At 38.6% G+C, this 72,089-nt stretch overlaps 3 protein-coding genes and 1 non-coding gene across 4 annotated transcripts in view; 3 read left to right on the forward strand and 1 right to left on the reverse strand.

The window, feature by feature from the left end:
* The first annotated feature begins 23,379 nt into the window (after positions 1–23,379).
* Positions 23,380–24,114, forward strand: LOC138877323 (uncharacterized). The gene is made up of 2 exons (XM_070156924.1): positions 23,380–23,667; positions 23,827–24,114. The coding sequence occupies exons 1-2, from the start codon at positions 23,380–23,382 to the stop codon at positions 24,112–24,114; spliced, it is 576 nt and encodes a 191-aa protein (XP_070013025.1).
* A 5,753-nt stretch (positions 24,115–29,867) lies between these two features.
* Positions 29,868–29,974, reverse strand: LOC138878789 (small nucleolar RNA R71). Its single transcript, XR_011402565.1, has one exon. It is a non-coding gene; the product is annotated as a small nucleolar RNA R71 (small nucleolar RNA).
* A 4,005-nt stretch (positions 29,975–33,979) lies between these two features.
* Positions 33,980–34,531, forward strand: LOC138877324 (uncharacterized). Its single transcript, XM_070156925.1, has one exon. It carries the CDS (start codon positions 33,980–33,982, stop codon positions 34,529–34,531), a length of 552 nt encoding a protein of 183 aa, XP_070013026.1.
* Positions 34,532–71,688: 37,157 nt separating this feature from the next.
* Positions 71,689–72,089, forward strand: part of LOC104243077 (uncharacterized) — a 3,138-nt gene continuing 2,737 nt past the window's right edge. Inside the window, exon 1 of the mRNA XM_009798205.2 lies at positions 71,689–71,826. The gene's annotated coding sequence lies outside the window, so the exon portion shown is untranslated. The remainder of the gene's footprint in view (positions 71,827–72,089) is intronic.

Consider the following 72,089-nt stretch of genomic DNA (forward strand, 5'->3'; position numbering starts at 1 on the left):
AAAGCACGGCTCGATGAATCGAGCATTTATTTTGAAACAAGTAAAGATTAAATGAAACTACTTGAAATTTTAAATGCCTAAAACGGCTATAGAAGTAAATCCTACCAAGCTACCCAGAGACTCGTCGGGCTCGAGATGGTGTGGCGGTCCAGTTTCTGAGAATAGCTCCATTCGCCATAGTCTGAATAGTGAGGCCTTCTTACTCCTCCTCCTCCTCCTCCTCCTCAATTATGGTACCGCAGTCCATGTCCTCATCCTCCAAGAACAGACTCTTCAGCCCAGCTAGTGCTTCTTTCTCTGCAGTTCCCCATATTGTGTCAGCTTGGTGAAAAGCTTGTTCCAAACGCGACACCAGTTTCTCAAGAGGGTAATACGGTCCGCGCCAAGGAGGCGACCAATCATTGTACTCTTGCTATGTATATTGGTACCCGAGCCCAAAAGTGGTACCATGATTTTTCAACTGTATTGGTTTGGTGATACCTGGAGGTTTTTTCCCAACCCTTTGTCGGGTTTATATCCAGACCATGCTAGTATGCTTTCTATCTTGTTACTCTACCACTTATCCTTCTCGACGACATTGACCCATTCAATGTGATGATTGGTTTCCCCTCCTAGCCTTCTTCTATGTCCAATAATCGGGATGGTCTGGCTAGTGTAGATGGGGTTACTTCCATCTCTATGAATGATTACCTCCTGGCGGTTCTATTCAAACTTCATGATTTGATATAGTGTAGAAGGCACGACTCCAGTAGCATAGATCCATGGGTAACCCAACAAAATATTATATAAGGATGGTATGTCAAGCACCTGGAATTCAACGTCGAACCAAGTTGGCCCCATCTGCAAGCAAAGGTTGATTTCCTCGATCATGGCCTTCTGGGACCATCAAAAGCCTTCACATTCATGCTTCCTATGATCCATGGGCAACCCAACAAAATATTATATAAGGATGGTATGTCAAGCACCTGGAATTCAACGTCGAACCAAGTTGGCCCCATCTGCAAGCAAAGGTTGATTTCCTCGATCATGGCCTTCTGGGACCATCAAAAGCCTTCACATTCATGCTTCCTATCCATATTTCATGGAAACCTTTGTCCAACCTCTTCAGATGTCCAATGGACAAATATTTAGGCTCGAACCTCCATCAACCAGGACCCTGGCAATGAATTTGTCTTTAAATTGTACTGTGATATGCAATGCTCGATTGTGATTCAAATCCTCGGGCGGTAGTTCATCTTCGTGGAAAATAATCTTATGGCTCTCCAGTACTTGACCAACCATTTGGCCATTTCTCCACCAGTGATGTTATTGGGTACATAAGCCTCGCTTAGTACTTTCATTAAGGCGTTCTTGTGTGCCTCTAAATTCTGCAATAGTGATAGGATAGATATCTGAGCAGGGACTTTGTTCAGATGGTCAACAACTGAGTACTCATTTGCCTGTACTTTCCTCCACAGGTCATTTGGCCCGGTCTTAGGCTGCCTAGCAGTGGTATCCTTACTTGAACCTCCCAAATGTTTAGGTGTATAGACTCTTCCAGTTCTAGTCATTTCTTGCGCGGCGTCAGATTCCTCTAATTTGGCTTCCCCCTTCTGTCGAGCCTCAACAACATAATCTCAGGGTATTGCTTTTGAGTTGAATGGGGGTGCAGTTGATACTGTCATAGTAAAAGGTGTGACCACTTCTACTTCAAATGGAGTGGAGGTGGCTGCGGGCTGAGCTACTTCTACCTCGAATGGAACTGATGTAGTTACCTCAACATCAATAGGTTCCTGAGTTTGAACCACAATAGGAGTTAGTGTGACTGCAACCTTGAAGTCGTCGCCTTCTCGAATAAGCCTGATTGACCCCTCAAGGTCCCATTCTTCATTAGTTTCTATCGCCTCTGTGATCAGGGAGGTGGTTGTTGTGGACATTAGGTGCGGCTTCCTTTGCTTGTATGACCTTGTTGTCAATAAGCGTCTGGATCTTATCCTTCAATGTTCGGCATTCAGCAATGGTGTGCCCTTTCATACCAGAATGGTACGCACAGGTTTTGTTCGGATTGAACCATTAGGATGGATTTTCTAATGCCACAGTGGGAACAGGAATGATGTAATATGCGGCTTTCAACCTTTCATACAGTTGGTCGATGGGCTCAGCAATGGCGATGTATTGTCTAGGTGGCTTGCGGTCGAAGTTGGGTCTTGGTTTTGGATAATTTTGGCGAGCTGGTGGTGATTGGAAGTGGGATGGTTGGGAGTTATAGGTGTGATGAACAGTGGCTGGTTGGGAATATCTGGGAGATGAAGGCTAATATGTAGGTGGTGGTGCTTAGTATGTAGGCGGAGGTGTTTGATATGTGGGTGGAGGTGTCTGATAAGTGGGTGGAGGTGTCTGACAAGTAAGTGGAGATTTTGGGCCCTGGGCTACCATTACTGCCCCAACGTCTCTCTTCTTTGATATGCTGCAGGATTGGAGTGCCTTATTTGTGGCTTGTAGTGCTTCGAAGTTCATTACCATCCACTCTTGATTCCTTCCTCGATCCTTTCCCTGAGTTTGATGATATCAGAGAATTTGTGATTTTCAATGACCATCAACCTCTCATAATATTGTGGGTCCTGTTCCCTGACAAAGAATTTATTCATCTGTTCTTCGTCCAAAGCGGGCTTGATTTTGGCTGCCTCTGACCTCCACTGAGTAGCGTACTCGCAAAAAGTCTCACTAGGTTTCTTTTTAAGTTTCTGGATGTAGAAAACATCCGGTGTATTTTCTGTGTTGAACTGGTCCATGAAATCCGACACTATGCTTACCCAATTAGCCCATTTCTTAGGATTCTGGCTGATATACCAAGACAAAGCGTCCCTTGTAAGGCTCCTCATAAAGAGCTTCATCCGGATCTTTTCATCTTTTCCAACCCCGACGAGCTTGTCACAGTAGGTCCTTAGATGGACCCTGGTATCACCTATGACATCGAACATCTCAAACTTAGGAAGTTTGCACCCCTCTGGCAATTCTACATCTGTCTGTATGCACAACTCTTCATAGTTCAAACATTTTATTCCTCTGTCGCCTTCAACACCCTGAACTCATCTTGTTAGCTTCTTGAGTTCTTCAGCCATGTTTTTAATGAGCAGGTCCTTCTCGGAGGATTCCGGTGTATATGAGATTGGTTGGGTAGAATGGGGTATAGTCTCCACATATATAGGGTTGCTTTGATGGGTGCCAGGAACTTGGGCATAGTGATGGTCATTGGTGGAGTTTTGTGGATCGGGAATGGGTTGTGTATTTTGGGGAGTATGGTAAGTAATGGTTGGTGGGTACTGAATTAGTTGATGATGATGTTGTGGTGGAGTTGGTATTGGGGATGGAGCTACGTATTGATTTGGTACGGGAGGATTTTGTGGCTGTTAGTTTTGTGTGTTCTGAGGAGGTGTTGGGTTCTTTGCGTTTTGTTGGTAGATGTCAGGGAATTGAGGGTAAGTGATAGGTTTGCCAAGTTGCGGACCTGCTCAAGTTCTCCTTGTAGATCTAGTATCTTTTGTTCCAATCTCAAAACCAGGTCATTCGGGGCCGGAGCACTACGACCATCTGAAGTCTCTGCGTTCTCAACATTTTCCTTTCGGATTCCACTTAAGTCATCCATCTTTGACTTTTCTTTGCCTTTTGAGTTGCTTAGAGGAGGTGGAGATGGAGGGCCTATGGATCTGGTATGATACGCTGATGAGGCCAGTATGAGTGAACCAAGCTAAGGGGATGGAAATAATAATAAAAAATAAGCAAAAACAAAAGGTAACAAGTTAGTGAGGATTTTGAAATGTTTGCAGTATTTAAACACATATTGCAAAATGTAAATTCGTGTCCTATTTTGGGAGCCCCATTGTGCCTGAGGTAGGCCTAGCGACAGATAGATTTGGAGAACTTTAAATGCCAATAAATTCTTCATTTCATAATATAAAAAATAGTCGAATCCCTAAACGACACTAATATAATAAAAATAAATCACTATTGGCACTTGGCCTTATTACATCTTAGGAAAAGCAAGTAAATCTAATCTATTTGGTCCAGAAGGATCTTCCCCAGATTCGATCTTTTGGATTCCATCATACAGATCTCCCAGCTCATGTAGTCCAAATAGCAAGTAGGCTCTAGCCAGATGTCCTCCCTCAGCTCCTTTAGCGTTCTAGCAATTTTCAATCATCTTTATGACTTTGCCTTCCAGCTCCACTATTCCTCGTTCCAGATGTTCCAGTTTCCTGTTGGAAGTGATTGCCATCTCTTTCCACTCCTCGATCAGCCTCATATTCCTCTCATCTATTTCCCGGTGCTCATTTTTAGAGTCGTGGACCCTCTTGCTCAGCCTTTTGTATTTGACTTGAGCTTCAGCTTCCTCATCTATGATTTTGTTCCCTCGACCGATCCCTGGTGTCACCATTCCTTTTAGATTGTCTTCCAACCATGCAAAATAGAGAGACTCTCACCCTGCATGATACTTGTCTGTCTCAACAATGCTTTTCTCCACAATGATTTTACAGTGCCACATGTGCTGAGCTTGGCACTTGTAAGGGATGTCGTCATCTTGGAAATCTGCCCTGAAATGACTCATATTGACAACCCTTGGTACAACTTGTTTTCTGCCTGCTTGCCTCATAATTCTCATAAGGACATATGGGTATATCCCTCTCAACCCGATCAACACCAAGTGCAGAGCATCCTTGGACCTAATAATAAACTCGTCTGCTGGGAACCATTCGACCATCCACTGGACATGTTCCTTAGTCAGATTGTCTAAGAACTCTACCCAGTCTTTGGTGCTTTCCGGCTGAGCAAATCTGTCTGGAATATAATTCATCTGCTTAGGGTGATAAAAGGCAATTTGGTCGTTCCAAGACGTTCGCGGAAATTCTTGACGATAGCGACCCTTTTGGAGATGCCCCAGCAACCATAACTGCAGCAGCAAATTACAACCCTCGAAATGTTTGACCCCTCTTTGAAAGCGCTCCAAGGCCCTATAGATGTCGTCTATGATCATGAAGACTATGGTATATGTTTGTCCAATAATCCCTTCCATCAGAGTCTTAGCGACCATGGCAAACCTAGTGTGGATTCTTACCTTTTTCATTGGGAACACTATCAGGCCTAGAAAGCACACAATGAATACAAACACTCTGCGGTGGATGTGACCCGGAGAAGTGAGGGACATCTCATCATAGTAAGTGCAAAAAGACTTGATATAGCCATACCTCTCATACATATATTCGAAAGGTATGTAAGAATCCTTCAAGCACACTAGGTCGACATTCTTTTTCAGCCCCATCATCTTCAAAAATCCCTTGCCCGTACGGTTTTCTAGTACCAAAAGCCCAAGATTATCCCAAGTCAATCCCGCAAGTCCTCCTATTTCCTCTAGAAGTGGTGTCATCTCTATGTCACCGAAACAGAACACAACTCTTTCGCTATCCCAGAATAAAGTGGCAGCCTCGATAAATTTGTTATTTGGTTCAATATCTAGCAAAGAGGGCAGGTTACCTAGGTACTTATTCACATATTTCTTGTCACTTGAGGAAAGATCCTCCCACCAATCTAGCAGCAACGGTGGGATGTGCTAACTAAACCAAATCTCGGGACCTCGTACCTTATTTTCTACAAAACAAAAGGGTTAGGACCTTACCCCCACTGGATCGACTATTTATACATTCATGATCAACTTATCGGCATTTAGTTCTCCAAATTAATGCACAGAATGTGGTTGTGTCCATTGGGATTATGGAAAACTCGATGGACTTTGGGATAAGGCTTTTCGAAGGGAAAGGCACTGAAATGTCGACTGCACCACTAATCGACTGGTTTTACCTCAAATAAGCCTTTCCGAATTTAAAGGTAGTAAATAGGAAGAGCGCAACCACTCATTAAAGCGTTGCTATAGGATTTGATACGCACGAGTGGAATATGATGTGGAGCAAGATTTATGCAGCAATTAATAACATGTAGTCAAGTATTTTCACGTAGGAAAAATAATTGCAGCATTTAAATAATTGAACCACAGTTACAGGAAAAAGAAAACAAGAAACAAGTTAGTTTCAGGACAATAAAGAAATCATAAATGCTTAACAAATGGACAGTTAAATTCAAATAAGGGAGAAGGGTACGAGATAAAACATGCTTAGACTAATTTGTAAAAGATAAGTTCGTTGTGGTAAGAGCCTAAAGGTATCCCCAGCAGAGTCTCCATATTGTCGCGCCCCCTTTTTTCTCTCCTCGCGGAGAGAGAGGTCCAGGTTTCGATATTCATAGGGGTAATAACTCATTTCCTTTTGGGAATTGGGTATTTGAAGAGTCACCACCTAACGAGTTATCGTGTGTTAGGGTACCTAGAGCGATTAAATATTGGATTGGTTTGCATTACCAGAGATTAGGGTAAGGGCTCAAAGTAACCTCGAGGGGAAGGTGTTAGCCACCTCTGTTGGTCCACAACTGTGGGTCCCGGCCGAACTTGTATTCACAAATTAGTCCATATAAATAAACAGCTGAATCAAAAAGGTTGCAAGTAAAGCACGTTGGGTAATTCAAGTAATAGAATAAAGATTTTTTTTGAACAAAGTTGTAAACAAAGGTTTAAATATAAAAGGAATTTTGGTAAAGGAGGAGTCCTAGGTTGGTTAGCCTATAGGATCAGAAAACATTAAGCAATAGAAACAGTTTCAGAGTTGCAGTACCGAAAACACCCTAAAGGCTTGCCTATACGCGTAGTACTGATGATTACATTTTAAATAAAAAATAGGGCACATTTTGAAAACAGACTTTTAATTCCTATGGGCATGCTGTCTAACGATAGATTGGGGCAGTTTTCTTTTAAAAGAACTTGTTTCAGGAAACATAAATTACTTAATTAAACCAATTCAGAAGTAACCTAAGCGTGGACTAAGTTGATTTATTTAGACTAGTTTAGATTGATAGGCAGAATTTCGAATATGGTTCCCTATAGGCATGATATCTAACTGTAATATTGATTTTGATGACTTGCAGGCATGGAAACATACATAAACACTTGCTATCACCGAATCTGGGTTAAATTACATCCTATAGGCATGGAATCTATTTGTTAAGCTAATTTTAAGACAAGCAAACATACATGAACACTCATCATAACAGAATCTAGATTAAGTCCTATAGGCATGTCATCTATTAGTTAAGCTGATTTTAAGACATGTAAACATACATGAACACTCATGATAACAGAATCTGGATTAAGTCCTATAGGCATGGAATCTATTAGTTAAGCTGATTTAAAGACATGCAAACATACGTGAACACTCATCATAACAGAATCTGGATTAAGTCCTATAGGCATGGTTTCTAGCATGGTGAGATAAACATGACAAGATGCAAAGCCTTATGAACATGATTTCTACTTGGTAAAGCAATCAAATTAAAATGTAAAGTCCTATGATCATGATTTCTACCTGTATTACCCCATAAACATGTATTTATCCATCCCTTTCACTAAATACCCCAATATTTGTTTACAAGTTATTACAGAGCATATGAATGAATTACATAAGTAAATTAGAAAATAAGAAGCTATTCTATAGGGAGCCTACGATTAGGCCCAGATTTCCAAAGCCTCCAATGGCCTTAAATGCCTCAATTCCATAGACAATGTCAGAGTCTAGGTGCATCAAAGTTCCCTAAGGATCTCAAGGATCCCGGGCAGTGCTTACACCTAGACTTGGTAACCAAAAATTGAATAAGTGCAGTATGGAAAGTCCAGCCTCAGTATGCCAGAGTTCAGAGGGTTCTCAAGGGGATCCCAAGGAAGAACACATACTGGAGGGGGGCAGAACTTATTGACTTAGGAGTAAGGTGAAAGTGCTTGACACAAGTTGAAGGTTTTAGTGAAAAACTTTATTAAAAGGAAGTCTGTTTGAAAGTAATTTAGTAAGCAACAGAGACTGTTTGAAAAGGGATTGAATAAATGAACAAAAGTCCAAACACAACACTTTAGGACATATTCATACACAACCAATAGTCATAGGACCAATTTCAGTAGTCACAAACAGGGGTCAAGGGTTTTGGGGATACATAGAACACTTGATTATAAACACCTAATCAAAGAAAAGGTCTAGGAATTGGTATAGACATGCTCAAAAACAACTGACCAGGCATAGTCACAAAACCATACATAAAGAACAAACTCACATACATGGGTGATAGGGATTTGGGGATTAATGGAGCATATGATGGTAAGCACATAACAAGTAAAAGATAATTGGTATCGACGTGCTTAGAAACAAATAGAGGGGTAATATGCAGATCTTAGGGAAGGGAAGTATATAACATGCTAATAATGTAAACATCAACTGCAAGTTTCACAACGAAACCACAAATAGAAGCAAACTAGAAACAGGATGAACTGAAACAATAAGAGAATAATATTGTTGTCGGAACTTTGAATTGAAACTAGAACATACCAGTAAAGAAGACAGTAAGCAGAGTGAAAGAACATAAGAGCACAATGGTTAGCCTTGGCTTGCAGCCGGCTAACTTAGAGCGGTAGCAAGTAGCACAAAAGAGAGCAGAAAGTTTTTAAGTGTGGGAGATAGTTTTTGAACCAAGAGTGTTCGTTGTTGTGTTAATGAAAGTCTAAGGTATTTATAGTTTGAAAGCAGGTGGCAAATAAGGTAAAAAATCAAAGTCCATTAATAATTAAGGAACTCAGAATCAGTCAGTCAGGAAATCAAGGTAAGTACTCCTCTTAAGTTAAGGGAATTAACTGAAACGGTAAGAACGAGTGATAAATAAGGAAATAAATCAGTGTACGACTAATAAAGAAAGATTCAAATTCAGTAAGTATAGAGTAGACAATTAGGGCTAAGTACATAAATTCCCATTAAAGACATAGTTCAGTAAGAATAAATTACCACAACAAATAAGGTAGGAGAATCAATTAATTCAAACAGACGAGGCAGAAATTTAGGGTTTTAAAAGAAGATCTTTCAATCAAACCATAAAATGAGGAACTCAGAATCAATTAAGAGGAAGTTATGATTCCATACTCAAAATATAAATAGAGTAAGAGCAACTAGACGTAGCAAACATGCAAGGTCAATAATATTGATAGAAAGAGACAAGTCTTGAACAATCAAGATGAACGTAATCACATAGAGGTGGTATAAGTTAGGCTAAGAACTCAGTAAAACATATTCGAAGTAAGGTAACCACAGAAACTTAACATGAATCGAGTAGTCATGCTACCACACAAAACCAAACAAAGAAAATCTAGAAATATTAGGGATTTTAACATATGCGAGTTGGAAAAGCAGTAAAAACATAGAATCAGTCAAGATATGCAAAGTCTAGAATTTTAAACATGAAAATCGGTTTAAATAAAGTGTAGAAGAAGTTCCGAAAAAACCCTAACTTTAGAAGAAAGTGAAAACAACTTGAAATTGATGATTTTTGCAAAAGAGGTTCAAGAACAGTGTAAAACATATAAGGAACAGACTCGAATCGTTTAAAACTAGCACAGATCTAGGAGATGTAAACAAAAATTAGGTTTTCAGAAGAAACCCAAGTAGAGAGGGAAGAACTTGTTTAGAAACTCAAAGATACAAATACAGTATGATCTTGCACGAAATTACACCGGAGTAACCAAGAATAGCCCAAACAGCAAACTCTAGATACAGGTCAGCGTGGCCCAGGGCCCTTAAGGGCCTTAGAGAAGATGAGCATGGCAATGGAGGAACCATTGTAGGCTTAGAGATTGAAGGGTGGTCACCGAAGAAGGGATGGGGTTGAAAGGGGGCTAGGGTTAGGTTGAGAGAAGATAGGAGATGAGAGGATAAAGAGGCGACGAACTTTTGGAAATGAGGCTATAGTTAAGGGTCTTAGTAATTAAAAAAAAAGGAAAAAAGTTATACGGGTCATTGATCTAGGAGATCAACGGCCAGGATTTAGTCTATATTGGATCAGGTAGACAGGTTCAGAGTTTGGGTCGGGTATTTTAATAGAAAATTGGGCTGGGGTTGGGTACGATTTAGGCTATAATCGAAATGCAAATCTGGTTATAATTTAAATAGTTAATTTTCCCTATATTAATTTATAATAAATAATAATCAAATTTTGGAAAATAATTTTATGTACCAAAATAATTTAAAATATATATTTATTATTTTTAAAATATATGGACCAATTTTACGCATATAAAATGTAATTATACATTAAATGGGCTAATATTACAATTATATGCAATTTAGCTTAAAAATACCAAATGCAATTATAAAAATGCATATAAAATATATTAACCATATTTTGGCATAAATATAAAAATTAAATGACTAAATTACCATAAAAATATTCTGGGGAATAATTATTGGGGACTTTATGAATAAAAGGGGAAGAAATAAACCAATTTAAATCCCTAAAATTATGGAAAATTTATAAAAACCCTGTGCATGCTTATATATGTATGTATGTGCTATTTTAAGGTATTTATGCATATTTAAAAATATAGAAAAAAATTAGGTATCAACACTTCTTAGATTAAAGCTCTACTGCACGATCTAGAATAGGGAGAAAGAACGAAACATTTCTATAATGTCAATGTACCCTTCCCAATATAAATGTGGCGCACAATACACTGATAAAGAGAATTCTACTAGATAGAGTTCCACAGACATCCTAGGATTCGAATTAGAACCTAGTTCTCTAATACCAAGATTGTTAGGACCCAAGATCCACGTGACCGACACTCGACGCACTATCCGACCCCAGCGAACCAAATCCATCAATAAATCCCCTCTAATATGCATGCATAAGCCTTTTGAAACATAAATTATTTAAAAAATAAAATCCATGCATGAAACTTAAACTTTAAAATAATTCTTTTTAGTAAAAAAAAGATATAAATATAATTCTTCATTAAATACTGTCATATGAGTAACCATAGCTTACAACCCAAAAGAATAAACTAATATTGTCTGTTGATACCTCAATTTTTTCCTATAACACTTTTAAAATACATATATACCTCCAAAACTATGCATTAGCATCAATTAATATTTTTTCATAATTTCTGCATTTTTTAAAAGATTTTAATTAATTTATTCCAGTATTTTTATTTATATAAATGATCACTAATTACATCAAAAATAGTTTTATAATAATTTTGTGGCTTAATTTTATCATTTGCATTTGTACCAAGTTTTAGTTATTGCACAAATAGCCACATTTTCATTTTAGGGTACAATTGCAATTACTTTGCAATTATAGCCCATGCATTATTATATTATTCTACCGAAATGGCCTTTTATATTTTTAAAATATTAAGTAATTATTTTAAAATATTTCTAGGCATTAACATCATTTTTTATAATTTATTAACGAATTTTAAAAATTGTTTAAGCAATTAAATTGGTATTTAACAAATGACCCTTTTTTATTTTCGGACCTAGCCTAATTAAAACAGCCCAATTTCAATCCCAATTCAATTAAAATTAGCCCAAATCTACCTAGGCCCAATTTTTCTCTAACCCTAACCCAATTAAACCTACCCGATCTAGTAACCTCATTTAATCGTGGCCGTTGATCTTTTAGATCAACAGTCCACGATTAAACTTGCCATATTAATCCCAAAGACCCCCTAAACCCTTTTATCCCTTCTCATTTCAGCCGCCCTAAAACTCATATCTTCTCTATCTTTCTCTGAGACCCAACCTTAACCCTAACTGCCGCCACCCAAAACCAGCCCTAACCCCTCAGATTCTCACTCGATCCATAGATTTCCATGGGTGTTTGAGACCCCTGTGGGCCTCCTATTTCACCTGGTTTCTTGATTTTGTGATTTTGTGGGAAGGACCTCGAAGAGATCTAGTCCAGATCTTATTCAGAACTCTCCAAGAGTCTGTCTATGGTCTGTGAGTGCTTTCTATCGACGTTTTACGGCTCAAATCTCTGATTCAAAGACCAGATTTTCTTTACCCTTTCTTTTTTCTCCAAAACCTAATGTTTGGAGTTGAATCTATCCATATCCTTGTAGATATGGAGTGATTTTGAGTTCATCACTGATTTTTCTTAAGGTTCTCTTATTTCTTCATTGATTAACCGATTTAAGCACTTTATTATATTAGGGTTTTGTTATCTAGTTATTTGTTGGTCGAATATCTGTGTATCTGAAGTATTTTCAAGTTTCCATGACCGTTTTTCTTAAGAATCTTCTGATTCCCTACTGTTAATCAACTCTAAGTATTTTCTAAAATTAGGGTTTCTACTTCGTCTATTTTGCAAAGGGTTTTCTGAAATTTCTCATGTTTTGGTTTAATCTTTCTACAATGACTATGCTCCAGACTTGATTGCTTGACTGTTCATTGTTTTATTTCAACATTTTTGGTCCATCATTGTTTGAATAACCGACTAATTAGCCTAATTATCTAGGGTTTCACTTGTTTACTAAATTAATTTACTGATTGCCATCTGTTTACCTTAATTTAGAGTTTCTTAATTGACATCTCTTGTCTATTTTTTGGATTGATTAACCCTTGATTGGTCTCTGATTACCCGCACTACCTTATTTGTGGAATTGATTACTTGATTTACGATTTCTAACCCTAATTGACCGATCAGCCTACTTCTTGCCTTATTTGAAATTCAATTAGAGATATTTACAGTATAATTCTCTAACTTGCTGTCCCTATCAAGATCGATTTATTATTTGATAACTCCCCTTAACTTAATAATCTATCCATATGGTTCAGGGATTCTTACTGATTCCCTATTTGGGTATGATTTGGATTCTTTACCCTAATTAGCTTTCCTGTGACCGTTAAGCAACTACCCTAATTAAGGGGCCTATTCCGGATTCCCTTACATGATTTGATTCTATAATTATTTGATTGCCCCTAATTGACTGACTTCTGATTCTTTTTACCTTATTTGATCTACTCTCTAAGTGTTATATATACTCTTATTCTGATTCTTCTAGAGGAGGACTACAAAAAAAAACTCTCACTCACACACATACTCTACTCTCATCTTGCTACTACTTGTATTCACTATATTGTTTAGCCAGCTGAAAGCCAAGGCTAGACCATTGAGTTCTGCATATTCTCATCTTCAATTTGCTGTCTTTAAGTGGTATGTCTCCCCTCTTAATATCCTTTCACACGCATTGAAGCTATATCTATGTGTTTTCCTGTTCATTACCCTGACTATTTCTGTGTAACCAAATCCATGCCTTCTCTTGTTTGTTGATCTCAATTAACATGGTTACTTCTATATTTAAACTTCTCTTTTCCTGTTTATCGCTGCAATTAACATGATTACTTCTGTATTTAGGTCTTACTGCTTTAGTTCTATAACTTTCTAGTCTACTGCTTTAAGTCAACATGATTGCTCATGTTACTATGCCCTACTCAGTGCTATGTAATCTGGCCCTCTCAAACTTATGTGTCTGCTGTCTATCACTTCTAACCAGCACCATTAGGTCCTATTGAGTGCTATACTTGCTTGGTGTTAATCAATATGCTTCTCACCTTGTTTTATGTGTTCCTGATTCAGGTTTCCTGTGTTCCCAACCCCTGCTCCCCTCTTTGTGTAGTTGTTTGTTCTCAACATGCTATATGTCACCTAGTGTTAACTAATAAACTAAGCTCAATCTGGGCAATGTGAATCTCTTCTTTGAAGCTTTGTGACCAGGTTTCTGCTTGTTATTTGGTTGCTGAAACCTTTGCCTCACAGTGCTGCAATGACTCTGTTTACTTCTAAATTTTTTTCTTAAAACTACTTCTATTTTCAAACACTACTCCATTCTTATAACACCTAGGGTCTTGCCTCTTTAGTGTAAGCATTGCTTAGGAGTCCCTGAGGCTCCTCTAAACTTTGACACAGTGGATTTGGCTTTCCAAACTTGCTCACAAAGGGTTACTTCAAAGGTTTTCCTAGTGTGAGCATTGCCCGGGGTCCTTGAGGCCTTTCGGAAACTTTGACACACCAGGATACCCTTATTTGACATCATGAGATTATGGCATCTAAGACTGTTTGAAGGCCTGGTATTTCTAGGATCCACTTTGGGCCTATTTCAGGCTCCCTATAATATAGCTTTATTCATTATGTAAATTCATTTATGGTCTGTAATAATAATCCTTGTAAACAAATATTGAGGAAATTAGTAAAAGGGAATAGGATTCTTATATGATTTTTGTGAGGGAAATCGAGTAGAAATCATGCCCTTAGGATCACTATGTTTACTTGCATTAGAAATCATGCCCTTGGGATCACTATGTTTACTTGCAATAGAAATCATGCCTTAGGTTTATTATGTTTACTTGCTTCAGAAACCATGCTTTTAGGATCTTTTGGCATACTAGAAAACATGTTATAGGCTTATCACCTCATTTGTTACGAAATTCTGCTCATATATGATCATGATCACCTAGAAAAACTGTTATTAGATCACTACTATAATCCTGCTTAACAAACGTCTATTCATCATGCGAATTAGAGATCCTGCTTTAGGACTGTTATTGCATTCGTTTTAAAACCATGTATACATCGCATAAATCAGTAACTACCTATTTTAAAAGCAATATCAACGCCTATATCACGTTCTAGGATTTACTGTATGTAAACCAACTCTGTAATGTTCAGCACCTAGACCAGCATGACTATAGAACTTAATAAGTTCCAAAACTATTTGTTTTAAATTGATCCTTACATTTAGACAGTATGTTTATAGGATATCTCCGCCTAGGTAAGCTTGTAGGTAATTATATCTTATAAAAACTGGAAACTATGCTATGCTTATTTGTGAACTGTCCAGATTTAACAGATCCTAAAATCAGTAGGCAAACTGATTAGGTCTTTAACACTTTTGCCTTAACTCAATATTGCATACTCCCTGCTTGTTATGCTCTCCTAGATATCCTATTTTAGGACCTTTCTTAACTATATGAAAATTTGTTGTTTGAGACGTGCACCTACTTGTTCTATTTGTGGGGGTAAAATGTTAGCCTTCTAATTGTTCTATCTTTGGTCCAGTCCTATAAGTTTTGTATGTCGCCTAGAGTTTTCTCCTTTTAATTATTGTAGGAGAGTCTAGATCCACCTTAACTAGACGTCCTAAATACCTCCGAACTATATAAGTAAAGGGACGGGTAGTGCACGCATAGGATACATCTTAAGATGGCTAGAATGCTTTAGGCTATGACCAAAGGGAGGGTAATTGGGTAGCGAAGGATATGATGACATGTGCGCTAATGCCACGTGTAACTCCTCTATTTGAGGAAGGCTTACCGGGTGTTGTACAGATATGATCCTATAGGCTAACAAACCTAGGACTTCCCTCACCTTATTTACATATGTGTGCTTAGACTACCTATCTATTAAACTTCCTTTATATGCATATGTGTGCTTAGACTGCCTATCTATTAAATGACTAATTCACATAATTGAGTTCGTCCAGGACCCACCATTGTGGATTGCAAGGGGTGCCTAACACCTTCCCCTCAAAGTTATTTCGAGCCCTTACCCAATCTCTGGTAATGAAAATCGGTTCCCAAAAGTAAATGAGTTGTTCCTAATTAATGTTGAAACCCCAATTTCGCGAGGAAAAAGGGGGGTGTGACAGCATGGCGATTCTACTGGGGATATTTTAGGCTCTTACCATAATGAACTTGTTTTTGTGAATTAGTCTTAAGCATGCTTTATTCTGTTAATACATGTGCACCCTTTTACCTTTCCCCTTTTACTTGGATTTAATTGCTTATTTCTCAAGCATTTATGATTTCCTTTATTTTTTGAAACTGACTTATCTCCTTATTTTCTTTTGTAACTGTCTTTAATTATTTAAATACTGCATTTATCATTTTTTAACGTGCAAATACTTGAAAACATGCTATTTATTGTTGCATAAATCATGCTCAACATCATATTCCACTCGCACGTAATCAATACTATAACAACTCTTGATGAGTGTTTGCGCTCTTTCTATATATCACCCTTTAAATTCGGAAAGGCATATTTGTGGTAAAACTAGTCGATCAGCGGTGCGTTCGACGGTTCCGTGTCTTTCCCCCTCAATTTGTCCACTTGAGGGTCCCAGTCTAGACCTCTATAGCAACCTTACTCTAATTAATTGTGCATGCATTATGGTCAAACCTATCCGGGTTAATATGTTGTCCACATGATAACTCTTTAAGACAAGCCTCACCCAAAAGTCCATCGGGTTTTCCATAATCCCAACGGACGCAACCACGATTGTGTGCATTAATTTTGGAGAAATAAATGCCAATATGCTAATCATTGTTGTATAAATAGACGAACTTAGAGAGGGGAAAGGGCCTAACCTATATTTTGTTTTGCAGAAAATGAGGCACGAAGTCCCCAGGTTCGGCATGGTCGGTAGCATACCTTCACTTTGGCTAGATTGGTGGAGGTATCTTCCTTCAAGTGACCAAAATCATGTGAAACGAGTCTTAGGAATTTTCCTTCTATGTTGGATCTTCAGCCAAACAAAATATTGATCGAGGTTGCTACCATGTTTTCTGCTTTGGGGACATAGAAATGACCCCCCCCCTTCTGGAAGAAATAAGAGGATTTACTGGGTTGCCTTGGGATAGCCCTGGTTTATTAGTGCCTGAAAAATCGCACCGCTAGAGGATTCCTTAAGATGATGGGGCTGAAGAAAAATGATGACTTGGAGTTCCTAAAGAACTCCTACATACCTTTCGACTTCCTCTATGAATGATACAATCACAGTAGCTCTTACCGTATTTTTGATGATGAGTTCTCAATCACTTCCTTGGGTTGGGTTCATCGCAGGGTCTTTGTGTTCATTGTGTATTTCTTGGGCATGCTGGTATTCCCGATCCAATGGGATAGAATCAATACCAGGCTGGCCATGGTGGACAAAACTTTGATGGTCGGGATCGAGGCGCACACGTATACCATTGTCCCTATGATCATTGTAGATATGTACAGAGCCTTGGAGCACTGTCAGAAGGGGCATCTATATTCTTCAAGGGTTGCAGTTTGTTGCTGCAGTTTTGGTTGTTAGAGCATCTCCAAAAGGGTCAATACCGTCAGGAGTTTCCACGAAGGCCTTGGAATGATCACATAGCCTTCCATCATCCCAAAATAATGAATTATATTCCGGACATGTTTGCTCAACCTAAGGATGATGTAAGATGGGTGCATTTTTTCAACAAGTTAACTGAGGACAAGGTTCGGTGGATGTTCGAGTGGTTCCCCACAACAAGTTCATAATCAGATTTAGGGATGTTCCACACTTGGTGTTGATTGGGTTAAGGGGCATATACCCTAATTCTCCCCTCAGGGTTATGAGACAGGCAGGCAGAAGACAGGTCATACCACGAGTCGCTAAAATAAGTCACTTCATAGTTGATTTTCAGGGTGACGCCATCCCATATAAGAATGAAGCACAACATATGTGGACTTTGAAGATTATCGTGGAAAAGGATACCATCGAGTTGGACCGATATCATACGGGTCACTCATACTTTTACCCCTCATGGTTGGATGACAACATAGCAGGGATCTTCGAGCCAAGGGTTGGTCTAGGAAACAGGGTCATAGACGAAGTTGCTGAAGCAGAGGTGAAGTATAACAAGCTGCGCAAAAGAATTCATAAGTGTGAAGCTGAGCATATGGAGCAGCATAAGGCCAACATGAAGATGATCAATGAGTGGAAAGAGAGGGTTATTAAATCCAGCGAAAGGTTGGAATATTTGGAGTACGGTCTGATGGAATTGGAAGGGATAATGAGAAAGGGAGTCACCGATTGCCAAAACGCTAAGGGAAATGAAGGAGGACATCTGGCAAGGGCATTCTGACTGCTGAACCTGCGCGAACTGGGGGAATTGATCAACAATAGCATCCGGTCTGGAGAGGGTCCTTCTGGGACCAAATAGATTAGGTTTACTTGCTTTTCTTTTAAATGTAATAAGGCCAAGTGCCATTAGTAATATTCTCTTATTTAGTGTCATTTTGGGTTGTCTATTTTTAATTAATGAAATGAGGCAATTATTGGCACTAAATTTCTTCAAATCTATTTGTCGCTAGGCCTACCTCGGGCACAACGAGGCTCCTAAATTAGAACATGAATTTACATTCCCGGAATATGTATTTAAATACTGCAAACATTTCAGAACCCTTACTGACTTGTTTACCTTTTGTTTTTCTTTATCCCTTATTATTCCCATTCCCTAAAGGTTGATTCGTACATACTGGCATCATCAGCATATCACACCAGATCTAGAGGCCCTCCACCTTCTCTTCCTCCAAGTAATACAAAGAGCATAGGGAAAGCTAAAATGGATGACTTAAGTGGTATTCGAAAGGAAAACACAGAGAATGCGGAAACTTCAGATGGTCGGAGTACTCCAGCACCAAATGATTTGATTTTACGGTTGGAACAAAAGATACTAGAGTTACAGGGAGAACTTGAGCAGGTCCGCAACTTAGCAAACCTATCCCTCACCCTGAACCTCCCTGATATCAACCAACAAAATACCAAAAACCCAGCATCTCCCCAAAATATACCAAACCAGCATCCACAAAACTCCCGCACCGCATCAATATGCAACTCCACCTCAAAATCTCAATCCCTTACCGATACCAACTCCACCACATCACCATTATCAGACAATCCAATACCCACCAACTACTACCTATCACACTCCTCAGAGCACACCACAAACCATTCCCGATCCTTAAACCTCAACTGACGATCACCACTACACCCAAATCTATGGCACTCACCAAAACAATCCTATATATGTGGAAATCGTACCTTACTCTATTCAACCAATCTCCTATACACCAAAATCCACTAAGAAATACCTGCTCATCAAGAACATGGCTAAGGAACTCAAGAAATTGACAAGTCGAGTTCAGGGTGTTGAAGGAGGCAAATGGATAGAAGGTCTGAATTATGAGGATCTATGCATACAACCAGAATTGGAACTACCGGAGGGTTACAAACCTCCCAAGTTCGAGATGTTTGACGGAACAGGTGATCCCAAGGTTCATTTGAGAACTTACTGTGACAAGCTCGTGGGGTTGGAAAAGATGAAAGCATCCAAATGAAGATCTTTATGAGAAGTCTTACTGGAGATGCCCTATCCTGGTACATAAGCCAGAACCCTAAGAAGTGGGTCAATTGGGTAAGTATAGCATCAGAATTTATGGACCGATTCAGGTTCAACACAGAGAATCACTGGATGTCTTCTACATCCAAAATTTAAAGAAGAAACCAACTAAGACCTTCCGTGAGTATGCTACCCGGTGTAGGTCAAAATCAGCCAAGGTCAGACCAGCACTTAAAGAAGAACAAATGAACAAGTTCTTGGTCAGGACACATGACTCACAATATTATGAAAGGTTAATGGTCATTGAGAATCACAAATTCTCTGATATCATCAAACTCGGAGAAAGGATTGAAGAAGGTATCAAAAGCAAAATGGTGACAAATTTCGAGGCATTATAGGCCACGAAGAAAGCATTGCAATCAGGCGGCATATCAAAAAAGAGAGACGTAGGGGCAGTAATGGTGGCTCAAGGCCTAAAATCTCCACTCACATACCAAACACCTCCACTCACATACCAAACACATCCACCCACATACCAAAAACCTCTACCCACATACCAACCTTCATCTCCCAGATATTCCTAACCAGCCACTGCTTATCACACCTATAATTCCCAACCATCTCATTTTCAGTCACCTCCGACTCGCCAAAACTACCCAAGACCCCGAGCTAACTTTGATCGCAAACTACCCAGACAATACACAACTATTGCTGAACCAATCGACCCGCTGTACAAAAGGCTGAAAACTGCTGGTTATGTCGCTCATATTCTCGTTGTGGCAGTGGAGAACTCATTTCAATGGTTCAACCCAAACTAAACATGTGCATACCATTCCGGTATGAAAGGGCACACCATTCACGACTGCCAAACATTGAAAGATAAAATCCAGACATTGATTGACAACAAGGTCATACAGGCGAAAGAAGCTGTACCCAACATCCGCAACAATCCTCTCCCAGATCATAAGGCTGGTGGGATACATGTGATAGAGATGGATGAAGAATGGGATCCTGAGGGGTCAATCGAGCTTATTCGAGAGGGCGATGACTTTAAACCTGAAGTCACACTCACTCCTATTATAGTAGAGACACAGTCTCTAGTCGAGGTTGAGGTAGTCGCATCAGTTCCATTTGAGGTAGAGGTAGCTCCACCTGCAGCCACACCTATTCCATTTGAGGTAGAAGTGGCCACACCTTTCATAGTGACAGTGTCAACCACACCTCCTTTCGATTCTAAAGCAATACCCTGGGATTACGTTACCGAAGATAGGCGAAAGGGAAAGGCAAAGATGGAAGAATCTGATGCTACACAAGGAATGGCCAGAACTAGAAGGGTCTATACACCTAGACACTTGGGAGGATCGAGTAAGGAGGCCACTATCAAACAACCTGTCATTGAAACAGGACCAGATGATCTTTGGAGGAAAGTACAGGCGAGGAAATACTCCATCATTAATCATTTGAATAAAACCCCTGCTCAAATATCCATCCTATCACTATTGCAAAATTCAGAGGCACACAAGAATGCTTTGATGAAGGTGTTAAATGAAGCTTACGTACCCAACAATATCACCTATGGAGAAATGGCCAACATGGTAGGGCAGGTACTGGAAAGTCATAAGATCACCTTCCACGAAGATGAATTACCGCTTGAAGGGTTGAATCATAACCGATCATTGCATATCACGGTACAATTTGAAGACAAATTCATTGCCAGAGTCCTGATCGATGGAAGTTCAAGCCTCAACATTTATCCGTTGGATACTCTAAAAAGATTGGGCAAGGGTTTCCATGAAATACGGGCAGGAAGTTTGAACATGAAAGCCTTTGATGGGTCTCAAAGGGCCACGATTGAGGAGATTAATCTTTGTCTGCAGATGGGGCCAACTTGGTTCGATGTTGAATTCCAAGTGCTTGACATATCAGCTACATACAATCTTCTGTTGGGACGACCTTGGATACATGCTGTGGCTGTGGCTCCCATACTACATCAGGCCATGAAGTTCGAATGGAACCATCAGGAGGTGATCATTCATGGAGATGGGAGTAACCCCATTTACACTAGACAAACCATCCCAGTTATCTGGAACAGAAAAAGGCTAGGAGTGGAAACTTACCACCACATTGAACATGTCAATGCAGTTGAGAAAGACAAACAGTGGAGTAACAAAATAGAAAGCATACTGGCATGGTCTGGATATGAACCCGGTAAGGGACTTGGGAAGAATCTCTAGGGTATTACTAAATCTATACAACTGAAACGTCATGGTACTACCTTCGGGCTCGGATACCAGTATACATGGAAAGAGTATGATGATTGGTCGCCTCTCTGGCGTGGACCTTATTACCCTCTCGATCAACCAGTGCCACATCTGGGTCAAACTTTTCACCGGGATGATAAAATATGGGGAACAGTAGAAGAAGAAGCATTAGCTGGGCTGAGGAATTTGTTCCTAGAGGATGAGGATATGGATTGCAGTGTAATAATTGAGGAGGAAGAGAAAGAAGGCCTCACCATTCAGACTATGGAAAAGGGAGCCATTCTCAAGAATTGGACCGCCACACTATTCCGGGGCCGCCGAGTCCCTAGGTAGCTTGGCATTTAGCATAATTTACTTCTATTGCCATGCTAGGAATTTCAAGTATTTTAGTAATTTTATTTTAAAGACACATTTTATTTCAAAATAATTGCTCGATTCATCGAGCCGTATTTATTTTTGATATTTTCGAATTTAATCAATGCATTGCTATTTATTATTCATTCTTATCTTTTACATTTTCTTTCTACAACATTATTATTACCTTTCCTGATGAACCAGTGACTGTGACATGTAATGAGACAATGCAACACAAGGATAGTGACTCAGAAGAAGAGGATGAAATACCTGAGGAAGTTGTCAGAGATTTTGAGAACTTTAAGAATAAGCCTAAGTCCAACCTGGACGAAACCGAAGTAGTAAATTTGGGAGACGCCAAAACCGTCAAGGAGACTCGCATAAGCATTCACTTATCACCGACAGAGAAGGAGGAGTACATTTGTTTCTTGAAGAAGTATGAGGATATCTTTGCATGGTTATATGATTACATGACCGGTTTGAGCACATCCATAGTGGCTCACAAGTTGCCTACCAATCCAATGTGTCTGCCGGTGAAGCAGAAATTCAAAAAATTCAAACGAGACATAAGCCTCAAAATCAAGGAGGAAGTTACTAAGCAGATCAAAGCCAAAGTCCTCAGGGTAGTTGAGTACCCAACCTGGCTAGCCAACATTGTACCAGTTTCGAAGAAAGATGGGAAAGTCAGAGTATGTGTTGACTATCAAGACTTAAATAGAGTAAATCCCAAGGACGACTTCCCACTACCAAATATACATATCTTGATCGACAATTGCGCCAAGCATGAGCTCCAATACTTTGTAGATTGCTTCACGAGTTATCACCAGAAAAGTATCAAAGAAATAGAGTTGTATGTTGACGACGCCATTATCAAATCCAAGAGGTCCACAGATCACAAAGCGGATTTGAGAAAGTTTTTTGACAGGCTAAAGAGGTACAACCTAAAACCGAACCCCACAAAGTGTGCATTCGGGGTTCCCGCTGGAAAGTTATTGGGATTCATTGTCAGTTGTCGGGGAATCGAGTTAGACTCGTCCAATGTTAAGGCTATTCGACAGCTACCACCACCAAAAAGCAAGAAGGGCATGATGAGCTTCTTGGGTTGTCTCAACTATATCAGTCGCTTCATAACACAGTCCACAGTCATATGTGAACCCATCTTCAAGATGTTGAGGAAAGATGTTGAAATAAGTTGGACCAAAGATTGTTAGAAGGCTTTCGATAAAATCAAGGAGTACTTGTCCACATCGCCAGTCCTGGTCCCGCCAGAACTTGGGCGACCTTTGATACTCTATCTATCTGTATTAGATGGAGCTTTTGGATGTGTTTTGGGACAACATGATGAGACAGAGAGAAAGGAGCAAGTCATATACTACTTAAGTAAGAAGTTTACACCTTACGAAACACAGTATTCTATGTTGGAATTCACTTTGTTTGCTTTGACTTGGACGACTCAAAATTTGAGACATTACTTCTATGCCTATACCACATACCTCATATCTAGGATGGACCCTCTGAAGTACATTTTTCAGAAGCCCATGCTGACTGGAAAGTTAGCCATGTGGCAGATACTGTTAAGTGAGTTCGATATTGTCTATGTAACTTAGAAGGCGGTCAAAGGACAAGCATTGGCAGACCATCTTGCTGAAAATCCTTTGGAAGGGGAATACGAACCTTTGAAAATGTATTTTCCTGATGAAGAAGTATCATTCGTAGGAGAGGGCATTGCTGAGGCTTACGACAGTTGGAGAATGTTCTTTGACGGAGTTGCAAACTTCAAAGGAGTGGGCATTGGAGCCTTTTTGGTATCAAAAACTGGCCAACATTATCTGGTATCTGCTAAACTCAGATTTCCCTTCACCACCAACATGGCAAAGTATGAAGCCTGCATACTAGGGCTCAATATGGCATTCGACATGAATATTCTAGAGTTGCTGGAAATCGGTGATTCAGATTTGCTTGTGCACCAGGTATAAGGAGAATGGGCCACCAAGAATCCCAAGATATTGCCATATCTGCACCATGTACAGGAATTGAGAAGGAGGTTCACGAAGATAGAGTCTCGGCATGTTCCCAGAATTCAAAACGAGTTTGCTAATACATTGGCCACTTTGTCATCCATGATATAGCATCCCGACAAGAACTTCATCAAACCCATACCAGTAAGGATCCATAGCCAGCCAGTGTATTATGCCCATGTTGAAGAAGAAATAGACAGGAAGCCTTGGTTTCACGATATCAAAGAATATTTGGCAAAAGGAGAATATCTGGAGCATACTAATCATACTCAGAAGCGTACATTTCGGACGTTGTCCAACGGTTTCTTCCACAGTGGAGGAAACTTATATAGAAGAACTCCTGATTTGGGATTGCTAAGGTGTGTCGACGCAAAAGAAGCTTCTAAGCTACTTGAGTAGATACATGCTGGGACCTACGGTCCGCATATGAATGGTTTTATCTTGGCCAAGAAGATATTCAGAGCCGGATATTTATGGATGACCATAGAGAAAGATTGCATCTAGTATGTCCAAAAATGCTACCAATGTCAAGTACATGCTGATATGATAAAAGTGTCGCCAAATAAGCTCAATGCAACAAGCTCACCTTGGCCGTTCGCCGCCTGGGGAATGGATGTCATTATTCCAATCAAGCCCACCGCCTCAAATAGGCATCAATTCATCTTGGTAGCTATTGATTACTTCACCAAATTGGTCGAAACAACATCTTATAAAGCTGTAACCAAGAAGGTCATCGCAGACTTTGTCAAAGATCATATTGTTTGCCGATTCGGAGTTCCCGAGTCCATCATCACTAATAATACCGCCAATATCAACAGTGATCTGATGAAATCCATGTGTGAAACTTTCAAAATCAAATACAAGAACTCCACATCGTATAGACCACAGATGAAAGGAGCCGTAGAAGCCGCCAACAAGAACATCAAGAAAATACTGAGGAAGATGGTAGAAAACCACAAACAATGGCATGAGAAGTTACCCTTTGCACTATTGGGGTACCGCACTACAGTTCGCATATCAACTGGGGCAACTCCCTATTTACTAGTTTATGATACCGAAGCTGTCATCCCAACCGAGGTAGAGATTCCTTCTTTAAGGATCATACAGGAAGCCGAACTCAGCGATGCCGAATGGATAAGGAGCCGCTATGAGCAATTGGCACTTATAAATGGAAAGAGAATGAACATAGTATGTTACGGTCAGCTTTACTAGAATAGAATGTCTAGAGCTTTCAATAAAAGGTTCAAACCAAGACAATTTGCACCAGGATAGTTGGTACTGAAGAAGATCTTCCCGCATCAAGATGAAGCCAAAGGAAAATTCTCTCCCAACTGGCAAGGTCTTTACATGGTTCATCAAGTGCTAACAGGAGGAGCACTCATACTTCCATAAATGGATGGAGAAGTCTGGCCAAAACCAATCAATTCAGACGCAGCCAAGAGATACTATGTTTAGACTGTTTATATTTCTTCATTTCATGTAATTGAACTATGCTTGACCTGATTCCCATTTAAGAGGGGATACGTAGGTAGCCCTATGGGTTCGGTCATACTATAATAAAATTTTCATTTCCCAACTCAGCACTAGAAACTGGGGCAGAATTTTGAGGAGGACCCTCAAAATTCTGGAGCAAGTCTAGCTGACGCCATCATATGCCACAGTCAGAAATTGGTTAAGAAACTAGGGCAGAATTTTTAGAAGGATTCTCAAAATTCCGAATAAGGTTCAACTTTCGTCACTTGTAAACGGCCGAAGGATTATTTACTAAACTGGGGTCAAAATTTTGAGGAGGACCCTAAAAATTCTAATACGAGAAAGCTATGATGTCTATGAAATGTGTTACAGTCACTAGTTCATCTAAAATTACTTGATATTTCACTGTATTTTCTAAAATAACTCTAGTCTCATCAATAAATGCATATTTTCAAATACTACATTTCCGTGACAGCTAGGTGTTACCCAGGGAGACTCAAACAAGGCCTCCAGAACGGAGCAAAGTAAAGCCAACAGACGAAGGCACGAACTAACCTCCCCTTACAAAACTTACAATTTTTCTTTGAGCACACCCACATCTGACATAACAGTAGCATTCACAGCAAAATCACTATCAATCGAGACACCAAACACCGAATATATCTCCAACTAAGAAATATTCTACTCTTATTTGCTACCTGTGCTTTGCATGGGACTAAGCCCTGTCCTGAATTTCGCATGAGGCTAAGACATGCCTCCACATTTGCATAAGGCTAAGCACTGCCTTCTATTTACATGGGACTAAGCCCTGTCCCGATTTTTGTATGAGGCTAAGCCCTGCCTCCACATTTGCATAAGACTAAGCACTGCCTTCTATTTGCATAAGACTAAGCTCTGTCTCCATCTGCATGAGGCTAAGCCATGCCTCCACATTTGCATAAGGCTAAGTACTGCCTTCCATTTGCATGGGACTAAGCCCTGTCCCGAATTTTGCATGAGGCTAAGCTCCGCCTCCACATTTGCATAAGGCTAAGCACGACCTTCCGTTTGCATGAGACTAAGCTCTGTTTCCATCTACATGAGGCTAAGCCCTGCCTCCACATTTGCATAAGGCTAAGCACTGCCTTCCATTTGCATGGGACTAAGCCCTGTCCCAAATCTTACATGAGGATAAGCCCTACCTCCACATTTGCATAAGGCAAAGCACTGCCTTCCGTTTGCATGAAACTAAGATCTGTCTTTATCTGCATGAGGCTAAGCAATGTCCCAAATCTCGCATGAGGTTAAGCCCTGCCTCTATTTTGCATAAGGCTAAGCACTATCTTCTATTTACATGGGACTAAGCCCTATCCCGAATCTTGCATGAGACTAAGCTCTGTCTCCATCTGCATGAGGCCAAGCCCTGCCTCTATATTTGCATAAGGCTAAGCTCTGCCTTTTCTCTGCACGAGACTAAGCCCTATCTCAAATCTTTCATGAGGCTAAGCTTTGCCTCCTATTTGCATGAGGCCAATCATTGCCTTTATTTGCTAAGACTAAGCACTATCTCTCCGGCACTATCTATTTGCTACTCTCTCGGGCTAAGCTCTGCCCTCAACCTCACAAGACTAAGCCTTGTCTTGTTGATTTTAGCATCATATTATTGCATCTCATGGGCTGAAATATTGCCAACTTGTCCAAAGGCGTCATTGTCTAAAGGCATCATCCTCATAGCCGGAAGACACCATGCCATGGCCTGAGGATCTCTCAAATTTTCATATCATTATTCAAAGGCGTCAAGGTTCGGAGGCACCATTTTCATGGCCTGAGAACATCATTTCATGTCCTGCAAATCTCCTATATCACAATTCATGGCCCATGACATCATAGTCTAAAGACATCATCTGCACCGTCTAAAGACAACCTTTCATGGTCCAAAGGGAATTTGCATCACATTTAAATTCTCGCAGTAATATATATATATATATATATATATATATATATATATATATATATATATATATATATATATATTCATATGCATTGTGTTTTAAGTTTTGCAGGTGATCCAGGAAGTAACCGTTCTCCAAACTGGAGCAGCCTTCACTCCGATTTCCGCTCATGACATTTTCACTTTGCCATTCATAACCGATTCCCGTCAATCACCCACCTACTCTATGATTTCCGGATATCTGCCCTTCGTTACACTCCAGGCCTATAAGCTTAACTCTATCCGACATTACTCTTCACAAAAGAACCTTTGCTAAAACTGGCTACTATTCCTATAACAACTCCATCAGCTTCATTCACTGGTGGATCCAGAACCACACATGGCATAATTCCTGTAAAATCAGGGATATGTAGGCAGCTCAAAGACCAGGGTTCTGCCTATATTTTCCAAAATGCCCATTCGGTCAAATTGGCCATCATTTTTTTACCTGAAAACTCTTTCATCCTTCCCGGATAACGAGGGGCAGCTGTTGATACCCAATTTTCCCTTATAATACTTTTAAAATGCATATATACCTCCAAAACTAAGCATTATCATCAATTAATATTTTTTCATAATTTCTAGATTTTAATTAATTTGTTCCAGCATTTTTATTTATATAAACAATCACTAATTACATCACAAATAGTTTTATAATAATTTTGTGGCTTAATCATTTGCATTTGTACCAAGTTTTAATTATCACACAAATAACCACATTTGCATTGATATTAGGCTATATAGATGATATTTACACCTTAATATTACCATGCTTTATCGTTGTTTTATAGGCAAATTGATAACAAAATGCTCTAAATAGTGTTCTTTTGCTTTGCAGGAATTAATCTAAGTGAGGAAGCACTACGGAGCATTTTAGAGTCGATAATGTGAAGAAAACGCGCAATCGAGAAGTACCTGAGCACAAAGAAGCAAAAAATGGACTAAGTGAATTCCACCGCAACCACGGCAGAACCGCGGCAGATCAAGACTCAAGGCAGAATGTTCAGCATTCACCACGGTCGAGTCATGGTCTTGTCGCGACCGCGGTGAACTGTTCACGCGCCAAAAATTTGGGGATCAAAGTGTAACTCGGGGAAAATTTGTCCCAAACACTTATAAACTTTAGAAGCTCGCCCAAAATATGTTTAAGCTTGTTTTTAGACTACTTAGAAGGCAAGAACAAGTGTGAGAAGATCAACCAAACATTAGAGTTTTTCTATCTCATTTTATTTTCTTGCAATTACCCATTATGAATAATTTAGTAGTTTTATCTTGTTTTGTCATGAGTAGCTAATTCCCTAGTCTAGGGTTTTGATGGAACCTATTAAAGGATGAACTTCTTGTTATGTTAATATAGTTTGCCCAGTTTAATCTCTATTTTCTCAACTATGTGCTTGTTGTAGTTAATTGATATGATCCTCAATTAGCTGTGCCTATTTAGTGTGCATAACTCGGGAGAGAGTGCATATTTAGGTAATTGTTGAACAACACCACTCCCAAAGTATATGAGGGATCAATAACTGAGGGTTTAAAGGCGGGATTAGGGATAACGAAGCCTTGGGTGCAATCTAAAATGAGCTGTAATAAATAAAGTCGGATAGCGTATCTCGGGAGAGTGCGACTAGTAAATTATCGTGATTACTCGGGAGAGATTTACGGTAGTAAGAGTGCTCATGATTGATAGACGTGTTTAGGCAAATCTATGTGAAGCATAACTGGAAGGAATTCCATCAATAGGGGAAATCATAACCTTAGATCCTTCTCTTAATTGTTTACAATCAATCATAGTTATTTTTCAGTTTCTTATTTACATTCATTCGTAGTTAGTAGAAACACCCTCAATTGTTATTTACAATGTTTGGAAAGTTGATTTTGTGGAATTTAGTAAGTCTAACGAGAGTAATTGATAGGTTAATTCCTTGTGGGTTCAACTCTGGGCTAAATACTCAGATTATATTTGCAACATTTGTGTGTCCTTTTTATAAGTCATAGTTGGGCGTGATTAAATTTTGACGTCGGTGTCAGGGAACTAACGGTGTTATCAATTGCAATTGAAAGAGATATAAAAATTCTTAGTGTTGTCAGTTTTCTCTATACCCAATCTTTACATTGAAATTTTAATGTTTGTTGACTTGGTTGTACAGGTGCATGCCTAGATACTCAGCGAGAACTGGTGAAGTATTTGAAGCATTATCAGATCCCTAGAAAGTTTTGAAGGCCTTGAATCGGGCCAACCGGAAAAACAAACAACAACAAACAACTGAACAATCTGAAACAGACATGAGAGATCATGAAGAAGACCCAACTGTACCAATAGCGTCAGTGGCACCTCTTGTGCCAGAAGCTGCTCTCTATGACTGGGCATAACCCACAGCTGAAAATCTGGCCACAACAATTTTAGTCCCGCAGATATAGGCTGAATCATTCCAAATCACGAACAACATGCTGCACTTGTTGCAAAACAAGGGACTATTTTCGAGGACACAAATTGAAGATCCTTAACAACACTTGAAGAATTTCCTGTCAATCTGCAAAACCCAAAGGCAGCCCAAACGTAACTCCGGAAGCAATCAAGCTGTTATTGTTCCCATTCTCAATGATAGGAGCTGCCCAGACCTGGCTAAACTCACTCCCCATTAATTCCATAATAACTTGGGAGGAGTTAGTCAAGCAATTTGTGAACAAGTTCCACCCACCCAACAAGACTGCTCAACAAATTGATGAAATTTTGAGTTTCAAATAGAGACCAATGGAGACACTACATGAAACATGGGAATGTTTCAAAGGGATGCTAGTTATATGTCCGCACCATAGTATTCTAGATTTGATGCTTCAGCTGGTGGAGCATTTTTGAGCAAAACATGGAGAGAAGGCCAGGGTCTGCTTGACAAGAAAATTTGGGATGGACAACCAGGAATGCACCTATCACTCCAGTGGTTCACTCAGTGCCCTTAGATCCATCCAACTCTATGGCTGAAAATATGGCCACCTTATTGACACAAATGAGTATACTCACCAAGAAGGTGGAAGAGTCAAGACAAAAGCAACAGGTACACATTGTAGATACTACCAATGTGGGCTTGTGCACATCTTGCATTAGTCATCCAATTGGTAATCAGTGGAATGTGGAACATGATCACCATCACTACCCTGAAGACATGAACTATGTGTCTAATTATGGAGGCCAGAGACAGGGTGGTCAAAATTGGGGCTAGCAAAATCAGCCGTACAGGCTAGTCCAGCCACAATTCAACAATGGGAACATGTGAGGTATGAGACCTCCTAACAATATGGCACCTTACCCAAGACCACAGGGATACAACAGTCAAAATCAGTAGTAGGGGTATCATCCTCCTCAGCTGCAGCATAGTGGACGACAGAAAGATGGGTTTGCTAGACTTGAGGCAATGAGGCAGCAGGTTATTGGGTCTAATGCAAAAATTAGTGAAAGAGTAGATGCTCATGATTCAGATATCAAGAATATTGAAGTGCAGATGGGCCAAATTTCGATGTCTCTAAACAATCGTCCTCATGGGACATTACCTGTAGACACTTAAAATAAACCCAAACGATCAAGGCCCGGAGCAACTGATGGCAGTGAGTCTAAGGAATGGCAGAAATTTAGACGTGGAGAAAGAGAGGGCTCGAGAAAGCGTACAGGCTGAGACACTCATACCCATACCCATTGAGCTAGATGAGTCAACGAAAATAACAGAGGTGATAGTCCAGCCGGCCCAGGAAAAACATAACATTCAGATTGAGATTGAGAAAAAAGTTGAGACAGCCCAGGAACAAGTAGTTGAGGTGGAAGCTAATAAAGAGCATTCCCGAATCATTGGGAAGAAGAGACCTCCCGCACCATTCCCCCAGAAGCTGGCTATGTACCAAAAAGAGGAGCAATACAAGAAATTCTTGGAGATGCTAAAACAAATCCAGGTAAATATTCCATTGATAGATGCTTTGAAAGAGATGTCTGGGTATGCAAAAATGATGAAGGACTTAATGTCTCGAAAATTCGATTTCCAAGACTTGGCCACGGTGACTCTTACTTAGACCTGCAGTGCAGTGGTGACTAGACTAATTGCGGAGAAGCTATCTGACCCGGGGAGCTTTACAATTCCCTGCACTATTGGTAATTTTGTTTTTGCTAAGGCACTTGTGATCTAGGGGCCAGCATAAATCTTATGCCCCTGACGATTTATAAGAGGTTGGGGATTGGAAGAGCTAGACCCACCTCTATGTTGTTGCGGCTGGCTGACAGGACTGTAAAAAGACCCTCTGGTGTCTTGGATGATGTGTTGATTCAGATGGGGAAATTTGTATTCCCTGCAGATTTTGTGATCTTAGACTACAAGGTGGAATTCCCATAATTTTGGGAAGGCCGTTATTGGCCACTGGGAGAGCTCTCATTGATTGTGAGACTGGGGAGCTCAAGATGAGATTTAACGATGAAGAGATAGCATTCAATGTGCAGAAATCTATGAGGCGACCAAGTGAATTTGCCAATTGCTCTCTTATTGATGCCATGGATGTAATTGTAGAAACTGATGATGAGATTCTAACTATTAAGGACCCTCTTGCTGCATGTGTAATGAATTTAGATGAGGTGAATAGGGAAGAACTGGTAGAATGGGTGTTGGCATTAGAGGGCAGAGGGTTCTGGGATAGAACTCTTGAATTTGAGCCCTTGCACTTAGAAAATAGAGAAACTCCTCCAGCCAAGCCATCCATCGAAGAACCACCAAAGCTGGAATTGAAGCCACTGCCCGCCCATCTCAGGTATGAGTTCCTAGGACCTGACTCCACATTACCTGTTATTATCTCATCTAGTTTGTCAGATGTCAAGCTCAACAACTCTTGCAGGTACTCAAGGAGTGTAAGATTTCCATTGGGTGGACCATGGCAGACATTAAGGGGATCAGCCCCGCCTACTGTATGCATAAAATTCTACTAGAAGAGGGACACAAACCTTCTAGGGAACACCAAAGAAGGCTGAACCCAAATATGAAGGAAGTGGTGAAGAAAGAAGTGATAAAGTGGTTAGATGCGGGAATCATTTTCCCAATCTATAACAATAGCTGGGTTAGCCCAGTGCAATGTGTGCCTAAGAAGGGTGTCATGACAGTGATCAAAAACGATAACAATGAACTGATTTCAACAAGAACTGTCACAGGCTGGAGAATTTGCATGGACTACAGAAAGTTAAATCTAGCCACCCGGAAAGACCACTTCCCACTTCCCTTCATTGATCAAATGTTAGATAGATTGGCAGGGAGGTCACACTTTTGTTTTCTGGATGGGTACTCAGGGTATAATCAAATCTCCATTGCACCAGAGGACAGAGAGAAGACCTCTTTCACTTGCCTATATGGCATTTATGCCTTCCAGAGGATGCTATTTGGAATATGCAATGCACCCATCACATTCCAAAGGTGCATGATGGCCATATTCACTAACATGGTAGAGGACATAATAGAGGTATTCTTGGATGATTTCTCAGTGGTGGGAAACTTATTCGATGAGTGCCTAATAAATATGACGCGTGTGCTGAAATGGTGTATTGAGACTAACCTGGTTCTTAATTGGGAGAAGTGCCATTTCATGGTACAAGAGGGAATAGTCTTGGGGCACCGAGTGTCAAGCAAAGGAATTGAGGTGGATCGTGCTAAAGTGGATGTGATAGCAAAGCTGCCCCCTCCAACTTCAGTCAAGGCAGTCAGGAGCTTCCTTAGGCATGCCAGTTTCTACCGAAGATTCATAAGAGACTTCCTAAAAATTGCCAACCCTCTCTGTAAGTTGTTAGAAAAAGATCACCCTTTCTTGTTTTCTGATGATTGCAGGGTAGCATTCGAGGAGTTGAAAAAGAGGCTAGTCACAGCACCCATCATTGTTGCCCCCGACTAGGAGCAACCATTCGAACTCATATGTAATGCTAGTGACTACGCAGTGGGGCCAGTGCTGGGACAGCGGAAAGATAAGCTAATGCATCTAATATACTATGCTAGTAGAACGCTGAGTAAAGCCCAGTTGAACTACACTGTGACTGAGAAGGAGATGTTGGTTGTGGTGTTTGTTTTCGACAAATTCAGATCGTACCTGATTGGCTCTAAGGTAATTGTATACACTGATCATGAAGCTCTCAGGTACGTGATTAAGAAGAAGGAGTCTAAGTCGCGCCTGATTCATTGGGTGTTGCTACTGCAAGAATTTGACCTTGAAATTCGTGACCGTAAGGGCACAGAAAAACAAGTCGTTGGCCATCTATCACGACTTGAGGGAGCTGAAAAATCAGTTGAGGTTGAGGATATTCTGGAAACCTTTCCAGATGAGCAGCTGCTCGCTACTAGTCTTGAGGAAGTGCCATGGTATGCAGACTTTGCAAATTACCTGGCCAGCGGTATAGCTCTCTATGAACTTTCCTCTGTACAAAAGAAAAAGTTTTATCGTGACTGTCGCATGTATTATTGGGATGAACCTTACTTGTTTTGAATATGTGTTGATAATATGATCTGGAGGTGCGTCCCCGAGATAGAACAATCTTCTATTTTGCAGGCATGTCATGCATCAGCGTATGGAGGGCATTTTGGAGGAGTTAGGACAACTGCGAAAGTGCTAGAAGCCGGTTTCTTTTGGCCAACAGTGTTTAAAGATGCACACCAATGGGTGAAGGGCTGCAATGAATGTCATCGAACCGGGAACATTTCCCGTCGCCATGAGATGCCCATGAACCCGATTCAAGAGGTGGAAGTATTTGATGTCTGGGGGATTGACTTCATGGGACCCTTCGTCAGCTCCTTTGGCAATAAGTACATACTTGTTGCTATGGATTACGTGTCCAAATGGGTAGAAGGTGCATCGTTACCCACTATTGATGCAAGAGTCGTGGTGGGATTTTTGAAAAAGAACATATTCACCCGTTTTGGGATCCCGAGAGCAATTGTCAGTGACGGAGGCACTCACTTCTGTAATCGAGCCTTCGAGAAGTTTCTAGCAAAGTATGATATACGCCACAAGGTGGCTACCCCTTATCACCCACAGACTAATGGACAGGTGGAAGTGTCTAATAGAGAGATAAAGAGTGTATTGACCAAGATTGTAAATGCCACAAGAACTGATTGGGCAAAAAAGCTATTTGATGCACTCTGGGCTTATAGAACTGTGTTTAAAACACCAATTGGTATGTCACTATATAAGTTGGTGTTTGGGAAGGCCTGCCACTTGCCAGTAGAACTTGAACACAAAGCTTGGTGGGCACTGAAACAGCTGAACCTAGACATTGAGACTGCGAGCATAACGAGAATCACTGATTGCATGAGCTTGACGAGTTCTGACATCTTACTTTTGAAAGCACAAGGTTGTACAAGGAAAGAATGAAGAGGTTGCATGACCAGAATATTGTTGAGTGACATTTCAAACCCGGGGACATGGTATTGCTCTATAACTCAAGATTACGGTTGTTCCCTGGTAAGCTTCAGTCACGATGGTCTGTTCCATTTTGAGTGGTCGAAGTATTCCCTTAAGGGGCTATAGAGATTGCCTAAGAGAAAGATTCTCACACATTTAGAGTCAATGGGCAGAGATTGATGCTATACATAGGCATGAAAAAGCCAAATGAAGTGTCAGAGATCCACCTAACGGAACCTCAGAGGTCGAGCGAGCCTTAAATGCACTTGTCTGCGTCGTGCCACGACATTAAATCAGGCGCTGCGTGGGAGGCAACCCACGAATGTTGTTGTTAATATTTTTGTATGTAACTTTCAAAAAACAAACGTCAGCACCACGATCGCGGCAAGACCGCGGTAGAGGCCAAGTATTCTGCCTCGAATTCTCTAGACTCATCGCGACTGCGGTGGGACAGCGGTGAGACGATATCATTATGTCTTGAGGCATTAAGCCCACCACGACCACAGTGGGACCGCGATACGATCGCGATAGTTCGGCGTCAGGTAAGTATTTTTTATTTTTTATTTCTTTTCCATTTTTTTTTATTTTATTCAATTTTCTTAACCCACCCCCTAATAATATCAAACCCCCCTTCTTATGCCACCAAAACACCCGATCCCCTTCTCTATTTCCCCATCTCTCTCTCTCTAAACCCTAACCCCCCAATTCCCTCATCTCCTTCTCTTCTTCTTCTTCACTCCCCATACCTCCCCCATCCCACTCCTCTAATTCTCTCCTCCATCAAGGTATGTCTTTCTCCCTTCCCTCATCTTTTGTATTTTATTTTAGTTGTTATGTAGTTTAATGTTTGTAATCGTGTAGTAATATTTTGGTAGATTTTTGTTAGTTTTCTTCTTGTTTTCTTTTGAAATTCGTTTTTAGGTTTATTGGTGAAGGGGTTGTGTGTATAATATGGTGGAAAGGCGGAGGTTTGTGGGTGATTGCTCAGTTTAAGTGTGGGTTGTGATGGTGTAGTAGAACCGTTGATTTGGGGGAAGCTTTGATGTATCCATATGGGCTATGTGTATGATGAAATTGTCTTGCCCACAAGGTGTTTGGGAAATTTCCCCAATGGAGTTATAAGGGCTAATGTGACATGGTTGTGGTGAAGTCTGAGTAACCACTCATAATCACACATTTCACACACTCACTGATAGGAGTTTCTCTGTTTGATAGGTACAATGAATCCATCTAGGAAGACATGCAACACCGGGTCCTCCGCTAGTGGACCGGGAAGCTCCTCCAGAGCTAGGGGTAATCCAGTGTGCCATAGTTTGACAACACGAGGTTTGTCTCCAAACAGGCGGAGGATAGGTACAATGAAAAAGTAGCTAAGAAATTTCTACATGAGGTGCATATTGACCGACAAGCCTTAGAGATGGAATGCCCGAATATCTTTAATAAGTTGAGGAGGTGTCAGTTGGACATCTTCTTCAAGGTACCGGAGGAAGCCAATGTTCAGATGGTAAGTGAGTTCTATGCTAACTGCCCGGAACATGAGAATGGAGTTGTTATTATCCGCAATACACAGGTAAATGCGTCCATCGAGGCCATCCGCAGGGTGTACCAGCTTCCAGTGTTCAGGGGGAACTCTAATGATTATCGTACTTTTAGCCGAACACGTGCCTTGTGGGGAACTCTTCTTAAGACTATCTGTGTGCCAGACAGAGAATACATATGGATAAAGCACCGAATCACACTTAACTCCCGGTCTCTCAATTAGGAGGCTAAGTGTTGGCTCACCATTATCAATAGTCGGTTGTTTCCCACCAGCAATACGACCGATGTTAATCTACCACGGGCGGCAACGATCTACTGTTTCATGGCCCACAGGGATTTTGATGTGGCCCGGCTCCTCCATGACAAGATGCTCATTAGATCACCTGAGTTGCTCAAAGGCTTCTACTTCCCTTCTCTAGTCACCAGGCTGTGTCGTCTTGCTAGAGTCTATGAAGACCCTAGAGTTGATGGGAAATTGCCACTGAAAGCCCCATTCCTAGCAAGAAAAATCAGAATTGGGATAGAGCGGTGGTGAATATTGATGAATCGGATGATGAATTTGATGATGATGATGATGCTAAGGCAGTTGAGATCCCACCACCTACAAGAGTTAATAAGGCGGGCCCTTCACAGCCCCACCAGAGTACCCGTATGACAACGTTGGAGCAGGAGATGGCTGGGTTGCATACCTCAATCACTGATTTGGGTGCCCACATAGATGCGGTGGTTGACCGGCAGGAAGTCGGAGAAGAAATTCTTAGGCTGGCTGAGAGCTCTGGGTCGTGCTTGCAATGTGAACCCAGACACCGTCTCCGATCACGAGTAATCTTTCAGGGAAGTTCTTTTACCTCACTGTTCTTTAATTTTTTATGCCATGAGGACATGTCTACATTTTAAGTGTGGGGTGGGGGATACTTCAATGTATGTATATATTTGTAACAATTTGTCTGTTTGAATTCTTTTTGTGTTTTGATTTAATTGTTTTTAGTTTTTTGAGTAATAGTCTCAGTAGGTAAGTTAAAGTAGGTAAGTGACTTGTCCCGACGATGGATCTCTTTCGATGGGGTTCTTGAGGGACTAAGTAAGAAAAAAAGAGAAAAGAACAAACGGAATATGGAGACTCTTCTTGATGACGAATATTTGAAACAATTCTTGAGGGAAGTAAGTCTAGAAAAGAAAAACCAAAAAGATTTGTTAGTAGTTTAGTAACTCCCCCTTGGTTTTTCTTTGGGTCACGGTTCTTTTCCAAGGGTTTAGCTTGAACCTAGTGTAGGTAGTTTTTGTTTATTTTATTTTATTTTATTTTAGTTAGCATTAATGGGCTACGAGCTAAAATAAGAAGAGAATCCCTTGGCGTGAATACACCTGAACACAATCGACACTAGAGTGCAACGCCTAGTCTCAATGGTTGAATCTTGCTAAAGTGCCTTAAAGTTTTATGTTTGTAGTTAACTTGAACACTCAAAAGAGAATGTCCTGATAAATCAATACGGAGTGAGTCATGTGCCATGTGTGTGTTAGATATACTGTATTTTGTGCTTTACATTTGATGCCTAGAACTTGCCCTGTGTGTTTGCAAAACAAAATAGTAGCTCCATTCAATATTAGAAGTGATATAGGCATTTCTTTGTTAAGCCAGATATATATAACGTAAACCCACCTGAATGTAATACATCTTAGTTAACCCCGTTGAGCCTATAAGCCTATTTCATTGGCAACCACATTGCGAACCTTACCCAATTGTTTCAATAGTCTTCTGTTTGAACCCTTTTACCTCCCATAAGCACTTGAATGATATTGAAATTATGCAAAAGTGTGGGGTGGTGGTTTGGTTTTTGAGTGGAACCATCGAAGTAGAGAAAAGGTGCAAAGTTTTGAAGATTAAAAGAATAACAACCACGGAAAAATAAGAAGAAAAACAAATGAGTAAATGTAGTAATGGATAAGTGGTGGTTTGTTACAATTGCACCTAATGGATGGGGATGTTGTAAATAAAAGATGGTGGAGTGTTTGGTTGACATAAGTATGGTTTGAAGGTTAATGTAATTGTATTAAAAGTGCTTAGGGAGGTTAGTCACTATATCCAAATATATCCTACCCATCCTTTAGCCTATATTACAACCAAGTGAAGTCCTATTGATCTTAGACTGAGTAGGCTCGATTAGTAGAGTAGTACACTACGGGCAAGCCTATGGTGCATCTTTGTGGCATGTGAATGTTCTTTTTGAGAGTGAGCAAATTTTGTCAATCTAAGTTCCTAATTGTTGTAAATATCATTATATGTGGGACTACTCTCTTGTGTGATGTGAGGGCATGTGGTTTATAAGGGAAAGGTAAGTCTCGACTCTCGTATAGAGTAGTTTGAGTAAGTGTGAATGTTGCATGGTACGAGAGATTCGACTATTGAGGCAAAGGTTGTTCACCACTAGATACGAATTTTGGTAAATTGTTCAAGGTGTGAATCGTTAAGGGAAAAGCTTAGGGAAGAAACTTTGATAGAATGCGGTGGATTACTCGAGGACTAGCAATGATTTAAGTGTGGGGGTGTTGATATTAGGCTATATAGATGATATTTACACCTTAATATTACCATGCTTTATCGTTGTTTTATAGGAAAATTGATAACAAAATTCTCTAAATATTGTTCTTTTGCTTTGCAGGAATTAATCTGAGTGAGAAAGCACTACGGAGTATTTTGGAGTCGATAATGTGAAGAAAACGCCCAATCGAGAAGTACCCAAGCACAAAGAAACACAAAATGGAATAAGTGAATTCCACCGCGACCGCGGTTCCGCCGCAGTGAAACCGCGGCAAATCAAGACTCGAGGCAGAATGTTCAGCGTTCACCGCGGTCGAGACGCGGTCTTGCCGCGACCGCGGTGAACTGTTCACTCGCCAGAAATTTGGGAACCAAAGTGTAACTTGGGGAAAACTTATCCCAAACCCTTATAAACTTTAGAAGCTCGCCCAAGATATGTTTAAGCTTGTTTTTAGACTACTTTGAAGGCAAAAACAAGTGTGAGAAGATCAACCAAACATTAGAGTTTTTCTACCTCCTTTTATTTTCTTGCAATTATCCATTATGAATAATTTAGTAGTTTATCTTGTTTTTTCATGAGTAGCTAATTCCCTAGTCTAGGGTTTTGATGGAACCTATTGAAGGATGAACTTCTTGTTATGTTAATATAGTTTGCCTAGTTTAATCTCTATTTGCTCAACTATGTGCTTGTTGTAGTTAATTGACAGGATCCTCAATTAGTTGTGCCTATTTAGTGTGCATAACTCGGGAGAGAGTGCATATTTAGGTAATTTTTGAACAACACCACTCCCAAAGTATATGAAGGATCAATAACTGAGGGTTTAAAGGCGGGATTAGGGATAACGAAGCCTTGGGTGCAATCTAAAGTGAGCTATAATAAATAAAGCCAGCTAGTGTATCTCGGGAGAGTACGTCTAGTAAATTAACGTGATTACTCGGGAGAGATTTATGCTAGTAAGAGTTCTCATGATTGATAGAGGTGTTTAGGCAAATCTATGTGAAACATAACTGGAAGGGATTCCATCAATAGGGGAAATCATAACCGTAGATCCTTCTCTTAATTGTTTACAACTCAATCATAGTTAGTTTTCAGTTGCTTATTTACATTCATTCATAGTTAGGAGAAACACCCTCAATTGTTATTTATAATATTTGGGAAGTTGATTCCGTGGAATTTAGTAAGTCTAACGAGAGTAATTGATAGGTTAATTCCTTGTGGGTTCAACTCTAGGCTAAATACTCAGATAATATTTGCAATGTCCGCGTGACCTTTTTATAAGGCATAGTTGGGCGTGATCATGCATTTTTAGGGTACAATTGCAATTACTTTGCAATTATAGCCCATGCATGCATTATTACATTATTTTACCGGACAATAGCCTTTTATATTTTTAAAATATTAAGTAATTATTTTAAAACATTTCTAGGCATGGACATCATTTTTTTTAATTTATTAACTATTTTTTTAAAATGGTTTTAGCAATTAAATGGGTATTTAACAAATGACACTTTTTTATTTTCGGACCTAGCCTAATTAAAACAACCTAATTTCAATTCCAATTAAATTAAAATTTGCCCAAATCTACCAGGCCTAATTTTTATCTGACCCTAACCTAATTAAACCTACCCGACCCAGTAACCCCATTTAATCGTGGTCGTTGATCTTTTAGAACAACGGCCCACGATTAAACTTGACATATTAATCCCAAATACCCCATAAACCCTTTCATTCCTTCTCATTTCAGGCGCCCTAAAACTCCTCTCCTCTCCGTCTCTCTCTGAGACCCAACCTTAACCCTAGCCGCCGCCACCCAAAAACAGTCCTAATCCCTCCGATTCTCACTCGATCCATGGATTTCCATGGGTGTTTGAGACCCCTGCGGGCCTCCTACTTCCCCTGGTTGCTCGATTTTGTGATTTCGTGGAAGGAACTCAAAGAGATCTAGTCCAAATCTTGTTCAGAACTCTCCAAGAGTCTGTCTAGGGTCTGTGACTGCTTTCTATCGACGTTTTACGGCTCAAATCTCTGATTCAAAGACAACATTTTCTTTACCCTTTCTCTTTTCTTCAAAAACCTAATGTTTGGACTTGAATCTGTCTAGATCCTTGTAGATCTAGAGCGATTTTGAGTTCGTCACTGATCTTTTTAAGGTTCCCTTATTTCTTCACTGATTAACTGATTTTTAAGCACTTTATTATTTTATTATGGTTTTGTTTTCTTGTTATTTGTTGGTCGAATCTCTGTGTATCTGAAGTATTTTCAATTTTCCATGACCGTTTTCCTTAAGAATCTTCTGATTCCCTACTGTTAATCAACTTTAAGTATTTTCTAAAATTAGGGTTTCTACTTCGTCTATTTTGCAAAGGGTTTTCTGAAATTTCTCATGTTTTTGTTTAATCTTTCTACAATGACTATGCTCCAGACTTGATTGGTTGACTTGTCATTGTTTGATTTCAACATTTTTTGTCTGTTATTATTTGAATAATCGACTAATTTGCCTAATTATCTAGGGTTTCACTTGTTTATTAAATTAATTAACTGATTGCCGTCTGTTTACCTTAATTCTGAGTTTCTTAATCGATATCTCTTGTCTATTTATGGGGTTGATTAACCCTTGATTGGTCTCTGATTACTCGTACTGCCTTATTTGTGGAATTGATTACTTGATTTACGATTTCGAACCTTAATTGAGTGATGACCCTACTTCTTGCCTTATTTGAAATTCAATTAGAGTTATTTATGGTATAATTCCATATCTTGTTGTCCCTATCAAGCTCGATTTATTATTTGATTACTCCCTTTACCTTAATTATCCGTATGGTTCATGGATTCTTACTGATTCCCTATTTGGGTATAATTTGGATTCTTTACCCTAATTAGCTTTGTTTGCTATGACCGCTAAGTAACTACCCCTAATTAAGGGGCCTATTCTGGATTCCCTTACATGATTTGATTCTATAATTATTTGATTGCCCCTAATTGACTGACTTATGATTCTCTTTACATTATTTGTTCTACTCTCTAAGTGCTATATATACTCTCATTCTGATTCTTCTGGAGGAGGAATTCAAAAAAAAAAAAAAACTCTCACTCACACCCATACTTTGCTCTCATCTTGCTGCTACTTGTATTCACTACATTGTTTAGCCGACTGAAAGCCAAGGCTAGACCACTGAGTTTTCATATTCTCATCTTCTATTTGTTGTCTTTAACTGGTATGTCTCCCCTCTTAATATCCTTTCACACGTATTGAAGCTATATCTATGTGTTTTCCTGTTCATTGCCCTGTCTATTTCTGTGTAACCAAATCCATGCCTTCCCCTATTTGTTGATCCCAATTAACAAGGTTACTTTTATATTTAAACTTCTGCTTTCCTGTTTATTGCTACAAATAGCATGATTACTTCTGTATTTAGGTCTTACTACTTTAGTTCTATGACTTTCCTGTCTACTGCTTTAAGTCAACATGATTGCTCATGTTACTATGCCCTACCCAGTACTATGTAATTTGGCTCTCTCAAACTTATGTGTCTGTTGTCTATCACTTCTAGTCAGCACCCTTAGGTCCTATTGAGTGCTATACTTGCTTGGTATTAATCAATATGCTTCTCACCGTGTTTTATGTGCTCCTGATTCAGGATTCCTATGTTCTCAACCCCTGCTCCCCTCTCTGTGTAGTTGTTTGTTCTCAACATGCTATATGCCACCTAGTGTTAACTAATGAACTAAGCTAAATCTGGGTAATGGGAATCTCTGCTTTAAAGCTTTGTGACAATGTTTCTGCTTGCTTGCTATTTGGTTGCTGAAACCTTGGCCTTAGAGTGATGCAATGACTCTGTTTACTTCTAAATTATTTTCTTAAAACCACTTCTATTTTCAAACACTACTCCCATTCTTAGAACACCTAGGGTCTCGCCCCTCTAGTGTAAGCATTGTTTAGGAGTACCTGAGGCTCCTCTGAACTTTGACACACTGGAGTTGGCTTTTCAAACTTTCTCACAAAGGGTTACTTCGAAAGTTTTCCTGGTTTCAGGATCCCTATAGTATAGCTTTATCCATTATGTATATTCATTTATGGTCTGTAATAATAATCCTTGTAAATAGCAATTGAAGAAATTAGTAAAAGAGAAGAGGATTCTTATATGATTTTCATAAGGGAAATCGGGTTAAAATCATGCCCTTAGGATCACTATGTTTACTTGCATTAGATATCAATCTCTTAGGATCACTATGTTTACTTGCATTAGAAATCATGCCTTAAGTTTATTATGTTTACTTGCTTCAAAAACCATGCTTTTAGGATCGTTTGGCATACTAGAAAACATGTTATATTATTACCTCATTTGTTACGAAATTCTGCTCCTACATGATCATGATCACCTAGAAATTATGTTATTAGATTACTACTATAATCCTACTTAACAATACGTCTATTCATCATGTGCATTAGAGATCCTGCTTTAGGACTGTTATTGCATTCATTTTAAAACCATGCCTACATCGCATAAATCAGTAACTATCCTGTTTTAAAAGCAATCTCAACACCTATATCACGTTCTAGGATTTAATGTATGTAAACCAGCTCTGTAATGTTCAGCACCTAGACCAGCATGCCTATAGGACTTAACAAGTTCCAAAACTATTTGTTTTAAATTGATCCAGATTACATTTAGATAGTATGTTTATAGGGCATCTCCGCCTAGGCAAGCTGTAGGTAATTAAATCTTATAAAAACTGGAAACTATGCTATGCTTATTTGTGAACTACCCAGATTCAACAGATCCTAAAATCAGTAGGCAAACTGATTAGGTCTTTAACACTTTTGCCTTAACTCAATATTGCATACTCCCTGCTTGTTATTCTCGCCTAGATATCCTATTCTATGACCTTTCTTAACTATCTGAAAATCTGTTGTTTGAGACGTGCACCTACTTGTTCTATTTGTGGGGGTAAAATGTGAGCCTTCTAATTGTTCTATCTTTGGTCCAGTCCTATATGTTTTGTATGTCACCTACAGTTTTCTCCTTTTAATTACTATAGGAGAGTCTAGATCCACCTTAACTAGACGTCCTAAATACCTCCGGACTATATAAGTAAAGGGACAGGTAGTGCACGCATATGATACATCTAAAGATGCCTAGAACGCTTTAGGCTATGACCAAGGGGAGGGTAATTGGGTAGCGAAGGATATGATGACATGTGCGCTAATGCCACGTGTAGCCCCTTTATTTGAGGAAGGCTTACTGGGTATTGTACAGATGTGATCTTATAGGCTAACAAACCTAGGACTTCCCTCACCTTATTTATATATGTGTGCTTAGACTACCTATTTATTAAACTTCCTTTATTTGCATATGCATGCTTAGACTGCCTATCTGTTAAATGACTAATTCACATAATTGAGTTCGACTAGGACCCACCGTTGTGGACTACGAGGGGTGCCCCTTCAAGGTTATTTTGAGCCCTTACCCAATCTCTGGTAATGCAAACCGGTTTTCATGAGTTATTTGCTCTAGGCACCCTAACGCACCTTAAATCCGTTAGGTGGCGACTCTTCAAATTCAAATACCCAATTCCCAAAAGGAAATGAGTTGTTCCCAATGAATGTCAAAACCTCGATTCCGCTAGGAAAAAGGGGGCACGACATTATCTATGGAATCTCTATGACACACAATGAATATAGTCGACTAAGACAAGACGCGGTTACCCAAAGGCATAAAATAAATGTTACTCCATAATGGTAATAGTGGAGCCTCACAAAAAGTATCAACTGAAGAGTGGAGTTGTCCTATCCACGGGGCTCACGCTGCTTAGGACCAGTGCCTGAAAATATAAATGGAAATTTGGCCAAAGAGTCTAAGCTCCGCATGCCTAGTATGAATCATGAACCATTTTCCCAAAGAGTGGGACAAGATAGGAAAAGATGATCAAGAAATCTGCAAAGCATTGATATAACAAGGAAGCATTTATATCAATTCATAAATTAAACAAGGAGATGAAATGATAATGTAAAACAGATTTCGAATTCATCTTCTTTGGCCTTTAAGTTCAACCAAAATCATGTGAGATTTTACCCTTAGCGGGAGCACTATACCGACGTCGACATAATATAAACAACACTAGGTGATTAACTTAGCCACAAGTATTTGACCCTACTTGTCCGGATGGATTCTCGTAGTACTGTACGAGTGGACTTAACTTCATTACATTTATTAATGATCATTTTCGCACAAATTAAGGGACTCTATCCCACAAAACTCGACTTAACTTTGGAATGTGTCCTTACATCGGTATGTGTAGTTCCACGGTAACGAGTTCAAAATTCAAACCAATCTCGGTGGTCCCACTAGTGACTCCCAAAACATTTGACTTTTCTAAAATAGATTCATAGTTTATAAACCTCAAATAAATCTACTTCAAATCAAATTACGGTGTTCATAACCGATTTAAACATTTGAACAAGAATCAAATAAAACCTTCTTCAATTTCATGTAAAAAAAATTAACAAAATGAGAATTTATCTTTTAGTTCAACAAGTGCCACTCCAACATGTAAAGATACTTCAAAACTGTTACACTTTATGTTTTTAATAAAATGACTCATTAATGGAACTTAACCATTTATAATTCCCCGCTTGTCCCCACGAGCTAGGACCCACAATTAGAAGTCTAGTTCTAAACTAATTTACGATATGCGATTTGGAGGAAAAACTCCATGAAGTAGTGGGTTTCAACATATCTCAATATACTTCCAACGCTTTACCACTAGCATCCAAAGTCTTGAACCAATCACAATCTACACAATAATATCCAACATGAGTCAAGAGTTCCTCAACAATACCCATTTATGTCTTTACACTTGACTATAGGTACTTAGGGTTCATCTTTCGTACCAAATGTGTTAATCCACTCTTAAAAATCTCATTTATAGTACTTTATGATTTATTAGGGTTATAAACAACTAAACAATCTTCATTTAATACCCTAATTCACTATTCATGTCTTCCCCAGTTACCAACCATCAATATCCAACTAGGGTTTCATAATTACTCACATTCAACTACTTCTAAATATCATATATACACTCACTTATATCTCATAAATGGGGTTGGAGTAGAAGAATTTGCTTTTTAAAGGAAACCCTAGAAAATCTCTTCTTTGGTGTACTTGGTGATTCTTCAAGATTCAAGTAATTCCTATGGATGGATCCATATATATGTTAGTTATAATTTATAATGATGTTATAACATCATAGATGTACCAAGAAATCATACCCCTAAGTGGGTTAGATGTGGGGGTGGACCCTTTCTCTCTCTAAAATATTAAAGCTTCAAAAACCTTGCTCAAATTCTCTCTTCCCGCCTCCTTCTATTTAAAGAAAATAAGGTATGTAGGAGCTGTGTGTAGCTATGCACTCTAGCTATGCATCAGAAGCTCTTCTTGTTTTCCCTCTGGTTTCATCTACGCATGCAGCGTAGCTACGCATCTTATCTATGACTAGCTGCGTAGCTATGCTCCCTAGCTACGCACAGTTGAAGCTTCTCCTTTTTCTCTTCTCTTCTTCCTGGTTTTAGCTACGCTGTCAGCGTAGCTATGTATCCTAGCTACGCCTAGATACAAGAATTCTCTTGCTCCTTTATTTGCTAAACCCTCTAAGGAATGCTTTTAGACACTCAACCTAGGGACCTCAAACCCTTATGACTTCATGCTCAAGTATCCCAATGACCCCACTACCCTCGTATGGGTCCTTATGTACTTCAAAGTCTCACTAATTATTCTCTTAATTTTGAATTAGACTCAATTGTCTCAGAAAAATTCGGGGATTCGTCCTCAAATGTAAAGCTGAAGTTGTAATCAATTTCAATATCCAACCATAACCCTCCTAGACTTAGACACCAAATGACCTCTTATTTGCCATCCATTTTGACTAACTCCCCAACTTCTAGAAAATATTCGACAGAGTCTCCTTTAAAAATAGGACTATACCAAGATTTCACCTGTTATCTCAACACGAAGCTACACACACACACAGATACATATACAAACACACACATACACACACACATATATATATATATATAGAGAGAGAGAGATGACTTTCATTTCACACAAATGTATTGTTGTGTATCAGCAAAGCTTAATACACCTTATCATATCACATGTGAATATAGAAAAGTCTTAAAATGAAATGCAAAGTGCATTATTACAAAATTCAAGTTTGTGCTTCATTCTCTTGAAATAAATAAGGGTATCTCTTCTTCATGTCCTCCTCTGCATCCCATGTTGCTTCCTCAACATCTTGATTCCGCCATAGCACTTTAACCGATGAAACCTTTTTTATTCTCAACTTTTGGACTTGTCTATCGAGTATAGCAATATGAAGTTCTTCATACGTTAGTCCCTCATTTATATCAATGGTTTGTGGGAAAATGACATGAGAGGGGTCTCTTAAACATTCTCGTAACATCGATACATGAAAGACTGGATGTACGGAAGATAACTCTTGTGGTAGTTTTAATTCATTGGCTACCTCTCCTGTTTTCGTCAAAATATTTTAAGGCCCAATGAATCGTGGGTTCAATTTTCCATTCTTGCCAAAACGCATCATACCTTTCATTAGTGGCACTTTCAAGAAAACAAAGTCACCCTCTTTAAAGGTTAATTCCCTACGTCAAACATCCGAATAGGACTTCTGGTGACTGTGAGCCATTTTTAGTCTCTCTTTAATCACCTTCACATTTTTCATGGCTTAGTGCACCATGTCGGGACCTAATAATTGGGCTTCACCAACTTGAAACCAACAAATTGGAGACCTACATCGTCACCCACACAAAGCTTCAAATGGTGTCATTTGTAGGCTCGCTTGATAGCTATTATTATAAGTAAACTCGTTGAGTGGTAAATGGCCATCCCAATTACCTTGAAATGAATCACATAGGATCGTAGCATATCCTCAAGTGTGTGAATGGTCCTTTCTGCATGTTCGTTTGTATGGGGGTGAAAATCGTGCTAAGGTTAACTTGTGTACCCAAATTCCTTTGAAAAGACTACCAAAAGTTTGACATGAATAGAGAACCTCTATTTGAAATGGTAGAAATAGGAGTATCATGCAATCTGACAATTTCGTTAATGTAAAGTTGTGCGTACTTCTCTGCACTTTCAGTAGTTTTGACTGGAAGGAAGTGTGTCGACTTTGTCAATTGATCCACAATTACTCAAATGGAATCATACTTGCGAAAAGATTGGGGAAATCCAACAACGATGTCCATATTGATCATCTTCCATTTCCACTATGGGATCTTAATATTTTGGGCTAACACACTGGGTCTTTGGTGTCCAGCCTTTACCTGTTGGCAATTTATCCATATTGACACGAACTTGGCTATATCTCTCTTCATATTATTCCACCAATAGACCTCTTTCAAATCTTGGTACATCTTAGTAGATCCCGAATGTACGGAGTACCTCAAGTTATGTGCTTTAGTCATGATTATTCTTCTAAGATCATTCTCATTGGGAACACACAATCGGTCTTAATACCTCAGACTACCATCGATTGCATCCACAATGAATACTGTGACTTTCTGCCAGTTGATCCCTTCTTTCAACTCACTACTAAATATGGATCTTCATATTGATGGGACTTTACCTATTCAATATAGGATGATTGGGTGCCATTTTGTATGGTCACATCACCAGTATCATCCTCGACAATTCATACACCCAAGTTTGCCAAGCTATGGATATCTCTCATCATAAGTTGTGCACGTACCACCAAACAAGCTAAGTTACTTGTTGACTTTATACTAAGACCATCGCGTTGGCCTTTTCCGGATAGTACAAAATATAAACATCATAGTCTTTGTGAAGTTCAAGCCATCTTATTTGCTCAAGTTCAGGTCTTGCTGCTTGAAAATGTATTGCAACTCTTGTGATCAGTATACACCTTACAATGGACACTATACAGATAGTGGCCCCTTATCTTTAATACAAACACCACCGGCGAGTTCTAAGTCATGAGTGGGATAGTTCTTTTCGTGGGTTTTTAATTTCCTTGAAGCATAGGCAGACACTTTACTTTGTTAGATCAACACTCACCTTAACCCAACTCTTGAAGTGCCACAATATACTGTAAAACCCTCTAAGCCCGTAGGTAAGGTCAACACCGGTGTTGTAGTCAGCCTCGTTTTCAATTCTTGGAAACTCCTTTCACAAGCATCCAACCATTGAAATTTGGCATCTTTCAGTATAAGTTTGGTCAAAGGAAATGCAAGAGTAGAAAACCATTCAACAAACCTCTGATAGTAGTCGGCTAATCCCAAAAAGCTTCGAATCTCCGTTGGTGTTATTGGTCTAGGCTAACATTTAACCGCTTCAATATTTTGCGGATCAACCTTGATACCACCTACCTAAGAACGCCACAAATTCAATCCAAGACTCGCACTTAGAAAATTTTGCATACAACTTATGATCTAATAGCGTTTGCAATACCATCCTCAAATTATTGGCTTTCTCCTCTCAATTTCATGAGTAGACTAAAATGTCATCAATAAACACTATTATGAATATGTCAAGAAACTGTTTGAAAACTCGATTCATCATATCAATGAAAGTTGCAGGGGCATTGATCAACCTGAATGACATCACCAAAAATTTATAATGCCCGTAGTGAGTACGAAAAGCTATTTCAGGAATATCTTTTCTCGTATCTTCAACTGATGGTACCTGACCTTAAGTCAATCTTTGAGAAATACTTTACCCCTTTTAACTAGCCAAACAAGTCATCTATCCAAGGCAATGGATATTTGTTCTTGATAGTAACCTTGTTAAGTTGCCGATAGTCAATACACAATCTTGAAGATCCATATTTCTTTTTCACAAATAAAACTGGCACACCCCATAGTGAGACACTCGGCCTAATGAACCCTGTGTCGAGCACATTCTTCAATTTCTTCTTTAATTATTTTAACTCTGTTGGGGCTATCCGTTCTAGTAGAATAGATATCGATTGTGTAGTTGGCATCATATCTATACCAAAATTAATAATCTGATCCGGTAGAATACCCAAAAGTTCATCGGGAAAGACATCTAGAAACTCAACAACTGGTATGAATAGTGAGTATACTGAAATCCAATGGTTCAATAATTGTTCTTGCTCTATCCTAAAATCCAAAGCAAAGTATGGGGTAACATAGGAAAATATGGATCCAGGATCCATAAGAGCATAAGCATCAAGTGTGCAAACAGTGAGTATACTTGTGACAACGGCTCTGAAGCCTCTGCAATAGGGCGAGTGGGCATAGCACTGAAATAGTGTTGATTCCCCATAGAAGTTGTAGATGTCTGATGTGTCTTTCCTGCATTACGACCACCATGGTTCCCATTTCCCTGAGGTATGGGTGGTGTAGCTAAAGTAGTAGCCATAGAAGGTATTGGTTTGGCCCTTGATCCCTATTGCCTATTGGGACAGAGCCATTTCATGTAGCATATCTGACCACACCAATAGTATAGGCCTCAAATCACTGGAGATAAGTCAGATTGTCTGGAATATAAGCTTACACTACTTTGAACCTGTTGAGTCGTCCTGCGATCACTTTTTGTTGGTCTAGGCTAACCTCTATGTCTCTAACTCTAAGCCACTAGTGGGCCACTAAAAGCGGTCTGTACCATAGATTGCGGTGGCCTAGATGGCCCCCTGTTGTTCTGACCCTTGCCCGAATTGGGCACTGCACTGAAAGTACCAAAGGTCCAAGCCTTATTGTTCTATTCTCTGTTGACCTTTTCCTCTGGATGAATCCTCTCAATATCTATAGCCAATTACATAAAGCTAGTATAATTGGTGTTCGTCTTCCACTAGCCGCATTCTTTCGAATACGCAGAATCAATCCACGGGCAAAACGATCAATCTTGTTATCATCCGTGGGGATAAGGTGGGGAGCATAGCGAGACAACTTCTCAAACTTGATGTTGTACTTTGAAACAAACATAGCATCCTGCTTTAAGGTCTCACATGATATTGCAAGAGCATCCCTAACTCCCGATGGCAACCACTTCTTGATAAACATTTTGGTGAATTCTTTCTAAGTCATTGGAGGTGAATCCTCCGGTCTACTTTTCTCCACCCATTTAAACCAGAGGTTGGCCACATCTTTCAACTGGTAGGCTACTAACATAACAACTTGATGATCTTTTACTCCTAGTAAGGTAGTGGTCTTCTCTGTCTCCTCAAAAAAGTCTTGTGGGTCCGCAAGAGGATCCGCTCCTATAAATGTCAATGATTCAAGCCTTACAAACTTTATGGCCAATTGTGCCATATCCTCAGTCACTGGTGCTCTCATGCCTCCCTGATAGAGATATTGAATAACTATATACAGGTTTTGTTGGGTCTGCATAGCCATTAGCTCTGCAAAAGTATCCATGGTCTTAATTATGCCAAGAAGGGTCTCATCTAAGTGGTTTGGCACTGGAAGTGGAGCAGGTGCCTCATCAACTTCTTCCTCATGCTCCACCACCATTCTAGGAGCTACAGGAGCTGGCATAGTCCATGCCTTTGCAACCATTAGAGGTCGGCCCCTTGGTATAACAATTGTCCCTCCCTAAGCCACATTGGGTATAGGAGCAACTTCTCTGTTCACATTGCTACCGAGTGTGTTCACCATATTATGCGAATCGAGATAACGTACAAGTTAAGAAACCTCTTAGATTGAACCTCTACTACACAGTCTAGAATAGGGAGAAATAACAAAATATTTTTATAATTTCCATGTTGCTTTCCCGATATAAATTTGGTGCACAACACACTGATAAAGAGAACTCTACTAGACACGATTCCATAGACATCCTAGGATTCAACTTAGAACCTAGTCCTCTGATGCCAAGTTTGTCACGACCCAATATTCATGTGACCGGCACTCGGCACTTCCCGGCCCAAGCAAACAAAACCCATATATAAATCCTCTCTTTTATGTATACAGAAGCTTTTTGAAACATTAACATTTTAAAAAAAAAACCATGGATGAAATATAACCTTTAAAATAATTCTTTTTATTAAACAAAAGGTATAAATATAACTCTTTATTCATGTATGCCATATGAGTAACCATAGCTTACAACCCAAAAGAATAAACTACTATTGTCTATGGAATCTCTATGACACGGAATGATTTTAGTCGATCGAGACAAGCTTTGGTAACCCAAATACATAAATAATGTTACTCCAATGTAGTAAGAGTGAAGCCTCACTAAAAGTATCAACTGGAGATGTGGAGCTGTCTTAGCCACGGGGCTCGCACTACTTAGGACTGGTGCCTGAAACTAAAAATAGAATTTTTTTCAAAGGGCCTAAGCTCCACATGCCTAGTATGAATCATGAACCGTTTTTCAAAGAGTGGGACAAGATAGGAAAAGAAGATAATGAGATATGCAATGCATTGATATAAAAGAAAGCATTTATATTAATTCATAAGTTAAAAAGGAGATTAAATTATAATGTAAAACATATTTCAATGTTATCTCCTTTGGCCTTTAAGTTCAACTAAAATCATGTGAAATTTTACTGTTAGCAGGAGCTATACCTATGCCGATATAATAGAAACAACACTAGGTGATTAACCTAGCCACAAGTATTAGACCCTACTTATCTAGGTGGCTTATCGTAGTACCGTACGAGTCAAATTAACCTCATTATATTTAATAACGAACATTTTCTCACAAATTAGGGGACTTTATTGCACAAACTTCAGCTTAACCTTGGGAATGTGTCCCTACACCATTACGTGTAGTTCCATGGTAACAAATTTAAAATTCGAACCAATCTCGGTGGTCTCCATTAGTAACCCCAAAAAATTTGACTTTTTAAAAATAGATTCAAATTAAATTACGGTTTTCATAACCGATTCAACCATTTGAACAAAAATCAAATAAAAATCTTTTTCAATTTCATGTAAAAAGAAATTAACAAAATGAGAATTTATCTTTTAGTTCAACACGTGTCACTCCAACGTGTAAAGATACTTAAAAAATGTTACACTTTATATTTTTAATAAAATAACTCATGAATGGAATATAACTACTTATAATGCAAGGATGGTGTATTCCAACCCACTCATCCCCATGAGCTAGGATCCACAATTAGAAGTCAAGTTCTAAACCAATTTATGATATGCGATTTGAAGGAAAAACTCCATGAAGTATTAGGTCTCAATATGCACCCAAAACTTTAACACAAGTATCTAAGTTCTTCAAGCAATCACAATCTACACTATTATATCCAACATGAGTCAAGAGTTGCTCAACAATACCCATTTAGGTCTTTACTCTTGACTAAAGATACTTAGGTTTCATCTTTCTTACCAAATATGTTTATCCATTCATAACAATCTCATTTATAGAACTTTATAGCCTATTAGGGTTATAAACAACTAAACAATCTTCATTTAATACCCCAAGTCGCTATTAATATCTTTCCCAATTACCAACCATCACTATCCAACTAGGGTTTCATAATTACTCATATTTAATTGCTTCTTAATATCATGAATACCATATATACACTCACTTATATCTCATGAATGAGGTTGGAGTAGAAGAATTTACCTTTTGAAAATAATCCTATAAAATCTCTTCTTTGGTGTCCTTGGTGATTCTTCAAGATTCAAGTAAATTCCTATGGATTGGATCCATATATGTATTAGTTATAATATATAATGATGTTATAACATCATATATGTACCAAGAAATCATACCTTGAAATGCATTAGATGTGGGGGTTGACCTTTTCTCTCGGTAAAATATCAGAATTTTGAAAACCTTGCTCAAATTCGATCTTCCCGCTTCCTTCTATTTATAGAAAATAGGGTGTGTAGGAGTTGTGCGTAGCTATGTACTCTAGCTATGCATCAGAAACTCTTCTTGTTTTCCTCTGGTTTCATCTACACATGCAGCGCAGCTACGCATCTTATCTATGCCTGGCTACGTAGCTACGCACAACTGAAGCTTCTCCTTTTCCTCTTCTCTTCTTCCTGATTTTAGCTACACATGCTAGTGTAGCTATGCATCCTAGCTACACCTGGTTACAAGAATTCTCTTGCTCATTTATTTGCTAAACCCTCTAAGGCATGCATTTAGCCACTCAACCTAGGGACCTCCAACCATTATGATCTTATGCTCAAGTATTCCAATGACCCATCTACCCTCGTATGGGTCTCTATGAACTTCGAGGTCTCACTAATTATTCTCTTAATGTTGAATTAGACTCAATTGTCTTAAAAAACTTATGGGCTTTAAGGGGACTATGAGTGTGTTTGAGTACGCTATGAGGTTTAGTGAGTTATCTTGTCATGCACCTATTTTGGTCTCTACATTTAGAGAGAGAGAGTCCGCAGATTTATCGAGGGGCTCAGTTATGGTCTCAACTTGGGATGGCACGGGAATTGGAGATCGATACTCCATTTCAGCAGGTTATGGAGATTTCTAGAATGTTAGAGCATATCCGGGGTCTGGGGAGGGATGATAGGGAGGCCAAGAGGCCTCGATGTCCTAGAGGATTTAGTGGATTCTACTCTTCAGCTCGGACCCATCACAGCGGAGGCTCCGTTAGTCGGCTAGTTCAGTCTGCACTTCAGGCTGCTCATGGTATTCCAGCTAGTTAGGGACCGTAGGGGTACTCATATGGAAAATTCATCTTTTAGTGCACCTCCTACACATGGTTATTATTACGGTTATTCGGGTTATCTGACATAGACTCAGTACTAGCAACCACACCCATAGAGGGATTGTTATGAGTGTGGCGGTACTAGGCACGTCTTGAGAGATTGTCCTAGACTTCGGAGAGGTTGAATTTATCAGAGCACTCAGGCTATGGGTTTCACTCTAGTTGCTACTCCACCTACACATCCGGCTAGAGGTGGAGGACAAGCGAGTGGAGGGCATCCTTGAGGGGGAGGCCATGCCCATTGTTATGCTTTTCCTAGTAAGGCGGAGGTCGCTCCACCAGATGATATAATTACAGGTATAGTTTTGCTTTGTCACAGAGATGCATCACTTTTATTTGATCTGGATCCTATTTACTGGTATGAGTCATCCTATCTTGCTTCACGTATGAATATGTTTTGTGGTTCTTGTACTGTGTTTATGTGTTTACACCTATTATGAGATTCTACTGTGGTAGGTCATGTCTATCATTCTGGATTGTCTACTATTGAGAGTTATGTAACTAGGATGAACTTTCTATTACTTAATATGGTAGGTTTTGAAGTGATTTCTCGATGGTTTTGCTACGACTTGTGATTTAGGTGCTCTACCAGTATGGGAGGTCCGTTACGTATTGTGATTTTGTTCCACAGAATTGAGTTAGTGAAAGGTTTTAGTTGGTGTGATGGCTATTCTACCTGTAATTCAGGGCTATGTGACTTGGTGGAGTTATATTAGGATGAGATGCTTTGTGATTAGTTCATATGTTTTGTTTCTCCCATGTGGAATGGATTTATAGTATGGTACTGATAGGGAGTTGTGCCTATTGAATTTTTTGGGTACCTCTCTCATGTGTCTCTCTTTTCATCGTTAGTTGTATTCGAGTTGTATTGGTTCGGTAAAGATTTTCTTGTGTGCATGTCTAGATGGAGTTGGGTATGACTTGTTGATTATGTGAGTAGTTATGAGATCCATATGTTTCTTACATCATTAGCGGTGTTGGGAAGGTTTGGAACAAGGTTCTAATTGATATAAGGTTATTTACTAGAGCTTAGTTTGATTATGGGTAGCGATTGTGGCCAGAGATGTTGCTAAGGGAATAGGGGGATGTGTTATGTCGTGTGGTTATATCTTGTGGATGTACGTATGAGTTGTTGCATCTGGTTGAGGTTGATACAGTGTTATGTGAGAATCGGGTCCAAGGAGAGGGCCTGGGTGATAAGATTGGGATCTACGGTTTTTGGACTGAGGTTGAAGGTATGATCTTAGAATAGGTGGTGTTGAGGGGCTTGTATGGATTGGGGTGACGTGAGATCACCCGTGTGCATGAGTATTGTAAGTTTATATAGTGATTTGATGACTTTGGAGTGACCATTGGCACGTTCGAGGACGAATGTTTGTTTAAGATGGAGAGAATGTAATGACTCGACCGGTTGTTTTGAGCTTTAGCATTCCGTTCGATAGTTTGAGGTCTTGAGTAGCTTCAAATTTTGTATTATGAATTGCATGTATGGTCGGTTTTGGTCTTTGAGTGATTTGAGATTGATTTGGAAGAATGATTCTCACTTTAGATGCTTAAGTTGAAAGAGTTGACCGGAATTTGACTTTTATATAGATGACTTCGAAATGGAGTTTTGATGGTTCCAATAGCTTTATATGGTGATTTTGTATTTAAGCATATGCCTAGATTTGGATTTGGAGGTTCATAGGTTGGTTTAGTGTTTTTTGGCGAAAGTTGGAAAGTTAAAGGTTTGGAAGGTTGAAAGATTTGATCGAGAGTTGACTTTGTTGATATCAGGCTCAGATCGTGGTTTCGAGAGTTGATATAGGTCTGTTACGCCATCTTCGACTTGCATGTAAACTTTGAGGTTATTCTGGGTTGATTTGATATGGTTCGGCGTGAGGTTTAGAAGTTGAAAGTTTATTAGTACATTAGGTTTGAATTGAGGTACGGTTCATAGTTCTGATGTTTTTTTGTGTGATTTGAGGCCTTGAGTAGGTCTGCGTTATGTTATGGGACTAGTTGGTGTGATTGGATGGGGTCCCGAGGGCCTTGCGTATTTTGGATTGTCGTCAGCTGGTATCTGGTTTTCTTCATCGTGATTGCGACTAAAGAGTCGTGTTCGCATAGAGTAATTTGGTGGCAGGTGACTTTGTGAATCGCATTCGCGAAGTGGAGGATGCTTTCGTAAAGATAGGGAGTTGTGGTCTCCGCGATCGCGGGATGGATGATGTGATTGCGTAGAAGGGAATCTGGGGGGCATCAGAGTTTGTTCGCCGCATTTGTGGATGTACTAGCATGTTCGCATAGTTACTGGGCAATTATTCTCCGCGTTCACATGTTAACAGTCCCGATTGCATAGGAGGTTTTGGTAGTTGGGCATTTTGTTCTTCACGATCGCTAGGGTAATTCCGCGATAACGGTGTATTTCACTGGGCAAATTTTATAAAGTAATCTATTTCAAAGTCTAAGTATGCCATGCACCCCATCTTAACCCTCCGTTGTGACTTCATGAAAGACATCATCTTACTAGGAACATGACCTAATGAACCTCTCCAGTCCAACCTCAGCAACCCTGGCATAGCCAACATCACGGTCTTAGCGTGACAATCCAGAATAGTGTGACATGGTGAAAACCATCCATGCCTAAAATCACATCAAAGTCCACCATATTGAGTAACATAAGGTCAACCTTAGTCTCATAGCCCTCGATGGTGACCAAACACGACCAATAGATACGGTCTACCACAGTAGAATCCCCAACAGGTGCAGAAACATAAATAGGGATACTCAAAGAATCATGAGACATATCCAAATATGAAGCAAAATAGGATGACATATACGAATAAGTGAAATTCGGATCAAATAAAACTAATTCATCCCTATGACAAGCCGGAACAATACCTGTGATGACAACATCTGATGCAACAGCCTTAGTCTTACCAGGGAAAGCATAATAACGGGCTTGACCTCCCCTATAGGACGTCCTCTACCCGCCTATCCTCCAACCCTATATGGCCTGAGTATCCTGTGGAGGTCCACTCCTCCGAAGCCTGGGAAAATCTCTCATCATGTGTAGTATCACTGACGAGGCCAATGCGTATAAGATTTTGCTACTCGTACTCTGTCAAATTCTAGTATAGTTTATGATATCATCCAACAGAGATTGGAGAATCTAGCTACAAACTTATAATATTCTTACTACTATTTGATAGAATCAAATTGATAAAGTTTTGTTTGTTGAAAATTTAAATTGCTTAAGTTGAAACAAAATAACTTTCGGAAGATTTATATTTAAAAAGAGCTGGGAATCATTGAATTCACTCGATAGCGTGATAATAATAAAATCTTAGCTTCTACATGTTTTTCTCTTAGGAATAATTGTTTATTGCTAATACAATTATATTTTGCTCACTAAGAAATAATCAATTAACAACACTCTATGAGGTTATGTAAATTAATTCATATATGACTCTTGACGATTAAGCCGAAATAGTTTTCTTTCCTGAATTGTGCTAAAAATAGCAAAAACCTTTTGCGATTACTTTTTACTAAAAATCAATAATCTTGCTAACTACAACTCCTCCGTGAGAATTAGAATGGAAGTAAGCAAGATTACAGACTTGGAATGATAGCTTAAAAAGAATTACTCTCACTCTATTATTTTACCCAATAGTTATCGTATATTAATTTTGCTTCATGAGAATTGCAAAATTGACATACAACTAACTTTGGAGAATAAATAGATAGAAGTGATAATAATTAATTAAAACTAATATTCCAGCACAATATAGAAATAAAATTAGAAAATTTCAGGTCAAGCATGTAGTAAAATTGAGATTAATACTATAACTACATCTAGCTTCATCAACTATCCCAACAAAAGAGATTACTCCATTATGGAGTATTTAAATCTCACAAAGAAAGAAATTCTTAAAATATTATCAATACTCTTAGAAAATTCAAAAACTACAAGATAGAGTGAAAAAGATAATGAGAAAAGTAAAGACCAAAGCTAGAGAAAAGTTGCTAATTAGGCACGTATGATCTTCCCCTCCTTTCAACACAAACATCCTATCTATAATTGCTCTTCCTGTAGCAAGAAATGGTCTACCTAAAATTATTGGTTCATTAGGACATTCTTTCATTTCCAGTACTATAAAATCTACAGGGAAAACAAACTTATCTACTCTAACGCGTACATTTTCAATTATTCCCTAGGTTTCTTAGTACTTTGATCTGCAAACTGAAGAGAAACACTTGTGTCTTTTATTTCACCAAGATCTAAATTTTTAAAAATAGAAAATGGCATTAATTTATTGAAGCTCCAGAATCACAAAGTGCTCTTTCAAAATATACTCCTCCTAAGGTGCATGGAATTGTAAAACTGCTTGGATCACCAAGTTTTTGTGGTAGCTTATTTTGAAGTATAGCACTGCATTTTTCCGTAAGCATTACCACAGAAACTTCTTCTAATTTTCTTTTACTTGACAAAATTTCCTTTAAAAATTTGTCATATGAAGGCATTTGTAACAAAGCATCAGTAAAAGGAATATTTGATGTGAATTTGTTTTAAAATCTCCAAAAATTTTGCAAATTGGTTGTCAAGTTTTTCTCTTTTAATTTTTTGTGGAAAGGGAATAGTCACAGGGAGAGGAGTCAATTTTTCAATATTTTTTCTTCTTTTTACTTGAATTTATTCTTTTTAGATGGTTCAGATGGTATTTCAACATTCTTACCATTGTTTACCTGTTGTTCTGACTGGTCTGCATAGGGTTCATCAAGCTCTGTACCTGACCGTAAGGTGATGGCCTTAAGGTGCTCTTTTGGGTTTTTCTCTGTATTGCTTGGTAAGGGACCTTGAATCTTTTCTGAAATAAGAGCTGTCAATTGGCTCAACTATATTTCTAGATTTTTGAGGGAAGAATTTTGGCTCTCCATCTTTTTATCAGTGACCTTAATATACTTACAGAAGATCATCAAGACTTGAATGAGCTTGTTGATGCCTTTGCTGATAGGGCCCTGCTTGTTGATAAGGTCTAAAGTTTGATTGACCATGGTTTGGATTCTGGTATCCGGGTGGACCCTGTATTTGTTGCTTCTGGAAGCTTTGAGAGTTCTCTGCACCATTTGGATTGCTCCATTGAAATCCTGGATGTTTCTGTGCCATTGGACTTCCAAAAGGATACTGCTTGTAACCAATGACATTGACATGTTCATCATTGTGATTGGTTTCTTGACATTCATGGTTCTGATGATTTCCTCCACACATGTCACAAGCCTCAGATTGGCTTGGTTGTTGTCTATTCACCTGAAAAGTTTCAAACTTTTGTGCCAAAGAAATAATTTACTGTGTTAGTGTATTTAAAGCATCAACCTGATTTACTGTAGCGACCTTCTTGATAATTATACGCTCAGATGGCCATTGGATGACATTCTCAGAAATTTCATTCAACAATTGCAACACTTCCTCTGTTGTTTTTTCTCATTACTGAACCTCCTGCAGCTGCATCTATCATATTTCTAGAAGAGGGTTTTAGCCCGTGATAAAAGATATACAATTGCCCATGTTCAGGAATATCGTGGTGTAAACATTTTCTTAACATTGCTTTTAACCTTTCTCAAGCTTGATAAAATGACTCCGTGTCAGTCTGCAAGAAATTAGATATGTCTTGTCTTAACTTTGTGATTTTAGCAGGGGAAAAATATTTGTTTAAACATTTCTGAGTCATTTGATCCCATGTGGTAATGGAACCTTGTGGCAAACTTCGCAACCAAGTCTTGGCATATCCTTTTAAAGAGAAAGGAAATAGCCTTAACTTGATAGCTTCAGGAGGTACTCCATTATACTTAGCTGTTTCAACAAGTTCGAAAAAGTCAATTAAATGACTGCGTGGATCTTCACTTGCATCTCGAGTGAAGATGCAAGACTGTTGAATTGTTTGAATCAGACCAGTCCTAATTTCAAAGTTGTTGGCTGCCACTGGAGGTTTTCTGACACTAGATTCACAGTTGAAGCGGTCAGGTCTATCATAATCCCTTAGGATTCTGTTTGCTGGCCTTGGCGCCTCTTCATCAAATTGATCCTCTATTTGGACTGGTGGCGGTACTTCACGTGGGTTGATATTTTCTACTTCCTGATTCTTCATACCTTCACAAGCTATGCTTTGGGAAGATAATGCTTGTCCTTTCCTGCGCAATCGAAGAGATTTTTCAATCTCAGGATCGTAATTGACCAACTCTTTTATAGAATAGCGGATCATAAACTACTCAAAATTCTAAAAAAAACAAACTGAACTTAACTCCTAAAGTGATAGTAGTAGTAGTACTTAGAAAAAAATAATTAAAATAAAGTGATGAATAACAAGGACAACAATGATTACAAAGATGACAAAAATAATAAGTGATCAAATAAAAATAGTAGTATGATAATGTTGTTGTTGTTATTATTATTATTATTATTATTATTATTATTAGTAGTAGTAGTAGTAGTAGTAAATGGTAATAGTAATTATATTAGTACTACTTAACAATAGATGTTATGAAAAAAAATGGTAAACAAAATCAGTTAGTAGTAACAATAACTAACGATGGAAAATAATAATATAATACTAATATAGAATATAGTTACAAGTAGTACTAGTATTAATAATAGTGACTGCTATGCTATAATGATGATAAGAAGGATAAATAATAATAACATTTGTATAAGATGTTGGTACTTGTAATAGTAAAAGTAATAGTAGTAATATTTAGTAAACATTGATAGCAAAGATAATAATACTAAGAGTAAGTTCCCAAATTAGTAATAGAATATTTAGTCTGAAGTAGACTAAGTTCCCAAATTAGTAATAGAATATTTAGTCTGAAGTAGACTTGTGCCAATCCCCGGCAACGACGCCAAAAATTTGACGAGGCCAATGCGTATAAGATTTTGCTACTCGTACTCTGTCAAATTCTAGTATAGTTTATGATATAGTCCGACAGAGATTGGATAATCTAGCTACAAACTTATAATATTCTTACTACTATTTGAGAGAATCAAATTGATGAAGTTTTGTTTGTTGAAAATTTAAATTGCTTAAGTTGAAACAAAATAACTTTCGGAAGATTTATATTTAAAAAAAGTTGGGAATCATTGAATTCACTCGATAGAGTGATAATAATAAACTCTTAGCTTCTACATGTATTTCTCTTAGGAATAATTGTTTATCGCTAATACAATTATATTTTTTCTCACTAAGAAATAATCAATTAACAACACTCCGTGAGGTTATGTAAATTAATTCATATAGGACTCGTGACAATTAAGCCGAAATAGTTTTCTTGCCTGAATTGTGCTAAAAATAGCAAAAATGTCTTGCGATTACTTTTTACTAAAAATTAATAATCTTGCCAACTACAACTCCTCCGTGAGAATTAGAATGGAAGTAAGCAAGATTACAGACTTGGAATGATAGCATAAAAAGAATTACTCTCACTCTATTATTTTACCCAATAGTTATCGTATATTAATTTTGCTTCGTGAGAATTACAAAATTGACATTCAACTAACTTTGGAGAATAAATAGATAGAAGTGATAATAACTAATTAAAACAAATATTCCAGCACAATATAGAAATAAAATTAGAAAATTTTAGGTCAAGCATGTAGTAAAATTGAGATTAATATTATAACTACATCTAGCTTCATCAACTATCCCAACAAAAGAGATTACTCCAGTATGGAGTATTTAAATCTCACAAAGAAAGAAATTCTTAAAATACTATCAACACTCTTAGAAAATTCAAAAACTACAAGATAAAGTGAAAGAGATAATGAGAGAAGTAAAGACCAAAGCTAGAGAAAAGTTGCTAATTAGGCACGTATGATCTTCCCCTCCTTTAAACACAAACATCCTATTTATAGAAATCAAATCTCATAAGGTGCCACGATGCCTCGTGGTTCTTTTTCCATGATGCCTCGTGCTTCTTTTTTTATTCCTTTATTTGCTTTATCATGGTATTTTTATTTCCTGCAAAATACTATTAGAAAATACAGATAATTGACATTATATATATATATATATATATATATATATATATATATATATATATATATATATATATTATTTAAAATAATTTATTTTTAAGTATATAATATATGAATATTTTATAGTCATCAAACTTTTTATTTCCTGCAAAATACTATTAGAAAATACAGATAATTGACATATTATATATATATATATATATATATATATATATAATTTAAAATAATTTATTTTTAAGTATATAATATATGAATATTTTATAGTCATCAATCACCACACTTGAAACAACCCTTCTATGAGCGTGGCTGCTGGCACTGAGTCTGTCCCGGACTGTTAGAATAACCACTATAGGCACCCCGTGCAGGAGGTACTCTGGAAGATGACTGTCTAAAATGAGTGCTCTGAGGTCCTTGGATAGCTGTAGCACTGCGAGTAATCTGAAGTGCAGACAGAACTGGTCGACTGATGAACCATCAGCCATGACGAGATGATACTGCAAAGCGAGTACCTTTGAACCCTCCAAAATCTCGGGGCCTCCTGGACTCCCTATCTCCTCTCTCCTGGTCATGGATATGCTCTAACCTCCTAGTGATATCCACACAACCTGCTAAAATAGAGTATCATTCTCCAACTCTCGTGCTATCCAAATAAGACTGTAACCAAGTCTTTCAATGAACCTACAGACTCTTTCTCTAACTGTGGAAACGAAAGCTGGTGTATGACGAGATAACTCACTGAACCTCATAGCATACTCTGACACAATCAAAGTCCCCTAGCGCAATTGCTCGAACTCGGTGCACAACTCATTCTTGAGGGTTTGCGGAACGAACTCCCTAAAAAACAGAATGGTGAAAGCCCAAGTAAGTAGCAGTACGCCAACTGGCCTACTCTCCTCATAAGCCTACCACAATCTATATGCCAACCAGTGACAAAGCTAGGAAATTCAATAAGGGTGTTCAAATTTTGAATATCCTTTGCCAATGGGCTATGCAAGGGTGTTTAAAATTTATTTTAGTAATATTTTATCTTATACGTAGTATAATTTTTCGGCGAAGGGTGGCTAGTTGACCATGCTTGGCCAACATAGCTTCGCCCCTGACGCCAACCCCATTAGTAGTAAAGAAGTAAGGTCTACCCCACTCACCTCCGCTATGCATATAGTGTGTAGAATATGGTGACACTGGTCTAGAAAATCATGTACATCCTCAGAAGCTGCACCACTAAAAGTGGGAGGAAAATACTTCTTGAACCTCTTTAACCTCTTCTGCTCCTCCTTTGTCGCCACTGGCTTAACCTCAGGCTGAACTACAATCACAGGCTTTATCGGCATAATATGCGGATCCTGATCAATATGAGCTCGCTGCTCTGGAGTACGGGCGGAGGGAGTCTGAGCTCCACCCCAACCTAAGAAGTAGCTGGTGCAACTGGGATCAATCCCGCCTAAGCCAAGGTACCGAACATGCTCAGGAAGCGCGCTAAAGTCTCTTGAAATCCAGGGGTAGTAATAGGAGCCTCGAGTGTTTGTTCCCCAATCGGAGCTACTGGTGGGTCCTCAGTCGCGGCCCTAGCACGACACCTCGCTACAACATATGCGCTGCCTTTGCCTTGACCTCGACCTCGGCCTCAGCCTTTACCATGGCCTCTAGAGACACCGGCACCTGGGGTAGCATCGTTAGTAACTGAAACTCATATCCTCACCATCTGTAAGAGAATCGAAAGAGAAAGGCTCGGATTCCAAAATCAACAAATTCGCATTATAAGGAATGAAAGAAGTGTCATTCCTAATAGTTATGTAGCCTCTCGAGGATAAGTACAAACGTCTTTGTATCGATCCGCAAGACTCTACAAAACTTGCTTATGACTCGTAGAACCTATGAACCTAGACTCTGATACCAACTTGTTACGATCCAAAATCTCACCTTGAGAATCGTGATGGCACCTAGTCTCTAAGACTAGATAAGCCTAACACATGATGAGATTAATTAAATAAATCAACTTAGCTATTAAATAAAAACTTATAAATGAGATAACATAGTCAAAAAATGATCAACAATCATACATCCCAAAACCGGTAGTACGGAGTCATAAGCTCTACTAAGAGTACACTAGAAATCTCAAAATACATCACTATTTTGGAACACAATAACACTAATAAGGAACAGTAAAGTTACTCCGAGGCCTACGAGCGGACATCAGGTATACCTTGAAGTCTCTACCGCAACTCGAAAATTAGCTCACTAATGGCCAACTTGCTCAGAGGCACCTGGATCTGCAAAAAAATGTGTAGAAGCATAGTATGAGTATACCATAATCGGTACCCAGTAAGTATCACGACTAACCTCGCTAGAGTAGTGACGAGGTTCAAGTCAAGACACTCACTAGACATATAACTTGTGCAGAATATCAACATAAAACTGAAAACGGAGAGCATGATCAATATATGGCAATAAGGAGTAAGCATGTGATAACACGGATATTAACCAAAACAAATATAACATGACATGAAGTCGATTGAGGAATACAATGACATATTCAAACCATTAAGTCGTTCCAACACAAAGTTTACAACAAGAATCACCCGATGTACCACACATCATTATCACAAATCACCCTTATGACACCGAGTGAGCCTCACATTTGAAACATTTTTCCTAGATAGCTTAACGCACATAAGCCCTTTTATCTCGCCGCGTGTGCATCAAACTGAAGTATTTCCCCTTACTTTCAACACATGCATAAATCCCCTTATCTCGCCGCAAGCGCATCAATTCACACCACTCTTATGTCGTCGCATGCGCATCTCATTCACAACATAATAAACAACTCGCACCTCTCGTGCATATATTCCACAACATTAGCAAAGCAACAATACCAATACCGCAACAATACATAACTCATGGCTCAACAACAACGTGTAGAAGAATTTCAATAATAACATAAGAGTACAGAAATTAAATCGACGATGAAACGTGCTTCATATAACAAATAACCCCAAATCAAGGCATATTAATAGCCTAAGATCTAATAGTGTCAATTACCATATATGCACCTGTGTACACACTCATCATCTTATACATACATTGATCCTAGGGTTAATTCCGCCCACACAAAATTAGGCAAGATACTCAACTCAAATGGACCAAATCAACACTCAAAAATATCTTTTTCCTTAAAATTCACCTTTGCACAGTTCAAATCTAACAAAATCCGACTTAATAATGTCAAATAATGCAAGATAAATCAATTTCGATTAATAAAGTTAAGATCTTTACACAATTCCCTAAAAGTCAATAAAAGATAATCTTAAGCTTGCCCGGTCTAAACCTGAGTCAAAGGGTAGATCTCAACTATCCATAACCCCACGAGTCCATATATGTGTTTGGTTTTCAAATGCGAGTTCAATTCGACTCTCAAATTTTTATTTTTCAAAACATAGTCGAAAATCCCCAAAATTTCTCTTCAAATATCATGATTTAGATGTTAAAATTCATAAATAATCATGTTATGTAATCAAAAGTGAGTTAAAATCACTTATCTAATACCTTTACATGAAAATTTCCTCCCAAAATTGCCTCCCACCGAGTCTAGGGCTCCAAAATATGATAAAGTGAGACTAAGTCCCGAAATCCTAACTTTTTGTTTAGCTGCAGAAGTCGCAAATGCAACATAGGATTCGCAAATGCAAACCCATGCAGATGCGACCGAAGGATCGCAATTGTGTTGCCTGACAAACCTAGGGAATGTCACAAATGCGACATTGACTTCGCATTTGCGAAGTCAATCCCCTTCGCAAAAGAGGCAAATTAGTCGTATTTGCAACCTGCCCAGCCAAAGACCGACCTTTGCAATTGTGATCAAGGCGTTGCAATTCCGATCCCTGAGACCCTCTGCCAATTTTGCAATTACGAACTGGTGCTCGAAATTGCTATAAGCGCAGCACCAACGCACCAGTAGTCTTGAATTAAGTCTAATCCAGTCCGATACATGTCCGAAACTCGCTCGAGCCCCCTGGCTCTACACTAAACATGCACATAAATTTAAAAATATCATACAAACTCGTTCTTGCACTCAAAATACCAAAATAAATCCGAAACTACGAATGAGACACCAAAACACAAGAAAATTACAATGAAACCTAAGAATCGCTAAAATCACAACCAAGCGTCTGATTCCTACCAAACCAACTCGGAATGACACAAAACTTTACATTAAGTTTCAAATGACAAAATAACCTATTCCAAGTCCCAAAATCAGAATCTGAGCCTGATAGACATAAAGTCAAAATGTCAAACCATGGCCAAACTTGAGAAATTTCTAAACCTTCAAATTGTCAACTTTTGGCACAAATCAATTTTGGAACCTCCGAATTGAATTTCGAGCATACTCTAAGTCCAAAATCACTATAGGAACCTATTGAGACCATCAGAATACCGTTACGGTATTGTTCTCTCAAAAGTTAAACCCCAATAAACATTTCTAACTTAAGCCTCCAAACTAAGAACCAATTGATCCAATTCAAGCCAAAACTTTCCCAAAACGAAACCAACCATCCCTGCAAGTCAGCAAACCACAAACACACATACGGGAAGCTTCAAGAGAAAATGAGCTCAAATACATAAAATAACTGGTTGCATCAATACAGTTAGTACAAAAATTTCCAGTTCATAAAATATTATCAATATTAATTAGTTATTTGTAGCCAAACAAAATATCAAATTTTTTCTTTCTTTTGGATGGGTGTTGTTGGAATAGATTGGATACATCTTAAGAAATTTTAATCTTAGTTTTGAGATAATTTGGTAGAGTTTTGAGGTGATTTGAATTGTAAATTCGAAGTAGAAGATGCACATAGAAAAAATGATATGTGTCTCATTTGTCCATCATATTTGTATCAAATACGTATCATATGTATATCCATGTATACCTGTGTGTGAGATACATGCGTGATCATGTTTGATACATGTATCGTAAAATAATTTTTTGAACTCGATTTTAACTACGAATTTTGATACTAAATTAGCCCAAATCAACTCCAATCTTCCTCGAATTTTGTAATTGACTCATTTATATGTTTTCAATGAATTTCAAGCATACCCATTGAAAAATATCTCTTTTGCATAGATTTTTGGAATCTTGTTTGTTAACTCATCCATGAAATTTCCTTTCCGTCTTGCATTAATGTTGCTGATCACGATATAGAAGGAGATATTTGTGTGTGCTTCTAGGAAAGAAAGAGTCTTCAATTATTTGGGTTTTCAATTTTTGTTTTTTTTGCTAGTTTTAAAATGTCCATAATTAATGATTAGAGGTTATTAAGTTAGGACTTAAGGGTATCTCCAAGGCTAGCACCATTTTTTGCACCAAATTTCACACAAAAATGGTGTAACACCAAATTTACTCTAACTATTACACCATTTTTTACACCAAATCTTCTCTCTCTTCTATATTATATTATTATCTTCTATTTACTTTTCATTTTTATTTCCTTCAAACTAATACTATCTTTTTTCTTTTTTCCATATTCATTATATATAATTCACTGTTACAACCCATATCCACATGTGTTAGTTCATGCCATATATTAGTTAACATAAATCCAAGAAGGAATTATCTTTGAGATGATAAGAAGTCAATCCTATTGGTCTTAAGTGATACAAGAGTGTATAAGGGTGATTAACCAGTATTAGAAGTTAAACGAATCAAGGATGTTGTAACTCGTATTTTTAGGTAATCTAGCGGTGCTTAATACACTCAAGAGGTCATTTATTAAGGTATTTTAATCATATAATATCCGTATCATAAGTCTTGAAGTCAAACGAGTTATGAAACAAAAGTCGACAAAAGTTGTCGCAACTTAGGTTCATAATTTTACTTAAACATTAGGTCAAATGTTTCTAATCTTTTCTCATAATTTACAAGGAATTACGGGGTGATCTACCAACCAACTTAAATATCTATGAGTCTAGTTTTCAACGCATTAAACCGTTCATCGATACAATCTCGGAGTAGAGAGATATTCATGTTTTCGCGAGACTGCGCCAAGCACCTCTCTATGGGGCCCACTAAGGCGGTTTAAGATATTTGGAACTATATAGGATGCCTCCAACCCGTTTTAAGTCATTTCTTCTCACTATTTTCAGACCTTAGAACCTTAGGAACATCCTCTCAATGTTCTCTCAAGATTCAAGACCCAAATAAAAAGGGCAAACAACACAAATCAAGTGTCGGGAATTCTGTGGCGCTAGTAAGTCTCTTGTTCTTCTTGTTGTTGCTCATTTTTGTGTCGTTACAGCTCGTGTGGGAGGTTGTTTTAAAGGGTTTATGTTATGTAAATACTCCCTAATGTTCTTAATATCAATCCTAGGTGATTTCAAGCCTTCTAAAGTGATTCTAGTGCCGAAAAACACTAATTGATCGCTAGTTTCGCTTTTTGTTGTTGTGGCAGCATTGGAGGGATATTTCATGGAAATTTAAGGTCAAATTGGAGTTGTTCTTTCTGTATAAAGGTAAGTAACCTCTTACTCTATATGTATTTAAGATTATCCAAGTTGCGGCTAAGCCATTGAAGCTAGAACTTGTGAGATATATATCGAAAGGCTTGGTAGTAATGTTATTGTTTTGTGGACTGTTTTGCGTTGTTGTTGGGCTGCGTATTTTACTACTATCTTGTGGAGTTTTGGAGGAGGAAGGGTGTGGAGAAACACCATATATATGTAGGGTTATGGGCTGATAGTTATTCGTAACATTTCCAGGTTGTTTGACACGACTACGGTGGTCGTCGTATGTATGGAGTGATTAGGCTGTGTGTGGACTATTTTGGGAGGCTCAATATGTTTATTATTGATGTTGTTTGGGCTGTTTGGTGACTGTTTTGAATGGTGTGAGGTCATATATATAGGGGAGGTGCTGTCCGTTTCATCGTAAAATAGGTTGTGGTCGATACATAATAGTTATGACGCTTAAATGATAACGATAGTATCGTTTCTCTTATTGTAGACTAAGGAGTTTTGACAATTGCATAGCTTGAGATTGGGGCAGTATATACAAGGTATGTGAGGCTATCCCTTTCCTTCTTTTGCACGACTCCGATTGTACATAATGTAATGAACGAGCTTCCAAGATACTCTACTCTTAGAAGCTAGCAGTACTTACATTGTTTTCCCTCTTATGGAACGATTGATGTTAATGTTGCTTCTCTTATTCTTATGTTATCAATGTTGTTGGTACTTCCTAATTCTTATAAGGTTCATAGTGAAGAGTTAGTCCTAATAACGTGTACAGAGGATACCGACCTTACGTCACTCCGAAAGGTTTAGAATGTGATTCCATGAGTCGAGCATGCATTATATATATGTATCTATTTTACTCTACCGAGCCACGCTATAGTTGGCCGGGTACGGCACCTATTGTGCAACCACTGATCAGTTGGGTTTTACCGAGCTCCACGTGGCCGGGTACGATTCTACCGAGCCTATTATGGCCGGGTACGATATGATGATGATGATGCCCACAGAGGCGAATGCTTTAAAGGTTTATGTATTTATACATATGTATCATGCATTTCATGTAAGTAGCCCTCAGAGGTACTAAGATGTTACAGGTTGTATATTCTCTATCCTTGCTTACATTACTGATCGTATTTATGGTTCCTTGCCTTACATACTCAGTACTTTATTCGTACTGACGTCCTTTTATTTGTGGACGCTGCATGTCGTGCTGCAGGTCCTGATAGACAGGCAGGTGCAGCTCCCCCACCACAGTAGACTGTCCAGTTCAGCGGTGATTGGCGAGATCCCTTCTCCGGACTTGCCTTGGTCTTGGTATGCAATTTTTGTTATAGACATTATGGGTATGTCGGGGCCCTGTTCCGGCTATGTTGCAACACTTATGTTCTTTTAGAGGCTCATAGACAGGTGTCGACTCATGTATAGTTTGGTAAGCCTTATCGTCTAGTTTTTGTTCTATAGTCTTTCATAGTAGCGTGATAGCTCATACCTTATATGTAGTTTCTTGATTGTCTGGTCATCCCCTACTATGTATGTTCATGCCGTCATATTTTATTGCTGGTTGTCCATGATCCAGGTCTACCATTTATATTGATCTCGTCAGCCCTAAAAGATAATAATGAATGTTAGATGAAATGTACGTTGGTGCTCGGCAAGTGTGGTCGGGTGCTAGTCATGGCCCTCCAGTTTGGGTCGTGACATTCACATTCACCACTTATATAATCATTTATTACAAAATTATTTTAAAGGATAAATTAACTAAAAGTGAAATCATTGATAAAAGATAATTAAATAAATATTACATCATAGTCAAATTTAATTTAAGTACCACATAAATATTTAACTTTCGCCTCTATTCTCCCATAAATGCTCGATTAATGCATTACGAAATGCGAAATGCGCATCTTTATCCTTAATTTTTTTATGTCGAGCTAAAAATTGTTCAAATCGGTGATCTTCATCTACTACCATTTCTACTGTAGTAGCTGGACATTCACGTGCTTCTTCAATTGGTGCATTAAGATCACGCTCATCCTCAATTATCATGTTGTGCAGTATAATACATGTGGTCATTATATCATGTACCACAACCGCAACAATCTTCTACCCCGCTCTCTCACTATTTTGGTAATTTTGGTACACCTGGAAATGACATAGGGGATTACTAAACTTATGTTTTATGTTTTTAATGTAATTTCAATTTTAATGTATCCTCCTTTTATGTACTTTAATTATAATGTATTTTTATTTTAAGTATTGTTAATTTTCTTTTTAAAATTTTAGTTTTCACTTTTCAATTTTAGCAACATTAGATATCTTACATTTGCATTTTTTATTTTTAAATAATGGTTATATTTCTTTTTATACAATTATAATAATAATAAAATTAACTTATAATTTTATATAAATATAATATATACAAAAATTAAATATATCAAAAAATAGGATATAAAATTAAAATTATAAAGATCTTAATATAAAAATTAATTATATACACAATATATGATAAATTAAAAGTTCACAAAATAAAAAGATTGAATAAAATAATATTAAACCAAATTTAGAGTGATGAATAGTGTTGCACCAAATTTGGTACAACATTATTCATACTCTATAATAGTGTAAGAATTAGTGTTGTATTGGAGCAAAAAAAATACCATTTCTTGCCTTGGAGATGGTCTTATTGGGGACATTTTCGTAAGATTCCTGCAAATTTTTGGTGATTGCTTAAAACTTGTTATTTTCAGGCCCAGGCCCAAGCCCAAGCCCAATATTGGAGATAGCCTATAAACACAAACCGACGTGGCACTCGGAACATTCTCCAATCAACAGCAGAGCGTCTTTACCGGAGGTAGTGGAAGAGTCATAGCCGGTCGCCGGAGAAATTCACGCCAAAATATTCTTTGCTTTTTCGCGCTCTAAACAATCAGTGGTTACCAGATCTCCCCTCAACCATGGTATAAAGAGAAATAATTAGAAAAACTTAAAAATTCGTTGGTTACTTTTTTTCGTTTATATTTGATTCGATAAGCTGTTTTTTTTAAATGGTTAACTATTATTTTCTGTCATATAATTATTTTGATTAGCCACATTAATGACTGCATGATTGATTTCATACTCAGTGTATCTAAGTATCACCCTGTTTTTTTCCTTAATTTGATTTTACTTTAATTTGGTATTTGTGCATTTATGGTATATAATCCAGTAAGAAATTATATTT

This window comes from Nicotiana sylvestris, chromosome 9 (genome assembly GCF_000393655.2).
Source record: "Nicotiana sylvestris chromosome 9, ASM39365v2, whole genome shotgun sequence".
NCBI lineage: Eukaryota > Viridiplantae > Streptophyta > Magnoliopsida > Solanales > Solanaceae > Nicotiana > Nicotiana sylvestris.

Bases quoted from the DNA above. Each gene is read 5' to 3' on its own strand.
- LOC138877323 (XM_070156924.1), top strand. From the start codon at position 23,380: ATGTATTTTCCTGATGAAGAAGTATCATTCGTAGGAGAGGGCATTGCT. The intron at 23,668-23,826 runs GTATAAGGAGAA...TCCATGATATAG, and splicing joins CAGATTTGCTTGTGCACCAG to CATCCCGACAAGAACTTCAT.
- LOC138877324 (XM_070156925.1), top strand. From the start codon at position 33,980: ATGGATTACGTGTCCAAATGGGTAGAAGGTGCATCGTTACCCACTATT.